This window comes from Triturus cristatus, chromosome 1_1 (assembly GCF_964204655.1).
Source record: "Triturus cristatus chromosome 1_1, aTriCri1.1, whole genome shotgun sequence".
NCBI lineage: Eukaryota > Metazoa > Chordata > Amphibia > Caudata > Salamandridae > Triturus > Triturus cristatus.
Genome location: NC_140579.1, coordinates 739,200,567 through 739,266,547, shown reverse-complemented (window position 1 = coordinate 739,266,547; position 65,981 = coordinate 739,200,567).

Here is a 65,981-nt window from a genome sequence, read left to right as displayed (position 1 = left end):
TGTAGTGCAGTGGTGTTTGGGTAGTGTGGTGGTCTTGCTGGGTGTAGTCTTTTAGGGTTTAGGGTAGTGCAGTAGGGTAGTGCAGTGGTGTTTGTGTAGTGTAGGGGGTCATGCTGGGGGTAGGGTATTTAGGGTAGTGCCGTGGTGTTTGTGTGGTATAGGGGGTTGTGCTGGGGTAAGTGTTTTAGGGTTTAGGGTAGTGGAGTGGTGTTTGGGCAGTATAGGGGATCGTGCTGGGGTAGTGTTTTAGGGTTTAGGGTAGTGCAGTGTTGTTTGTGTGGTGTAGGGGGTCATGCTGGGGTAAGTGTTTTAGGGTTTAGGGTAGTGCAGTGGTGTTTGGGTAGTGTAGGGGGTCGTGTTAGGGGTAGTGTTTTGTGTTTAGGGTAGTGCAGTGGTGTTTGTGAAGTGTAGTGGGTCGTACTGGGGTAGTGTTTTAGGGTATAGGGTATTGTAGTGGTGTTTGTGTAGTGTAGGGGGTTGTGCTGGGGATAGATGTAGGGTTTAGGGTAGTGCAGTAGTTTGGGTAGTGTAGGGGGTCGTGCTAGGGTTAATATTTTAGAGTTTAGGGTAGTGCAGTGGTGTTTGTGTAGAGTAGGGGGTTGTGCTGGGGGTAGATTTATGGTTTAGGGTATTGCAGTGATGTTTGGGTAGTGTAGGGCGTCGTGCTGGGGGTAGTGTTTTCCGGTTTAGGGTAGTGCAGTGGTGCTTGTGTAGTGTAGGGGGAAGTGCTGAGGGCAGTGTTTTAGGGTTTAGGGTAGTGCAGTGGTGTTTGGGTAGTGTAGGGTTTAGGGCAGTGCAGTAATGTTTGGGTAATGTAGGGGGTCATGCTGGGGTAGTGTTTTAGGGTTTAGGGTAGTGCAATGGTGTTTGTGTAGTGTAGGGGGTTGTGTTTAAGGGAAGTGCAGTGGTGTTTGTGTAGTGTAGGGTGTCTTGATGGGGGTAGTGCTTTAGGGTTTAGGATAGTGCAGTGGTGTTTGTGTAGTGTAGGGGGTCGTGGTTTAGGTTAGTGCAGTGGTGTTTGGGTGGAGTAGGGGGTCATGCTGGGGTAGTGTTTTAGGGTTTAGGGTAGTGCAGTGGTGTTTGTGTAGTGGTTCATCCTGGTGTAGTGTTTTCGGGTGTAGGGTATTGCAGTGGTGTTTGGCTAGTGTAGGGGGTCATGCTGTTGTAGTGTTTTAGGGTTTAGGGTAGTGCAGTGGTTTTGAATAGTGTAGGGGTCGTGCTGGGGGAGTAATTTTGGGTTTAGGGCAGTGCATTGCAGTGGTGTTTGGGTAATGTAGGGGGTCGTGCTGGGGGTAGTGTTTTAGGGTTTACAGCGATGCAGTGGTGTCTGTGTAGTGTAAAAGGTCTTGCTGGGGATAGTGTTTCAAGGTTTAGCGTAGTGCAGTGATGCTTGGGTAGTATAGGGGTTTGTGTGGGGGGTGGATTTAGGGTTCAGGGTAGTGCAATGGTGTTCGGCGAGTGTGGGGGTCATGCTGGTGGTAGCGTTTTAGGGTTTAGGGTAGTGCAGTGGTATTTGTGTAGTGTAATGGGTCATGCTGGGCGAAGTGTCTTAGGGTTTAGGGTAGCACAGTGGTGTTTGTATAGTGTAGGGGGTTATGCTGGGGTAGTGTTTTAGGGTTAAGGGTAGTGCAGTGGTGTTTGGGTAGTGTAGGGGTAGTGCTGGGGGTAGTGTTTTAGGGTTTAGGGTAGTGCAGTGATGTTTGTGAATTGTAGGGGGCTGTGCTGGGGAAGTGTTTAAGGGTTTAGGGTAGTGCAGCGGTGTTTGTGTAGTGTAGGGGGTCGTGCTGGGGATAGTGTTTTAGGTTTTAGGGTATTGCAGTGGTGTTTGTGTAGTGTAGGGGGTAGTGTTTTAGGTTTTAGGGTAGTGCCGTGGTGTTTGTGTAGTGTATGGGGTCATACTGGGGGTAGTGATTTAGGGTAATGCAGTGATGTTTGTGTAGTGTAGGGGGTCTTGCTGGGGTAGTGTTTTAGGGTTTAGGGTAGTGCAGTGGTGTTTGTGTAGTGTAGGGGTTCAACCTGGGGGTAGGGTTTTAGGGTTTAGGGTAGTACAGTGGTGTTTGTGCAGTGTAGGGGGTCATGCTGTGGGTAGATTTAGGGTTTAGAGTAATGCAGTGGTGTTTGGGTAGTGTAGGGGGTTGTGCTGCAGGTAGTGTTTTAGGTTTTAGGGCAGTGCAGTGGTGTTTGTGTAGTGTAGGGGGTCATGCTGGGGGTAGTGTTTAGGGTTTAGGGCAGTGCACTGGTGTTTGGGTGGTGTAGGGGGTCGTGCTGGGGGTAGTGTTTTATGGTTTAGGGCAGTGCATTGCAGTGGTGTTTGGGTAATGTAGGGGGTCGTGCTTTGGGTAGTGTTTTAGGGTTTACGGCAGTGCAGTGGTGTCTGTGTAGTGTATGAGGTCTTGCTGGGGGTAGTGTTTCAGGTTTTAGGGTAGTGCAGTGGTGTTTGGGTAGTGTAGGGGTTTGCGCGGGGGTAGATTTAGGGTTTAGGGTAGTGCAGTGGTGTTTGGGTATTGTAGGGGGTTGTGCTGGGGGTAGTGTTTTAGCGTTTAGGGTAGTGCAGTGTTGTTTTGGTAGTGTAGGGGGTCATGCTGTGGGTAGTAATTTAGGGTTTAGGGTAGTGCACTGGTGTTTGTGTAGTGTAGGGGGTCCTGCTGGGGGTAGTGTTTAAGGGTTTAGGGTAGTGCAGTTGTGTTTGTGTAGTGAAGGGGGTCATGCTGGGGTAGTGTTTTATTGTTTAGGGTAGTGCAATGGTGTTTGTGTAGTGTAGGGGGTTGTGTTTTAGGGAAGTGCAGTGGTGTTTGTGTAGTGTAGGGGGTCTTGATGGGGGTAGTGCTTTAGGGTTTAGGATAGTGCAGTGGTGTTTGTGTAGTGTAGCGGGTCAAAGGTTTAGGGTAGTGCAGTGGTGTTTGGGTAGAGTAGGGGGTCATGCTGGGGTAGTGTTTTAGGGTTTAGGGTAGTGCAGTGGTGTTTGTGTAGTGGTTCATCCTGGTGTAGTGTTTTAGGGTGTAGGGTATTGCAGTGGTGTTTGTGGAGTGTAGGGGGTCATGCTGGGGGTAGTGTTTTAGGGTTTCGGGTAGTGTAGTGGTGTTTGGGTAGTGCAGTGGGTCATGCTGGGGGTAGTGTTTTAGGGTTTTGAGTAGTGCAGTAGGGTAGTGCCGTGGTGTTTGTGTAGTGTAGGGGGTCATGCTGAGGGTAGGGTTTTAGGGTTTAGGGTAGTGCCGTGGTGTTTGTGTGGTATAGGTGGTTGTGCTGGGGTAAGTGTTTTAGGGTTTAGGGTAATGGAGTGGTGTTTGGGTAGTATAGGGGATCGTGCTGGGGTAGTGTTTTCGGGTTTAGGGTAGTGCAGTGTTGTTTGTGTGGTGTAGGGGGTCATGCTGGGGTAAGTGGTTTAGGGTAGTGCAGTGGTGTTTGGGTAGTGTAGGGGGTCGTGTTAGGGGTAGTGTTTTGGGTTTAGGGTAGTGCAGTGGTGTTTGTGAAGTGTAGTGGGTCTTGCTGGGGTAGTGTTTTAGGGTATAGGATATTGTAGTGGTGTTTGTGTAGTGTAGGGGGTTGTGCTGGGGATAGATGTAGGGTTTAGGGTAGTGCAGTTGTTTGGGTAGTGTAGGGGGTCGTGCTAGGGGTAATATTTTAGAGTTTAGGGTAGTGCAGTGGTGTTTGTGTAGAGTAGGGGGTTGTGCTGGGGGTAGATATATGGTTTAGGGTATTGCAGTGATGTTTGGGTAGTGTAGGGTGTCGTGCTTGGGGTAGTGTTTTCGGGTTTAGGGTAGTGCAGTGGTGCTTGTGTAGTGTAGGGGGTAGTGCTGGGGGCAGTGTTTTAGGGTTTAGGGTAGTGCAGTAATGTTTGGGTAATGTAGGGGGTCATGCTGGGTGTAGTGTTTAAGGGTTTAGGGTTTTGCAGTTGTGTTTGTGTAGTGAAGGGGGTCGTGCTGGGGTAGTGTTTTAGGGTTTTGGGTAGTGCAATGGTGTTTTTGTAGTGTAGGGGGTTGGGTTTTAGGGAAGTGCAGTGGTGTTTGTGTAGTGTAGGGGGTCTTGATGGGGGTAGTGCTTTAGGGTTTAGGATAGTGCAGTGGTGTTTTTGTAGTGTAGGGGGTCGTGGTTTAGGGTAGTGCAGTGGTGTTTGGGTAGAGTAGGGGTCATGCTGGGGTAGTGTTTTAGGGTTTAGGGTAATGTAGTGGTGTTTGTGTAGTGGTTCATCCTGGTGTAGTGTTTTAGGGTTTAGGGTATTGCAGTGGTGTTTGGCTAGTGTAGGGGTTCATGCTGTTGTAGTGTTTTAGGGTTTAGGGTAGTGCAGTGGTGTTTGAATAGTGTAGGGGGTCGTGCTGGGGGGAGTAATTTTGGGTTTAGGGCAGTGCATTGCAGTGGTGTTTGGGTAATGTAGGGGGTTGTGTTGGAGGTAGTGTTTTAGGGTTTACAGCAGTGCAGTGGTGTCTCTGTAGTGTAAAAGGTCTTGCTGGGGAATAGTGTTTCAGGGTTTAGGGTAGTGCAGTGGTGTTTGGGTAGTATAGGGGTTTGTGTGGGGGGTAGTTTTAGGGTTTCGTGTAGTGCAGTGGTGTTTGGGTAGTGTGGTGGTCTTGCTGGGTGTAGTCTTTTAGGGTTTAGGGTAGTGCAGTAGGGTAGTGCAGTGGTGTTTGTGTAGTGTAGGGGGTCATGCTGGGGGTAGGGTTTTAGGGTAGTGCCGTGGTGTTTGTGTGGTATAGGGGGTTGTGCTGGGGTAAGTGTTTTAGGGTTTAGGGTAGTGGAGTGGTGTTTGGGCAGTATAGGGGATCGTGCTGGGGTAGTGTTTTAGGGTTTAGGGTAGTGCAGTGTTGTTTGTGTGGTGTAGGGGGTCATGCTGGGGTAAGTGTTTTAGGGTTTAGGGTAGTGCAGTGGTGTTTGGGTAGTGTAGGGGGTCGTGTTAGGGGTAGTGTTTTGTGTTTAGGGTAGTGCAGTGGTGTTTGTGAAGTGTAGTGGGTCGTACTGGGGTAGTGTTTTAGGGTATAGGGTATTGTAGTGGTGTTTGTGTAGTGTAGGGGGTTGTGCTGGGGATAGATGTAGGGTTTAGGGTAGTGCAGTTGTTTGGGTAGTGTAGGGGGTCGTGCTAGGGTTAATATTTTAGAGTTTAGGGTAGTGCAGTGGTGTTTGTGTAGAGTAGGGGGTTGTGCTGGGGGTAGATTTATGGTTTAGGGTATTGCAGTGATGTTTGGGTAGTGTAGGGCGTCGTGCTGGGGGTAGTGTTTTCGGGTTTAGGGTAGTGCAGTGGTGCTTGTGTAGTGTAGGGGGTAGTGCTGAGGGCAGTGTTTTAGGGTTTAGGGTAGTGCAGTGGTGTTTGGGTAGTGTAGGGTATAGGGCAGTGCAGTAATGTTTGGGTAATGTAGGGGGTCATGCTGGGGTAGTGTTTTAGGGTTTAGGGTAGTGCAATGATGTTTGTGTAGTGTAGGGGGCTGTGTTTAAGGGAAGTGCAGTGGTGTTTGTGTAGTGTAGGGTGTCTTGATGGGGGTAGTGCTTTAGGGTTTAGGATAGTGCAGTGGTGTTTGTGTAGTGTAGGGGGTCGTGGTTTAGGTTAGTGCAGTGGTGTTTGGGTAGAGTAGGGGGTCATGCTGGGGTAGTGTTTTAGGGTTTAGGGTAGTGCAGTGGTGTTTGTGTAGTGGTTCATCCTGGTGTAGTGTTTTCGGGTGTAGGGTATTGCAGTGGTGTTTGGCTAGTGTAGGGGGTCATGCTGTTGTAGTGTTTTAGGGTTTAGGGTAGTGCAGTGGTGTTTGAATAGTGTAGGGGGTCGTGCTGGGGGGAGTAATTTTGGGTTTAGGGCAGTGCATTGCAGTGGTGTTTGGGTAATGTAGGGGGTCATGCTGGGGGTAGTGTTTTAGGGTTTACAGCAGTGCAGTGGTGTCTGTGTAGTGTAAAAGGTCTTGCTGGGGATAGTGTTTCAGGGTTTAGGGTAGTGCAGTGGTGTTTGGGTAGAATAGGGGTTTGTGTGGGGGGTAGATTTAGGGTTCAGAGTAGTGCAATGGTGTTCGGAGAGTGTGGGGGTCATGCTGGTGGTAGCGTTTTAGGGTTTAGGGTAGTGCAGTGGTATTTGTGTAGTGTAATGGGTCATGCTGGGCGAAGTGTCTTAGGGTTTAGGGTAGCACAGTGGTGTTTGTATAGTGTAGGGGGTCATGCTGGGGGTAGTGTTTTAGGGTTAAGGGTAGTGCAGTGGTGTTTGGGTAGTGTAGGGGTAGTGCTGGGGGTAGTGTTTTAGGGTTTAGGGTACTGCAGTGATGTTTGGGAATTGTAGGGGGCTGTGCTGGGGAAGTGTTTAAGGGTTTAGGGTAGTGCAGCGGTGTTTGTGTAGTGTAGGGGGTCGTGCTGCGGATAGTGTTTTAGGTTTTAGGGTAGTGCCGTGGTGTTTGTGTAGTGTATGGGGTCGTACTGGGGGTAGTGTTTTAGGGTAATGCAGTGATGTTTGTGTAGTGTAGGGGGTCTTGCTGGGGTAGTGTTTTAGGGTTTAGGGTAGTGCAGTGGTGTTTTTGTAGAACAGAGGGTCAACCTGGGGGTATTGTTTTAGGGTTTAGGGTAGTGCAGTGGTGTTTATGCAGTGTAGGGGGTCATGCTGTCGGTAGATTTAGGGTTTCGGGTAATGCAGTGGTGTTTGGGTAGTGTAGGGGGTTGTGCTGCAGGTAGTGTTTTAGGTTTTAGGGCAGTGCAGTGGTGTTTGTGTAGTGTAGGGAGTCATGCTGGGGGTAGTGTTTAGGGTTTAGGGCAGTGCAGTGGTGTTTGGGTGGTGTAGGGGGTTGTGCTGGGGGTAGTGTTTTATTGTTTAGGGCAGTGCATTGCAGTGGTGTTTGGGTAATGTAGGGGGTCGTGCTTTGGGTAGTGTTTTAGGGTTTACAGCAGTGCAGTGGTGTCTGTGTAGTGTAGGAGGTCTTGCTGGGGGTAGTGTTTCAGGTTTTAGGGTAGTGCAGTGGTGTTTGGGTAGTGTAGGGGTTTGTGCGGGGGTAGATTTAGGGTTTAGGGTAGTGCAGTGGTGTTTGGGTATTGTAGGGGGTTGTGCTGGGGGTATTGTTTTAGCGTTTAGGGTAGTGCAGTGTTGTTTGGGTAGTGTAGGGGGTCATGCTGGGGGTAGTAATTTAGGGTTTAGGGATGTGCACTGGTGTTTGTGTAGTGTAGTGGGTCAAGCTGGGGTAGTGTTTTAAGATTTAGGTTAGTGCAGTGGTGTTTGTGTGGTGTAGGGGTGTGGCGTTTCTGTCGTACTGGGGGTAGTGTTTTAGGGTAATGCAGTGGTGTTTGTGTAGTGTAGGGGGTCCTGCTGGGGGTAGTGTTTAAGGGTTTAGGGTAGTGCAGTTGTGTTTGTGTAGTGAAGGGGGTCGTGCTGGGGTAGTGTTTTAGGGTTTAGGGTAGTGCAATGGTGTTTGTGTAGTGTAGGGGGTCAAAGGTTTAGGGTAGTGCAGTGGTGTTTGGGTAGAGTAGGGGGTCATGCTGGGGTAGTGTTTTAGGGTTTAGGGTAGTGCAGTGGTGTTTGTGTAGTGGTTCATCCTGGTGTAGTGTTTTAGGGTGTAGGGTATTGCAGTGGTGTTTGGCTAGTGTAGGGGGTCATGCTGTTGTAGTGGTTTAGGGTGTAGGGTAGTGCAGCGGTTTTGAATAGTGTAGGGGGTCGGGCTGGGGGAGTAATTTTGGGTTTAGGGCAGTGCATTGCAGTGGTGTTTGGGTAATGTAGGGGGTCGTGCTGGGGGTAGTGTTTTAGGGTTTACAGCGGTGCAGTGGTGTCTGTGTAGTGTAAAAGGTCTTGCTGGGGATAGTGTTTCAAGGTTTAGGGTAGTGCAGTGGTGCTTGGGTAGTATAGGGGTTTGTGTGGGGGGTAGATTTAGGGTTCAGGGTAGTGCAATGGTGTTCGGCGAGTGTGGGGGTCATGCTGGTGGTAGCGTTTTAGGGTTTAGGGTAGAGCAGTGGTATTTGTGTAGTGTAATGGGTCATGCTGGGCGAAGTGTCTTAGGGTTTAGGGTAGCACAGTGGTGTTTGTATAGTGTAGGGGGTTATGCTGGGGGTAGTGTTTTAGGGTTAAGGGTAGTGCAGTGGTGTTTGGGTAGTGTAGGGGTAGTGCTGGGGGTAGTGTTTTAGGGTTTAGGGTAGTGCAGTGATGTTTGTGAATTGTAGGGGGCTGTGCTGGGGAAGTGTTTAAGGGTTTAGGGTAGTGCAGCGGTGTTTGTGTAGTGTAGGGGGTCATGCTGGGGATAGTGTTTTAGGGTTTAGGGTAGTGCAGTGGTGTTTGTGTAGTGTAGGGGGTAGTGTTTTAGGTTTTAGGGTAGTGCCGTGGTGTTTGTATAGTGTATGGGGTCATACTGGGGTTAGTGTTTTAGGGTAATGCAGTGATGTTTGTGTAGTGTAGGGGTCTTGCTGGGGTAGTGTTTTAGGGTTTAGGGTAGTGCAGTGGTGTTTGTGTAGTGTAGGAGTTCAACCTGGGGGTAGTGTTTTATGGTTTAGGGTAGTACAGTGGTGTTTGTGCAGTGTAAGGGGTCATGCTGTGGGTAGATTTAGGGTTTAGGGTAATGCAGTGGTGTTTGGGTAGTGTAGGGGGTTGTGCTGCAGGTAGTGTTTTAGGTTTTAGGGCAGTGCAGTGGTGTTTGTGTAGTGTAGGGCGTCATGCTGGGGGAAGTGTTTAGGGTTTAGGGCAGCGCACTGGTGTTTGGGTGGTGTAGGGGGTCGTGCTGGGGGTAGTGTTTTATGGTTTAGGGCAGTGCATTGCAGTGGTGTTTGGGTAATGTAGGGGGTCGTGCTTTGGGTAGTGTTTTAGGGTTTACGGCAGTGCAGTGGTGTCTGTGTAGTGTATGAGGTCTTGCTGGGGGTAGTGTTTCAGGTTTTAGGGTAGTGCAGTGGTGTTTGGGTAGTGTAGGGGTTTGTGCGGGGGTAGATTTAGGGTTTAGGGTAGTGCAGTGGTGTTTGGGTAGTGTAGGGCGTCGTGCTGGGGGTAGTGTTTTCGGGTTTAGGGTAGTGCAGTGGTGCTTTGTTTAGTGTAGGGGGTAGTGCTGAGGGCAGTGTTTTAGGGTTTAGGGTAGTGCAGTGGTGTTTGGGTAGTGTAGGGTTTTAGGGCAGTGCAGTAATGTTTGGGTAATGTAGGGGGTCATGCTGGGGTAGTGTTTTAGGGTTTAGGGTAGTGCAGTGGTGTTTGTGTAGTGGTTCATCCTGGTGTAGTGTTTTCGGGTGTAGGGTATTGCAGTGGTGTTTGGCTAGTGTAGGGGGTCATGCTGTTGTAGTGTTTTAGGGTTTAGGGTAGTGCAGTGGTGTTTGAATAGTGTAGGGGGTCGTGCTGGGGGGAGTAATTTTGGGTTTAGGGCAGTGCATTGCAGTGGTGTTTGGGTAATGTAGGGGGTCATGCTGGGGGTAGTGTTTTAGGGTTTACAGCAGTGCAGTGGTGTCTGTGTAGTGTAAAAGGTCTTGCTGGGGATAGTGTTTCAGGGTTTAGGGTAGTGCAGTGGTGTTTGGGTAGGATAGGGGTTTGTGTGGGGGGTAGATTTAGGGTTCAGAGTAGTGCAATGGTGTTCGGCGAGTGTGGGGGTCATGCTGGTGGTAGCGTTTTAGGGTTTAGGGTAGTGCAGTGGTATTTGTGTAGTGTAATGGGTCATGCTGGGCGAAGTGTCTTAGGGTTTAGGGTAGCACAGTGGGGTTTGTATAGTGTAGGGGGTCATGCTGGGGGTAGTGTTTTAGGGTTAAGGGTAGTGCAGTGGTGTTTGGGTAGTGTAGGGGTAGTGCTGGGGGTAGTGTTTTAGGGTTTAGGGTACTGCAGTGATGTTTGGGAATTTTAGGGGGCTGTGCTGGGGAAGTGTTTAAGGGTTTAGGGTAGTGCAGCGGTGTTTGTGTAGTGTAGGGGGTCGTGCTGCGGATAGTGTTTTAGGTTTTAGGGTAGTGCCGTGGTGTTTGTGTAGTGTATGGGGTCGTACTGGGGGTAGTGTTTTAGGGTAATGCAGTGATGTTTGTGTAGTGTAGGGGGTCTTGCTGGGGTAGTGTTTTAGGGTTTAGGGTAGTGCAGTGGTGTTTTTGTAGAACAGAGGGTCAACCTGGGGGTATTGTTTTAGGGTTTAGGGTAGTGCAGTGGTGTTTATGCAGTGTAGGGGGTCATGCTGTCGGTAGATTTAGGGTTTCGGGTAATGCAGTGGTGTTTGGGTAGTGTAGGGGGTTGTGCTGCAGGTAGTGTTTTAGGTTTTAGGGCAGTGCAGTGGTGTTTGTGTAGTGTAGGGAGTCATGCTGGGGGTAGTGTTTAGGGTTTAGGGCAGTGCAGTGGTGTTTGGGTGGTGTAGGGGGTTGTGCTGGGGGTAGTGTTTTATTGTTTAGGGCAGTGCATTGCAGTGGTGTTTGGGTAATGTAGGGGGTCGTGCTTTGGGTAGTGTTTTAGGGTTTACAGCAGTGCAGTGGTGTCTGTGTAGTGTAGGAGGTCTTGCTGGGGGTAGTGTTTCAGGTTTTAGGGTAGTGCAGTGGTGTTTGGGTAGTGTAGGGGTTTGTGCGGGGGTAGATTTAGGGTTTAGGGTAGTGCAGTGGTGTTTGGGTATTGTAGGGGGTTGTGCTGGGGGTATTGTTTTAGCGTTTAGGGTAGTGCAGTGTTGTTTGGGTAGTGTAGGGGGTCATGCTGGGGGTAGTAATTTAGGGTTTAGGGATGTGCACTGGTGTTTGTGTAGTGTAGTGGGTCAAGCTGGGGTAGTGTTTTAAGATTTAGGTTAGTGCAGTGGTGTTTGTGTAGTGTAGGGGTGTGGCGTTTCTGTCGTACTGGGGTAGTGTTTTAGGGTAATGCAGTGGTGTTTGTGTAGTGTAGGGGGTCCTGCTGGGGGTAGTGTTTAAGGGTTTAGGGTAGTGCAGTTGTGTTTGTGTAGTGAAGGAGGTCGTGCTGGGGTAGTGTTTTAGGGTTTAGGGTAGTGCAATGGTGTTTGTGTAGTGTAGGGGGTCAAAGGTTTAGGGTAGTGCAGTGGTGTTTGGGTAGAGTAGGGGGTCATGCTGGGGTAGTGTTTTAGGGTTTAGGGTAGTGCAGTGGTGTTTGTGTAGTGGTTCATCATGGTGTAGTGTTTTAGGGTGTAGGGTATTGCAGTGGTGTTTGGCTAGTGTAGGGGGTCATGCTGTTGTAGTGGTTTAGGGTGTAGGGTAGTGCAGTGGTTTTGAATAGTGTAGGGGGTCCGGCTGGGGGAGTAATTTTGGGTTTAGGGCAGTGCATTGCAGTGGTGTTTGGGTAATGTAGGGGGTCGTGCTGGGGGTAGTGTTTTAGGGTTTACAGCGGTGCAGTGGTGTCTGTGTAGTGTAAAAGGTCTTGCTGGGGATAGTGTTTCAAGGTTTAGGGTAGTGCAGTGGTGCTTGGGTAGTATAGGGGTTTGTGTGGGGGGTAGATTTAGGGTTCAGGGTAGTGCAATGGTGTTCGGCGAGTGTGGGGGTCATGCTGGTGGTAGCGTTTTAGGGTTTAGGGTAGAGCAGTGGTATTTGTGTAGTGTAATGGGTCATGCTGGGCGAAGTGTCTTAGGGTTTAGGGTAGCACAGTGGTGTTTGTATAGTGTAGGGGGTTATGCTGGGGGTAGTGTTTTAGGGTTAAGGGTAGTGCAGTGGTGTTTGGGTAGTGTAGGGGTAGTGCTGGGGGTAGTGTTTTAGGGTTTAGGGTAGTGCAGTGATGTTTGTGAATTGTAGGGGGCTGTGCTGGGGAAGTGTTTAAGGGTTTAGGGTAGTGCAGCGGTGTTTGTGTAGTGTAGGGGGTCATGCTGGGGATAGTGTTTTAGGGTTTAGGGTAGTGCAGTGGTGTTGGTGTAGTGTAGGAGGTAGTGTTTTAGGTTTTAGGGTAGTGCAGTGGTGTTTGTGTAGTGTATGGAGTCATACTGGGGTTAGTGTTTTAGGGTAATGCAGTGATGTTTGTGTAGTGTAGGGGGTCTTGCTGGGGTAGTGTTTTAGGGTTTAGGGTAGTGCAGTGGTGTTTGTGTAGTGTAGGGGTTCAACCTGGGGGTAGTGTTTTATGGTTTAGGGTAGTACAGTGGTGTTTGTGCAGTGTAGGGGGTCATGCTGTGGGTAGATTTAGGGTAATGCAGTGGTGTTTGGGTAGTGTAGGGGGTTGTGCTGCAGGTAGTGTTTTAGGTTTTAGGGCAGTGCAGTGGTGTTTGTGTAGTGTAGGGCGTCATGCTGGGGGAAGTGTTTAGGGTTTAGGGCAGTGCACTGGTGTTTGGGTGGTGTAGGGGGTCGTGCTGGGGGTAGTGTTTTATGGTTTAGGGCAGTGCATTGCAGTGGTGTTTGGGTAATGTAGGGGGTCGTGCTTTGGGTAGTGTTTTAGGGTTTACGGCAGTGCAGTGGTGTCTGTGTAGTGTATGAGGTCTTGCTGGGGGTAGTGTTTCAGGTTTTAGGGTAGTGCAGTGGTGTTTGGGTAGTGTAGGGGTTTGTGCGGGGGTAGATTTAGGGTTTAGGGTAGTGCAGTGGTGTTTGGGTATTGTAGGGGGTTGTGCTGGGGGTAGTGTTTTAGCGTTTAGGGTAGTGCAGTGTTGTTTGGGTAGTGTAGGGGGTCATGCTGGGGGTAGTAATTTAGGGTTTAGGGTAGTGCACTGGTGTTTGTGTAGTGTAGGGGGTCAAGCTGGGGTAGTGTTTTAAGATTTATGTTAGTGCAGTGGTGTTGGTGTAGTGTAGGGGTGTGGTGTTTCTGTCGTACTGGGGGTAGTGTTTTAGGGTAATGCAGTGGTGTTTGTGTAGTGTAGGGGGTCCTGCTGGGGGTAGTGTTTAAGGGTTTAGGGTAGTGCAGTTGTGTTTGTGTAGTGTAGGGGGTCAAAGGTTTAGGGTAGTGCAGTGGTGTTTGGGTAGAGTAGGGGGTCATGCTGGGGTAGTGTTTTAGGGTTTAGGGTAGTGCAGTGGTGTTTGTGTAGTGGTTCATCCTGGTGTAGTGTTTTAGGGTGTAGGGTATTGCAGTGGTGTTTGGCTAGTGTAGGGGGTCATGCTGTTGTAGTGTTTTAGGGTTTAGGGTAGTGCAGTGGTTTTGAATAGTGTAGGGGGTCGTGCTGGGGGAGTAATTTTGGGTTTAGGGCAGTGCATTGCAGTGGTGTTTGGGTAATGTAGGGGGTCGTGCTGGGGGTAGTGTTTTAGGGTTTACAGCAGTGCAGTGGTGTCTGTGTAGTGTAAAAGGTCTTGCTGGGGATAGTGTTTCAAGGTTTAGGGTAGTGCAGTGGTGTTTGGGTAGTATAGGGGTTTGTGTGGGGGTAGATTTAGGGTTTAGGGTAGTGCAGTGGTGTTTGGGTATTGTAGGGGGCTGTGCTGGGGGTAGTGTTTTAGCGTTTAGGGTAGTGCAGTGTTGTTTGGGTAGTGTAGGGGGTCATGCTGGGGGTAGTAATTTAGGGTTTAGGGTAGTGCACTGGTGTTTGTGTTGTGTAGGGGGTCAAGCTGGGGTAGTGTTTTAAGATTTAGGTTAGTGCAGTGGTGTTTGTGTAGTGTAGGGGTGTGGTGTTTCTGTCGTACTGGGGGTAGTGTTTATGGTAATGCAGTGGTGTTTGTGTAGTGTAGGGGGTCCTGCTGGGGGTAGTGTTTTAGGGTTTAGGGTAGTGCAGTGGTGTTTGTGTATTGTACGGGGTAAGCTGGGGTTAGTGTTTTAGCGTTTAGGGTAGTGCACTGGTGTTTGTGTAGTGTCGGGGGTCATGCTGTGGGTAGATTTAGGGTTTATGTTAATGCAGTGGTGTTTGGGTAGTGTAGGTGGTCGTGCTGCAGGTAGTGTTTTAGGGTTTAGGGCAGTGCAGTGGTATTTTTGTAGTGTAGGGGGTCGCGCCGGGGGTATTGTTTTAGGGAATAGGGCAGTGCAGTGGTGTTTCAGTTTTGTAGGGGGTTGTGCTGGGGGTAGTGTTTTAGCGTTTAGTGTACTGCAGTGGTGTTTGAGTAGTGTAGGGGGTCATGCTGTGGGTAGATATAGGGTTTAAGGTAGTGCAGTGATTTTGTGTAGTGTAAGGGGCCGCGCTGTGAGTAGTGTTTTAGGGTTTAGGGCAGTGCAGTGGTGTTTGGGTAGTGTAGGGGGTCGTGCTGGGGGTAGTGTTTTAGGGTTTAGGGCAGTGCAGTGGTGTTTGTGTAGTGTAGGGGGTCATGCTGAAGATAGTGTTTAGGGTTTAGGGCAGTGCAGTGGTGTTTGGGTAGTGTAGGGGGTCGTGCTGGGGGTAGTGTTTTAGGGTTTGGGGCAGTGCAGTTGTGTTTGAGTTGTGTAGGGGTAGTGTTTTAGGTGTTAGGGTAGTGCCGTGGTGTTGGTGTAGTGTAGGGGGCCATACTGGGGGTAGTTTTTAGGGTAATGCCATGATGTTTGTGTAGTGTAGGGGGTCTTGCTGGGGGTAGTGTTCTAGTGTTTAGGGAAGTGCAGTGGTGTTTGTGTATTGTAGGGGGTCAACCTGGGGCTGGTGTTTTAGGGTTTAGGGTAGTGCAGTGGTGTTTGTGCAGTGTAGGGGGTCATGCTGGGGGTAGATTTAGGGTTTAGGGTAATGCAGTGGTGTTTAGGTACGGTAGGGGGTTGTGCTGCAGGTAGTGTTTTAGGGTTTAGGGCAGTGCAGTGGTGTTTGTGTAGTATAGGGGGTGATGCTGGGGGTAGTGTTTAGGGTTTAGGGCAGTGCAGTGGTGTTTGGGTGGTGTAGGAGGTCATGCTGGGGGTAGTGTTTTATGGTTTAGGGCAGTGCATTGCAGTGGTGTGTGAGTAATGTAGGGGGTCGTGCTTTGGGTAGTGTTTTTGGGTTTACGGCAGTGCAGTGGTGTCTGTGTAGTGTAGGAGGTCTTGCTGGGGTAGTGTTTCAGGTTTTAGGGTAATGCAGTGGTGACTGGGTAGTGTAGGGGTTTGTGCGGGGGGTAGATTTAGGGTTTAGGGTAATGCAGTGGTGTTTGGGTATTGTAGGGAGTCATGCTGGGGGTAGTAATTTAGGGTTTAGGGTAGTGCACTGGTGTTTGTGTAGTGTAGGGGGTCAAGCTGGGGTAGTGTTTTAGGATTTAGGTTAATGCAGTGGTGTTTGTATAATGTAGGGGTGTGGTGTTTGTGTCGTACTGGGGGTAGTGTTTTAGGGTAATGCACTGGTGTTTGTGTAGTGTAGGGGGTCCTGCTGGGGATAGTGTTTTAGGGTTTAGGGTAGTGCAGTGGTGTTTGTGTATTGTAGGGGGCAAGCTGGGGTTAGTGTTTTAGGGTTTAGGGTAGTGCACTGGTGTTTGTGTAGTGTCAGGGGTCATGCTGTGGGTAGATTTAGGGTTTATGTTAATGCAGTGGTATTTGGGTAGTGTAGGTGGTCGTGCTGCAGGTAGTGTTTTAGGGTTTAGGGCAGTGCAGTGGTATTTTTGTAGTGTAGGGGGTCGCTCCGGGGGTATTGTTTTAGGGATTAGGGCAGTGCAGTGGTATTTCAGTTTTGTAGGGGGTTGTGCTGGGGGTAGTGTTTTAGCGTTTAGTGCAGTGGTGTTTGGGTAGTGTAGGGGGTCATGCTGTGGGTAGAGATAGGGTTTAGGGTAGTGCAGTGGTGTTTGTGTAGTGTAAGGTTCGCGCTGGGAGTAGTGTTTTAGGGTTTAGGGCAGTTCAGTGGTGTTTGGGTAGTGTAGGGGGTCGTGCTGGGGGTAGTGTTTTAGGGTTTAGGGCAGTGCCGTGGTGTTTGTGTAGTGTAGGGGGTCGTACTGGGGGTAGTGTTTTAGGGTAATGCAGTGGTGTTTGTTTAGTGTAGGTGGTCTTGCTGGGGTATTGATTTAGGGTTTAGGATAGTGCAGTGGTGTTTGTGTATTGTTGGGGGCAAGCTGGGGGTACTGTTTTAGGGTTTAGGGTAGTGCACTGGTGTTTATGTAGTGTAGGGGGTTATGCTGTGGGTAGATTTGGGGTTTATGTTAATGCAGTGGTGTTTGGGTAGTGTGGGTGGTCGTGCTTGCAGGTAGTGTTTTAGGGTTTAGGGCAGTGCAGTGGTGTTTGTGTAGTGTAGGGGGTCTTGCTGGGGGTAGTGTTTAGGGTATAGGTCAGAGCAGTGGTGTTTGTGTAGTGTAGGGTGGCGTGCCGGGGTAGTGTTTTAGGGTTTAGGGCAGTGCAGTGATGTTTGAGTATTGTAGGGGGTTGTGCTGGGAGTAGTGTTTTAGCGTTTATGGCAGTGCAGTGGTGTTTGGGTAGTGTAGGGGGTCATGCTGGGGGTAGTGTTTTAGGTTTTAGGGTAGTGCAGTGGTGTTTGTGTAGTGTAGGGGGTCATGCTGGGGGTAGTGTTTTAGGGTTTAGGGTAGTGCACTAGTGTTTGTGTAGTGTAGGGGGTCATGCCGGGGGTATTGTTTTAGGGATTAGGGCAGTGCAGTGATGTTTCAGTTTTGTAGGGGGTTGTGCTGGGGGTAGTGTTTTAGCGTTTAGTGCAGTGGTGTTTGGGTAGTGTAGGGGGTCATGCTGTGGGTAGATATAGGGTTTAGGGTAGTGCAGAGGTGTTTGTGTAGTGTAAGGTTCGCGCTGGGAGTAGTGTTTTAGGGTTTAGGGCAGTTCAGTGGTGTTTGGGTAGTGTAGGGGGTCGTGCTGGGGGTAGTGTTTTAGGGTTTAGGGCAGTGCCGTGGTGTTTGTGTAGTGTAGGGGGTCGTACTGGGGGTAGTGTTTTAGGGTAATGCAGTGGTGTTTGTTTAGTGTAGGTGGTCTTGCTGGTGTAGTGATTTAGGGTTTAGGATAGTGCAGTGGTGTTTGTGTATTGTTGGGGGCAAGCTGGGGGTACTGTTTTAGGGTTTAGGGTAGTGCACTGGTGTTTATGTAGTGTAGGGGGTTATGCTGTGGGTAGATTTGGGGTTTATGTTAATGCAGTGGTGTTTGGGTAGTGTGGGTGGTCGTGCTTGCAGGTAGTGTTTTAGGGTTTAGGGCAGTGCAGTGGTGTTTGTGTAGTGTAGGGGGTCTTGCTGGGGGTAGTGTTTAGGGTATAGGTCAGAGCAGTGGTGTTTGTGTAGTGTAGGGTGGCGTGCCAGGGTAGTGTTTTAGGGTTTAGGGCAGTGCAGTGGTGTTTGGGTGTTGTAGGGGGTCACACTGGGGGTAGTGTTTTATGGTTTAGGGCAGTGCAGTGGTATTTGTGTAGTGTAGGGGGTCATGCCGGGGGTATTGTTTTAGGGATTAGGGCAGTGCAGTGATGTTTGAGTATTGTAGGGGGTTGTGCTGGGAGTAGTGTTTTAGCGTTTAGGGCAGTGCAGTGGTGTTTGGGTAGTGTAGGGGGTCATGCTGGGGGTAGTGTTTTAGGGTTTAGGGTAGTGCACTAGTGTTTGTGTAGTGTAGGGGGTCATGCTGTGGGTAGATTTAGGGTTTATGTTAATGCAGTGGTGTTTGGGTAGTGTAGGTGGTCGTGCTGCAGGTAGTGTTTTAGGGTTTAGGGCAGTGTAGTGGTGTTTGTGTAGTGTAGGGGGTCATGCTGGGGGTAGTGTTTAGGGTTTAGGGCAGTGCAGTGTTGTTTGTGTAGAGTAGGGGGTCATGCGGGGTAGTGTTTTAGGGTTTAGGGCAGTGCAGTGGTATTTGTGTAGTGTAGGGGGTCATGCTGTGGGTAGATTTAGGGTTTATGTGAATGCAGTGGTGTTCGGGTAGTGTAGGTGGTTGTGCTGCAGGTAGTGTTTTAGAGTTTAGGGCAGGGCAGTGGTGTTTGTGTAGTGTAGGGGGTCATGCTGGGGGTAGTGTTTAGGGTTTAGGGCAGTGCAGTGTTGTTTGTGTAGTGTAGGGGGTCATGCGGGGGTAGTGTTTTAGGGTTTAGGGCCGTGCAGTGGTATTTGTGTAGTGTAGGGGGTCACGCCGGGGGTATTGTTTTAGGGATTAGGGCAGTGCAGTGATGTTTGAGTATTGTAGGGGGTTGTGCTGGGAGTGGTGTTTTAGCGTTTAGGGCAGTGCAGTGGTGTTTGGGTAGTGTAGGGGGTCATGCTGTAGGTATTGTTTTAGGGTTTAGGGTAGTGCAGTGTGGTTTGTGTAGTGTGGGGGGTCATGCGGGGGTAGTGTTTTAGGGTTTAGGGCCGTGCAGTGGTATTTGTGTAGTGTAGGGGGTCGCACCGGTGTTATTGTTTTAGTGATTAGGACAGTGCAGTGTTGTTTCAGTTTTTTAGGGGTTTGTGCTGGGGGTAGTGTTTTAGCGTTTAGTGCAGTGCAGTGGTGATTGGGTAGTGTAGGGGGTGATGCTGTGGGTAGATATAGGGTTTAGGGTAGTGCAGTGGTGTTTGTGTAGTGTAAGGGGTCGCGCTGGGGGTAGTGTTTTAGGGTTTAGGGTAGTGCAGTGGTGTTTGGATAGTGTAGGGGGTCGTGCTGCGGGGAATGTTTTAGGGTTTAGGGCAGTGCAGTGGTGTTTGGGTAGTGTAGGGAGTCATGCTGTATAGAGATTTAGGGTTTAGGTTAGTGCAGTTGTGTTTGAGTAGTGTAGGGGGTACTGCTGGGGGTAGTGTTTTACGGTAGTGCCATGGTGGTTGTGTATTGTAGGGGGTCATGCTGTGGGCAGTGTTTTAGGGTCGTGCAATGGTGTTTGGGTAGTGTAGGGGGTCATGCTAGGGGTAATGTTTTAGGGTTTAGGGTAGTGCAGTGGTGTTTGTATTGTGTAGGGGGTCCTGCTGGGGTAGTGTTTTAGGGTTTAGGGTAGTGCAGTGGTGTTTGGGTAGTGTAGGGGTAGTGCTGGGGGTAGTGTTTTAGGGTTTAGGGTTGTGCAGTGATGTTTGGGTAGTGTAGGGGGCTGTGCTGGGGAAATGTTTAAGGGTTTAGGGTAGTTCAGTGGCGTTTGTGTAGTGCAGGGGGTCGCGCTGGGGGCAGTTTTTTAGGGTAATGCAGTGGTGTTTGTGTAGTGTAGGAGGTCTTGCTGGGGGTAGGTTTTTAGGGTTTAGGGTACTGCAGTGGTGTTTGTGTATTGTAGGGGGCAAGCTGGAGGTAGTGTTTTAGGGTTTATGGTAGTGCACTGGTGTTTGGGTAGTGTAGGGGTTTGTGCGGGGGGTAGATTTAGGGTTTAGGGTAGTGCAGTGGTGTTTGGGTATTGTAGGGGGTCAAGCTGGGGTAGTGTTTTAGGATTTAGGTTAGTGCAGTGGTGTTTGTGTAATATAGGGGTGTGGTGTTTGTGTCGTACTGGGGGTAGTGTTTTAGGGTAATGCACTGGTGTTTGTGTAGTGTAGGGGGTCCTGCTGGAGATAGTGTTTTAGGGTTTAGGGTAGTGCAGTGGTGTTTGTGTATTGTGGGGGGCAAGCTGGGGTTAGTGTTTTAGGGTTTAGGGTAGTGCACTGGTGTTTGTGTGGTGTCGGGGGCATGCTGTGGGTAGATTTAGGGTTTATGGTAATGCAGTGGTATTTGGGTAGTGTAGGTGGTCGTGCTGCAGGTAGTGTTTTAGGGTTTAGGGCAGTGCAGTGGTATTTTTGTAGTGTAGGGGGTCGCGCAGGGGGTATTGTTTTAGGGATTAGGGCAGTGCAGTGGTGTTTGTTTTGGAGGGGGTTGTGCTGGGGGTAGTGTTTTAGCGTTTAGTGTAGTGCAGTGGTGTTTGGGTAGTGTAGGGGGTCATGCTGTGGGAAGATATAAGGTTTAGGGTAGTGCAGTGTTGTTTGTGTAGTGTAAGGGTCGCGCTGGGAGTAGTGTTTTAGGGTTTAGGGCAGTGCAGTGGTGTTTGGGTAGTGTAGGGGGTTGTGCTGGGGATAGTGTTTTAGGGTTTAGGGCAGTGCAGTGGTGTTTGAGTTGTGTAGGGGTAGTGTTTTAGGTGTTAGGGTAGTGCCGTGGTGTTTGTGTAGTGTAGGGGGTCTTACTGGGGGTAGTGTTTTAGGGTTTAGGGCAGTGCAGTGGTGTTTGAGTGTGTTAGGGGTCACACTGGGGGTAGTGTTTTATGGTTTAGGGCAGTGCAGTGGTATTTGTGTAGTGTAGGGGGTCATGCCGGGGGTATTGTTTTAGGGATTAGGGCAGTGCAGTGATGTTTAAGTATTGTAGGGGGTTGTGCTGGGAGTAGTGTTTTAGCGTTTAGGGAAGTGCAGTGGTATTTGGGTAGTGTAGGGGGTCATGCTGCAGGTAGTGTTTTAGGGTTTAGGGTAGTGCAGTGGTGTTTGTGTAGTGTAGGGGGTCATGCTGGGGGTAGTGTTTTAGGGTTTAGGGTAGTGCACTAGTGTTTGTGTAGTGTAGGGGGTCATGCTGTGGGTAGATTTAGGGTTTATGTTAATGCAGTGGTGTTTGGGTAGTGTAGGTGGTCGTGCTTGCAGGTAGTGTTTTAGGGTTTAGGGCAGTGCAGTGGTTTTTGTGTAGTGTAGGGGGTCTTGCTGGGGGTAGTGTTTAGGGTATAGGTCAGTGCAGTGGTGTTTGTGTAGTGTAGGGTGGCGTGCCGGGGTAGTGTTTTAGGGTTTAGGGCAGTGCAGTGGTGTTTGGGTGTTGTAGGGGGTCACACTGGGGGTAGTGTTTTATGGTTTAGGGCAGTGCAGTGGTATTTGTGTAGTGTAGGGGGTCATGCCGGGGGTATTGTTTTAGGGATTAGGGCAGTGCAGTGATGTTTGAGTATTGTAGGGGGTTGTGCTGGGAGTAGTGTTTTAGCGTTTAGGGCAGTGCAGTGGTGTTTGGGTAGTGTAGGGGGTCATGCTGGAGGTAGTGTTTTAGGGTTTAGGGTAGTACAGTGGTGTTTGTGCAGTGTAGGGGGTCATGCTGTGGGTAGATTTAGGGTTTAGGGTAATGCAGTGGTGTTTGGGTAGTGTAGGGGGTTGTGCTGCAGGTAGTGTTTTAGGTTTTAGGGCAGTGCAGTGGTGTTTGTGTAGTGTAGGGCGTCATGCTGGGGGTAGTGTTTAGGGTTTAGGGCAGTGCACTGGTGTTTGGGTGGTGTAGGTGGTCGTGCTGGGGGTAGTGTTTTATGGTTTAGGGCAGTGCATTGCAGTGGTGTTTGGGTAATGTAGGGGGTCGTGCTTTGGGTAGTGTTTTAGGGTTTACGGCAGTGCAGTGGTGTCTGTGTAGTGTATGAGGTCTTGCTGGGGGTAGTGTTTCAGGTTTTAGGGTAGTGCAGTGGTGTTTGGGTAGTGTAGGGGTTTGTGCGGGGGTAGATTTAGGGTTTAGGGTAGTGCAGTGGTGTTTGGGTATTGTAGGGGGTTGTGCTGGGGGTAGTGTTTTAGCGTTTAGGGTAGTGCAGTGTTGTTTGGGTAGTGTAGGGGTCATGCTGGGGGTAGTAATTTAGGGTTTAGGGTAGTGCACTGGTGTTTGTTTAGTGTAGGGGGTCAAGCTGGGGTAGTGTTTTAAGATTTATGTTAGTGCAGTGGTGTTGGTGTAGTGTAGGGGTGTGGTGTTTCTGTCGTACTGGGGGTAGTGTTTTAGGGTAATGCAGTGGTGTTTGTGTAGTGTAGGGGGTCCTGCTGGGGGTAGTGTTTAAGGGTTTAGGGTAGTGCAGTTGTGTTTGTGTAGTGTAGGGGGTCAAAGGTTTAGGGTAGTGCAGTGGTGTTTGGGTAGAGTAGGGGGTCATGCTGGGGTAGTGTTTTAGGGTTTAGGGTAGTGCAGTGGTGTTTGTGTAGTGGTTCATCCTGGTGTAGTGTTTTAGGGTGTAGGGTATTGCAGTGGTGTTTGGCTAGTGTGGGGGGTCATGCTGTTGTAGTGTTTTAGGGTTTAGGGTAGTGCAGTGGTTTTGAATAGTGTAGGGGGTCGTGCTGGTGGAGTAATTTTGGGTTTAGGGCAGTGCATTGCAGTGGTGTTTGGGTAATGTAGGGGGTCGTGCTGGGGGTAGTGTTTTAGGGTTTACAGCAGTGCAGTGGTGTCTGTGTAGTGTAAAAGGTCTTGCTGGGGATAGTGTTTCAAGGTTTAGGGTAGTGCAGTGGTGTTTGGGTAGTATAGGGGTTTGTGTGGGGGTAGATTTAGGGTTTAGGGTAGTGCAGTGGTGTTGGGGTATTGTAGGGGGCTGTGCTGGGGGTAGTGTTTTAGCGTTTAGGGTAGTGCAGTGTTGTTTGGGTAGTGTAGGGGGTCATGCTGGGGGTAGTAATTTAGGGTTTAGGGTAGTGCACTGGTGTTTGTGTTGTGTAGGGGGTCAAGCTGGGGTAGTGTTTTAAGATTTAGGTTAGTGCAGTGGTGTTTGTGTAGTGTAGGGGTGTGGTGTTTCTGTCGTACTGGGGGTAGTGTTTATGGTAATGCAGTGGTGTTTGTGTAGTGTAGGGGGTCCTGCTGGGGGTAGTGTTTTAGGGTTTAGGGTAGTGCAGTGGTGTTTGTGTATTGTAGGGGGTAAGCTGGGGTTAGTGTTTTAGGGTTTAGGGTAGTGCACTGGTGTTTGTGTAGTGTCGGGGGTCATGCTGTGGGTAGATTTAGGGTTTATGTTAATGCAGTGGTGTTTGGGTAGTGTAGGTGGTCGTGTTGCAGGTAGTGTTTTAGGGTTTAGGGCAGTGCAGTGGTATTTTTGTAGTGTAGGGGGTCGCGCCGGGGGTATTGTTTTAGGGAATAGGGCAGTGCAGTGGTGTTTCAGTTTTGTAGGGGGTTGTGCTGGGGGTAGTGTTTTAGCGTTTAGTGTAGTGCAGTGGTGTTTGGGTAGTGTAGGGGGTCATGCTGTGGGTAGATATAGGGTTTAGGGTAGTGCAGTGGTTTTGTGTAGTGTAAGGGGTCGCGCTGTGAGTAGTGTTTTAGGGTTTAGGGCAGTGCAGTGGTGTTTGGGTAGTGTAGGGGGTCGTGCTGGGGGTAGTGTTTTAGGGTTTAGGGCAGTGCCGTGGTGTTTGTGTAGTGTAGGGGGTCATGCTGAAGATAGTGTTTAGGGTTTAGGGTTTAGGGCAGTGCAGTGGTGTTTGGGTAGTGTAGGGGGTCGTGCTGGGGGTAGTGTTTTAGGGTTTGGGGCAGTGCAGTTGTGTTTGAGATGTGTAGGGGTAGTGTTTTAGGTGTTAGGGTAGTGCCGTGGTGTTGGTGTAGTGTAGGGGGCCATACTGGGGGTAGTTTTTAGGGTAATGCCATGATGTTTGTGTAGTGTAGGGGGTCTTGCTGGGGGTAGTGTTCTAGTGTTTAGGGAAGTGCAGTGGTATTTGTGTATTGTAGGGGGTCAACCTGGGGTTAGTGTTTTAGGGTTTAGGGTAGTGCAGTGGTGTTTGTGCAGTGTAGGGGGTCATGCTGTGGGTAGATTTAGGGTTTAGGGTAATGCAGTGGTGTTTAGGTACGGTAGGGGGTTGTGCTGCAGGTAGTGTTTTAGGGTTTAGGGCAGTGCAGTGGTGTTTGTGTAGTATAGGGGGTGATGCTGGGGGTAGTGTTTAGGGTTTAGGGCAGTGCAGTGGTGTTTGGGTGGTGTAGGAGGTCATGCTGGGGGTAGTGTTTTATGGTTTAGGGCAGTGCATTGCAGTGGTGTGTGAGTAATGTAGGGGGTCGTGCTTTGGGTAGTGTTTTTGGGTTTACGGCAGTGCAGTGGTGTCTGTGTAGTGTAGGTCTTGCTGGGCGTAGTGTTTCAGGTTTTAGGGTAATGCAGTGGTGACTGGGTAGTGTAGGGGTTTGTGCGGGGGGTAGATTTAGGGTTTAGGGTAATGCAGTGGTGTTTGGGTATTGTAGGGGGTCATGCTGGGGGTAGTAATTTAGGGTTTAGGGTAGTGCACTGGTGTTTGTGTAGTGTAGGGGGTCAAGCTGGGGTAGTGTTTTAGGATTTAGTTTAGTGCAGTGGTGTTTGTGTAATGTAGGGGTGTGGTGTTTGTGTCGTACTGGGGGTAGTGTTTTAGGGTAATGCACTGGTGTTTGTGTAGTGTAGGGGGTCCTGCTGGGGATAGTGTTTTAGGGTTTAGGGTAGTGCAGTGGTGTTTGTGTATTGTAGGGGGCAAGCTGGGGTTAGTGTTTTAGGGTTTAGGGTAGTGCACTGGTGTTTGTGTAGTGTCAGGGGTCATGCTGTGGGTAGATTTAGGGTTTATGTTAATGCAGTGGTATTTGGGTAGTGTAGGTGGTCGTGCTGCAGGTAGTGTTTTAGGGTTTAGGGCAGTGCAGTGGTATTTTTGTAGTGTAGGGGGTCGCTCCGGGGGTATTGTTTTAGGGATTAGGGCAGTGCAGTGGTGTTTCAGTTTTGTAGGGGGTTGTGCTGGGGGTAGTGTTTTAGCGTTTAGTGCAGTGGTGTTTGGGTAGTGTAGGGGGTCATGCTGTGGGTAGATATAGGGTTTAGGGTAGTGCAGTGGTGTTTGTGTAGTGTAAGGTTCGCGCTGGGAGTAGTGTTTTAGGGTTTAGGGCAGTTCAGTGGTGTTTGGGTAGTGTAGGGGGTCGTGCTAGGGGTAGTGTTTTAGGGTTTAGGGCAGTGCCGTGGTGTTTGTGTAGTGTAGGGGGTCGTACTGGGGGTAGTGTTTTAGGGCAATGCAGTGGTGTTTGTTTAGTGTAGGGGGTCTTGCTGGGGTAGTGATTTAGGGTTTAGGATAGTGCAGTGGTGTTTGTGTATTGTTGGGGGCAAGCTGGGGGTACTGTTTTAGGGTTTAGGGTAGTGCACTGGTGTTTATGTAGTGTAGGGGGTTATGCTGTGGGTAGATTTGGGGTTTATGTTAATGCAGTGGTGTTTGGGTAGTGTGGGTGGTCGTGCTTGCAGGTAGTGTTTTAGGGTTTAGGGCAGTGCAGTGGTGTTTGTGTAGTGTAGGGGGTCTTGCTGGGGGTAGTGTTTAGGGTATAGGTCAGAGCAGTGGTGTTTGTGTAGTGTAGGGTGGCGTGCCGGGGTAGTGTTTTAGGGTTTAGGGCAGTGCAGTGGTGTTTGGGTGTTGTAGGGGGTCACACTGGGGGTAGTGTTTTATGGTTTAGGGCAGTGCAGTGGTATTTGTGTAGTGTAGGGGGTCATGCCGGGGGTATTGTTTTAGGGATTAGGACAGTGCAGTGATGTTTGAGTATTGTAGGGGGTTGTGCTGGGAGTAGTGTTTTAGCGTTTATGGCAGTGCAGTGGTGTTTGGGTAGTGTAGGGGGTCATGCTGGGGGTAGTGTTTTAGGGTTTAGGGTAGTGCAGTGGTGTTTGTGTAGTGTAGGGGGTCATGCTGGGGGTAGTGTTTTAGGGTTTAGGGTAGTGCACTAGTGTTTGTGTAGTGTAGGGGGTCATGCCGGGGGTATTGTTTTAGGGATTAGGGCAGTGCAGTGATGTTTCAGTTTTGTAGGGGGTTGTGCTGGGGGTTGTGTTTTAGCGTTTAGTGCAGTGGTGTTTGGGTAGTGTAGGGGGTCATGCTGTGGGTAGATATAGGGTTTAGGGTAGTGCAGTGGTGTTTGTGTAGTGTAAGGTTCGCGCTGGGAGTAGTGTTTTAGGGTTTAGGGCAGTTCAGTGGTGTTTGGGTAGTGTAGGGGGTCGTGCTGGGGGTAGTGTTTTAGGGTTTAGGGCAGTGCCGTGGTGTTTGTGTAGTGTAGGGGGTCGTACTGGGGGTAGTGTTTTAGGGTAATGCAGTGGTGTTTGTTTAGTGTAGGTGGTCTTGCTGGGGTAGTGATTTAGGGTTTAGGATAGTGCAGTGGTGTTTGTGTATTGTTGGGGGCAAGCTGGGGGTACTGTTTTAGGGTTTAGGGTAGTGCACTGGTGTTTATGTAGTGTAGGGGGTTATGCTGTGGGTAGATTTGGGGTTTATGTTAATGCAGTGGTGTTTGGGTAGTGTGGGTGGTCGTGCTTGCAGGTAGTGTTTTAGGGTATAGGTCAGAGCAGTGGTGTTTGTGTAGTGTAGGGTGGCGTGCCGGGGTAGTGTTTTAGGGTTTAGGGCAGTGCAGTGGTGTTTGGGTGTTGTAGGGGGTCACACTGGGGGTAGTGTTTTATGGTTTAGGGCAGTGCAGTGGTATTTGTGTAGTGTAGGGGGTCATGCCGGGGGTATTGTTTTAGGGATTAGGGCAGTGCAGTGATGTTTGAGTATTGTAGGGGGTTGTGCTGGGAGTAGTGTTTTAGCGTTTAGGGCAGTGCAGTGGTGTTTGGGTAGTGTAGGGGGTCATGCTGGGGGTAGTGTTTTAGGGTTTAGGGTAGTGCACTAGTGTTTGTGTAGTGTAGGGGGTCATGCTGTGGGTAGATTTAGGGTTTATGTTAATGCAGTGGTGTTTGGGTAGTGTAGGTGGTCGTGCTGCAGGTAGTGTTTTAGGGTTTAGGGCAGTGTAGTGGTGTTTGTGTAGTGTAGGGGGTCATGCTGGGGGTAGTGTTTAGGGTTTAGGGCAGTGCAGTGTTGTTTGTGTAGAGTAGGGGGTCATGCGGGGTAGTGTTTTAGGGTTTAGGGCAGTGCAGTGGTATTTGTGTAGTGTAGGGGGTCATGCTGTGGGTAGATTTAGGGTTTATGTGAATGCAGTGGTGTTCGGGTAGTGTAGGTGGTCGTGCTGCAGGTAGTGTTTTAGAGTTTAGGGCAGGGCAGTGGTGTTTGTGTAGTGTAGGGGGTCATGCTGGGGGTAGTGTTTAGGGTTTAGGGCAGTGCAGTGTTGTTTGTGTAGTGTAGGGGGTCATGCGGGGGTAGTGTTTTAGGGTTTAGGGCAGTGCCGTGGTGTTTGTGTAGTGTAGGGGGTCGTACTGGGGGTAGTGTTTTAGGGTAATGCAGTGGTGTTTGTTTAGTGTAGGGGGTCTTGCTGGGGTAGTGATTTAGGGTTTAGGATAGTGCAGTGGTGTTTGTGTATTGTTGGGGGCAAGCTGGGGGTACTGTTTTAGGGTTTAGGGTAGTGCACTGGTGTTTATGTAGTGTAGGGGGTTATGCTGTGGGTAGATTTGGGGTTTATGTTAATGCAGTGGTGTTTGGGTAGTGTGGGTGGTCGTGCTTGCAGGTAGTGTTTTAGGGTTTAGGGCAGTGCAGTGGTGTTTGTGTAGTGTAGGGGGTCTTGCTGGGGGTAGTGTTTAGGGTATAGGTCAGAGCAGTGGTGTTTGTGTAGTGTAGGGTGGCGTGCCGGGGTAGTGTTTTAGGGTTTAGGGCAGTGCAGTGGTGTTTGGGTGTTGTAGGGGGTCACACTGGGGGTAGTGTTTTATGGTTTAGGGCAGTGCAGTGGTATTTGTGTAGTGTAGGGGGTCATGCCGGGGGTATTGTTTTAGGGATTAGGGCAGTGCAGTGATGTTTGAGTATTGTAGGGGGTTGTGCTGGGAGTAGTGTTTTAGCGTTTATGGCAGTGCAGTGGTGTTTGGGTAGTGTAGGGGGTCATGCTGGGGGTAGTGTTTTAGGGTTTAGGGTAGTGCAGTGGTGTTTGTGTAGTGTAGGGGGTCATGCTGGGGGTAGTGTTTTAGGGTTTAGGGTAGTGCACTAGTGTTTGTGTAGTGTAGGGGGTCATGCCGGGGGTATTGTTTTAGGGATTAGGGCAGTGCAGTGATGTTTCAGTTTTGTAGGGGGTTGTGCTGGGGGTAGTGTTTTAGCGTTTAGTGCAGTGGTGTTTGGGTAGTGTAGGGGGTCATGCTGTGGGTAGATATAGGGTTTAGGGTAGTGCAGTGGTGTTTGTGTAGTGTAAGGTTCGCGCTGGGAGTAGTGTTTTAGGGTTTAGGGCAGTTCAGTGGTGTTTGGGTAGTGTAGGGGGTCGTGCTGGGGGTAGTGTTTTAGGGTTTAGGGCAGTGCCGTGGTCTTTGTGTAGTGTAGGGGGTCGTACTGGGGGTAGTGTTTTAGGGTAATGCAGTGGTGTTTGTTTAGTGTAGGTGGTCTTGCTGGGGTAGTGATTTAGGGTTTAGGATAGTGCAGTGGTGTTTGTGTATTGTTGGGGGCAAGCTGGGGGTACTGTTTTAGGGTTTAGGGTAGTGCACTGGTGTTTATGTAGTGTAGGGGGTTATGCTGTGGGTAGATTTGGGGTTTATGTTAATGCAGTGGTGTTTGGGTAGTGTGGGTGGTCGTGCTTGCAGGTAGTGTTTTAGGGTTTAGGGCAGTGCAGTGGTGTTTGTGTAGTGTAGGGGGTCTTGCTGGGGGTAGTGTTTAGGGTATAGGTCAGAGCAGTGGTGTTTGTGTAGTGTAGGGTGGCGTGCCGGGGTAGTGTTTTAGGGTTTAGGGCAGTGCAGTGGTGTTTGGGTGTTGTAGGGGGTCACACTGGGGGTAGTGTTTTATGGTTTAGGGCAGTGCAGTGGTATTTGTGTAGTGTAGGGGGTCATGCCGGGGGTATTGTTTTAGGGATTAGGGCAGTGCAGTGATGTTTGAGTATTGTAGGGGGTTGTGCTGGGAGTAGTGTTTTAGCGTTTAGGGCAGTGCAGTGGTGTTTGGGTAGTGTAGGGGGTCATGCTGGGGGTAGTGTTTTAGGGTTTAGGGTAGTGCACTAGTGTTTGTGTAGTGTAGGGGGTCATGCTGTGGGTAGATTTAGGGTTTATGTTAATGAAGTGGTGTTTGGGTAGTGTAGGTGGTCGTGCTGCAGGTAGTGTTTTAGGGTTTAGGGCAGTGTAGTGGTGTTTGTGTAGTGTAGGGGGTCATGCTGGGGGTAGTGTTTAGGGTTTAGGGCAGTGCAGTGTTGTTTGTGTAGAGTAGGGGGTCATGCGGGGTAGTGTTTTAGGGTTTAGGGCAGTGCAGTGGTATTTGTGTAGTGTAGGGGGTCATGCTGTGGGTAGATTTAGGGTTTATGTGAATGCAGTGGTGTTCGGGTAGTGTAGGTGGTCGTGCTGCAGGTAGTGCTTTAGAGTTTAGGGCAGGGCAGTGGTGTTTGTGTAGTGTAGGGGGTCATGCTGGGGGTAGTGTTTAGGGTTTAGGGCAGTGCAGTGTTGTTTGTGTAGTGTAGGGGGTCATGCGGGGGTAGTGTTTTAGGGTTTAGGGCCGTGCAGTGGTATTTGTGTAGTGTAGGGGGTCACGCCGGGGGTATTGTTTTAGGGATTAGGGCAGTGCAGTGATGTTTGAGTATTGTAGGGGGTTGTGCTGGGAGTGGTGTTTTAGCGTTTAGGGCAGTGCAGTGGTGTTTGGGTAGTGTAGGGGGTCATGCTGTAGGTATTGTTTTAGGGTTTAGGGTAGTGCAGTGTGGTTTGTGTAGTGTGGGGGGTCATGCGGGGGTAGTGTTTTAGGGTTTAGGGCCGTGCAGTGGTATTTGTGTAGTGTAGGGGGTCGCGCCGGTGTTATTGTTTTAGTGATTAGGACAGTGCAGTGTTGTTTCAGTTTTTTAGGGGTTTGTGCTGGGGGTAGTGTTTTAGCGTTTAGTGCAGTGCAGTGGTGATTGGGTAGTGTAGGGGGTGATGCTGTGGGTAGATATAGGGTTTAGGGTAGTGCAGTGGTGTTTGTGTAGTGTAAGGGGTCGCGCTGGGGGTAGTGTTTTAGGGTTTAGGGTAGTGCAGTGGTGTTTGGATAGTGTAGGGGGTCGTGCTGCGGGGAATGTTTTAGGGTTTAGGGCAGTGCAGTGGTGTTTGGGTAGTGTAGGGAGTCATGCTGTATAGAGATTTAGGGTTTAGGTTAGTGCAGTTGTGTTTGGGTAGTGTAGGGGGTACTGCCTGGGGTAGTGTTTTACGGTAGTGCCATGGTGGTTGTGTATTGTAGGGGGTCATGCTGTGGGCAGTGTTTTAGGGTCGTGCAATGGTGTTTGGGTAGTGTAGGGGGTCATGCTAGGGGTAATGTTTTAGGGTTTAGGGTAGTGCAGTGGTGTTTGTCTTGTGTAGGGGGTCCTGCTGGGGGTAGTGTTTTAGGGTTTAGGGTAGTGCAGTGGTGTTTGGGTAGTGTAGGGGGTAGTGCTGGGGGTAGTGTTTTAGGGTTTAGGGTTGTGCAGTGATGTTTGGGTAGTGTAGGGGGCTGTGCTGGGGAAATGTTTAAGGGTTTAGGGTAGTTCAGTGGCGTTTGTGTAGTGCAGGGGGTCGCACTGGGGGCAGTTTTTTAGGGTAATGCAGTGGTGTTTGTGTAGTGTAGGAGGTCTTGCTGGGGGTAGGTTTTTAGGGTTTAGGGTACTGCAGTGGTGTTTGTGTATTGTAGGGGGCAAGCTGGGGGTAGTGTTTTAGGGTTTATGGTAGTGCACTGGTGTTTGGGTAGTGTAGGGGTTTGTGCGGGGGGTAGATTTAGGGTTTAGGGTAGTGCAGTGGTGTTTGGGTATTGTAGGGGGTCAAGCTGGGGTAGTGTTTTAGGATTTAGGTTAGTGCAGTGGTGTTTGTGTAATATAGGGGTGTGGTGTTTGTGTCGTACTGGGGGTAGTGTTTTAGGGTAATGCACTGGTGTTTGTGTAGTGTAGGGGGTCCTGCTGGAGATAGTGTTTTAGGGTTTAGGGTAGTGCAGTGGTGTTTGTGTATTGTGGGGGGCAAGCTGGGGTTAGTGTTTTAGGGTTTAGGGTAGTGCACTGGTGTTTGTGTGGTGTCGGGGGCATGCTGTGGGTAGATTTAGGGTTTATGTTAATGCAGTGGTATTTGGGTAGTGTAGGTGGTCGTGCTGCAGGTAGTGTTTTAGGGTTTAGGGCAGTGCAGTGGTATTTTTGTAGTGTAGGGGGTCGCGCAGGGGGTATTGTTTTAGGGATTAGGGCAGTGCAGTGGTGTTTCAGTTTTGGAGGGGGTTGTGCTGGGGGTAGTGTTTTAGCGTTTTGTGTAGTGCAGTGGTGTTTGGGTAGTGTAGGGGGTCATACTGTGGGAAGATATAAGGTTTAGGGTAGTGCAGTGTTTGTGTAGTGTAAGGGTCGCGCTGGGAGTAGTGTTTTAGGGTTTAGGGCAGTGCAGTGGTGTTTGGGTAGTGTAGGGGGTTGTGCTGGGGATAGTGTTTTAGGGTTTAGGGCAGTGCAGTGGTGTTTGAGTTGTGTAGGGGTAGTGTTTTAGGTGTTAGGGTAGTGCCGTGGTGTTTGTGTAGTGTAGGGGGTCTTACTGGGGGTAGTGTTTTAGGGTTTAGGGCAGTGCAGTGGTGTTTGAGTGTTGTAAGGGGTCACACTGGGGGTAGTGTTTTATGGTTTAGGGCAGTGCAGTGGTATTTGTGTAGTGTAGGGGGTCACGCCGGGGGTATTGTTTTAGGGATTAGGGCAGTGCAGTGATGTTTAAGTATTGTAGGGGGTTGTGCTGGGAGTAGTGTTTTAGCGTTTAGGGAAGTGCAGTGGTATTTGGGTAGTGTAGGGGGTCATGCTGCAGGTAGTGTTTTAGGGTTTAGGGTAGTGCAGTGGTGTTTGTGTAGTGTAGGGGGTCATGCTGGGGGTAGTGTTTTAGGGTTTAGGGTAGTGCACTAGTGTTTGTGTAGTGTAGGGGGTCATGCTGTGGGTAGATTTAGGGTTTATGTTAATGCAGTGGTGTTTGGGTAGTGTAGGTGGTCGTGCTTGCAGGTAGTGTTTTAGGGTTTAGGGCAGTGCAGTGGTTTTTGTGTAGTGTAGGGGGTCTTGCTGGGGGTAGTGTTTAGGGTATAGGTCAGTGCAGTGGTGTTTGTGTAGTGTAGGGTGGCATGCCGGGGTAGTGTTTTAGGGTTTAGGGCAGTGCAGTGGTGTTTGGGTGTTGTAGGGGGTCACACTGGGGGTAGTGTTTTATGGTTTAGGGCAGTGCAGTGGTATTTGTGTAGTGTAGGGGGTCATGCCGGGGGTATTGTTTTAGGGATTAGGGCAGTGCAGTGATGTTTGAGTATTGTAGGGGGTTGTGCTGGGAGTAGTGTTTTAGCGTTTAGGGCAGTGCAGTGGTGTTTGGGTAGTGTAGGGGGTCATGCTGGAGGTAGTGTTTTAGGGTTTAGGGTAGTGCAGTGGTGTTTGTGTAGTGTAGGGGGTCATGCTGGGGGTAGTGTTTTAGGGTTTAGGGTAGTGCACTAGTGTTTGTGTAGTGTAGGGGGTCATGCTGTGGGTAGATTTAGGGTTTATGTTAATGCAGTGGTGTTTGGGTAGTGTAGGTGGTCGTGCTGCAGGTAGTGTTTTAGGGTTTAGGGCAGTGTAGTGGTGTTTGTGTAGTGTAGGTGGTCATGCTGGGGATAGTGTTTAGGGTTTTGGGCAGTGCAGTGGTGTTTGTGTAGAGTAGGGGGTCAGGCTGGGGGTAGTGTTTTAGGATTTAGGGCAGTGCAGTGGTATTTGTGTAGTGTAGGGGGTCACGCGCGGGGGTATTGTTTTAGGGATTAGGGCAGTGCAGTGGTGTTAGAGTATTGTAGGGGGTTGTGCTGGGGGTAGTGTTTTAGCATTTAGGGTAGTGCAGTGGTGTTTGGGTAGTGTAGGGGGTCATGCTGTGGGTAGATACAGGGTTTAGTGTATTGCAGTGGGGTTTGTGTAGTGTAAGGGGTCGCGCTGGGGGTAGTGTTTTAGGGATTAGGGTAGTACAGTGTTGTTTGGGTAGTGTAGGGGGTCGTGCTGGGGGTAGCGTTTTAGGGTTTAGAGCAGTGCAGTGGTGTTTGTGTAGTGTAGGGGGTCATGCTGGGGTAGTGTTTTAGGGTTTAGGGTAGTGCAGTGGTGTTTGAGTAGTGTAGGGTGTAGTGCTGGGGGTAGTGTTTTAGGGTTTAGGGTAGTGCAGTGGTGTTTGGGTAGTATAGGGGTAGTGTTTTAGGGTTTAGGGTAGTGCAGTGATGTTTGGGTAGTGTAGGGGGCTGTGCTGGGGAAGTGTTTAAGGGTTTAGGGTAGTGCAGTGGCGTTTGTGTAGTGTAGGGGGTAGTGCTTGGGGTAGTGTTTTAGGGTTTAGGGTAGTGCAGTGGTGTTTGTGTAGTGTGGGGGTAGTGTTTTAGGTTTGAGGGTAGTGCCATGGTGTTTGTGTAGTGTAGGGGGTCGTATTGGGGGTAGTGTTTTAGGGTAATGCAGTGATGTTGTGTGGTGTAGGGGGGTCTTGCTGGGGGTAGTGTTTTAGGGTTTATAGTAGTGCAGTGGTGTTTGTATAGTGTAGGGGGTCAAACTGGGGGTAGTGTTTTATGGTTTAGGGTAGAACAGTGTTGTTTGGGTAGTGTAGGGGTTCCTGCTGGGGGTAGTATTTTATGGTTTAGGGCAGTGCAGTGGTGTTTGTTTAGTGTAGGGGGTCATTCTGGGGTAGTGTTTTAGGGTTTAGGGTTGTGCAGTTGTGTTTGGGTAGTGTAGGGGGTACCGCTGGGGGTAGTGTTTCACGGTAGTGCCGTGGTGTTTGTGTAGTGTAGGGGGTCATGCTGGGTGTAGTGTTTTAGGGTTGAGGGTAGTGCAGTGGTGTTTGGGTAGTGTACGGGGTAGTGCTGGGGGTAGTGTTTTAGGGTTTAGGGTAGTGCAGTGGTGTGTGGGTAGTGAAGGGGTAGTGCTGGGGGTAGTGTTATAGGGTTTAGGGTAGTGCAGTGATGTTTGGGTAGTGTAGGGGGCTGTGCTGGGGAAGTGTTTAAGGGTTCAGTGTAGAGCGGTGGCATTTGTGTAGTGTAGGGGGTCATGCTGGGGGTAGTGTTTTAGGGTTTAGGGTAGTGCAGTGGTGTTTGTGTAGTGTAGGGGGTCATGCTGTGAGTAGATTTAGGGTTTAGGGTAATGCAGTGGTGTTTGGGTAGTGTAGGGGGTTGTGCTGCAGGTAGTGTTTTAGGGTTTAGGGCAGTGCCGTGGTGTTTGTGTAGTGTAGGGGGTCGTACTAGGGGTAGTGGTTTAGGGTAATGCAGTGATGTTTGTGTAGTGTAGGGGGTCTTGCTAGGGGATAGTGTTTTAGGGTTTAGGGTAGTGTAGTGGTGTTTGTGTATTGTAGGGGGTAAGCTAGGGTTAGTGTTTTAGGGTTTAGGGTAGTGCACTGGTGTTTGTGTAGTGTCGGGGGTCATGCTGTGGGTAGATTTAGGGTTTATGTTAATGCAGTGGTGTTTGGGTAGTGTAGGTGGTCGTGCTGCAGGTAGTGTTTTAGGGTTTAGGGCAGTGCAGTGGTATTTTTGTAGTGTAGGGGGTCGCGCCGGGGGTATTGTTTTAGGGAATAGGGCAGTGCAGTGGTGTTTCAGTTTTGTAGGGGGTTGTGCTGGGGGTAGTGTTTTAGCGTTTAGTGTAGTGCAGTGGTGTTTGGGTAGTGTAGGGGGTCATGCTGTGGGTAGATATAGGGTTTAGGGTAGTGCTGTACTTTTGTGTAGTGTAAGGGGTCGCGCTGGGAGTAGTGTTTTAGGGTTTAGGGCAGTGCAGTGGTGTTTGGGTAGTGTAGAGGGTCGTGCTGGGGATAGTGTTTTAGGGTTTAGGGCAGTGCAGTGGTGTTTTTGTAGTGTAGGGGGTCATGCTGAAGATAGTGTTTAGGGTTTAGGGCAGTGCAGTGGTGTTTGGGTAGTGTAGGGGGTCGTGCTGGGGGTAGTGTTTTAGGGTTTGGGGCAGTGCAGTGGTGTTTGAGTTGTGTAGGGTTAGTGTTTTAGGTGTTAGGGTAGTGCCGTGGTGTTGGTGTAGTGTAGGGGGCCATACTGGGGGTAGTTTTTAGGGTAATGCCGTGATGTTTGTGTAGTGTAGGGGGTCTTGCTGGGGGTATTGTTTTAGTGTTTAGGGAAGTGCAGTGGTGTTTGTGTATTGTAGGGGGTCAACCTGGGGGTAGTGTTTTAGGGTTTAGGGTAGTGCAGTGGTGTTTGTGCAGTGTAGGGGGTCATGCTGTGGGTAGATTTAGGGTTTAGGGTAATGCAGTGGTGTTTAGGTAGTGTAGGGGGTTGTGCTGCAGGTAGTTTTTTAGGGTTTAGGGCAGTGCAGTGGTGTTTGTGTAGTGTAGGGGTTCATGCTGGGGGTAGTGTTTAGGGTTTAGGGCAGTGCAGTGGTGTTTGGGTGGTGTAGGAGGTCATGCTGGGGGTAGTGTTTTATGGTTTAGGGCAGTGCATTGCAGTGGTGTTTGGGTAATGTAGGGGATCGTGCTTTGGGTAGTGTTTTTGGGTTTACGGCAGTGCAGTGGTGTCTGTGTAGTGCAGGAGGTCTTGCTGGGGGTAGTGTTTCAGGTTTTAGGGTAATGCAGTGGTGATTGGGTAGTATAGGGGTTTGTGCGGGGGTAGATTTAGGGTTTAGGGTAGTGCAGTGGTGTTTGGGTATTGTAGGGGGTCATGCTGGGGGTAGTAATTTAGGGTTTAGGGTAGTGCACTGGTGTTTGTGTAGTGTAGGGGGTCTTGCTGGGGTAGTGTTTTAGTGTTTAGGGAAGTGCAGTGGTGTTTGTGTATTGTAGGGGGTCAACCTGGGGGTAGTGTTTTAGGGTTTAGGGTAGTGCAGTGGTGTTTGTGCAGTGTAGGGGTCATGCTGTGGGTAGATTTAGGGTTTAGGGTAATGCAGTGGTGTTTAGGTAGTGTAGGGGGTTGTGCTGCAGGTAGTGTTTTAGGGTTTAGGGCAGTGCAGTGGTGTTTGTGTAGTGTAGGGGTTCATGCTGGGGGTAGTGTTTAGGGTTTAGGGCAGTGCAGTGGTGTTTGGGTGGTGTAGGAGGTCGTGCTGGGGGTAGTGTTTTATGGTTTAGGGCAGTGCATTGCAGTGGTGTTTGGGTAATGTAGGGGATCGTGCTTTGGGTAGTGTTTTTGGGTTTACGGCAGTGCAGTGGTGTCTGTGTAGTGTAGGGGGTCTTGCTGGGGGTAGTGTTTCAGGTTTTAGGGTAATGCAGTGGTGATTGGGTAGTGTAGGGGTTTGTGCGGGGGTAAATTTAGGGTTTAGGGTAGTGCAGTGGTGTTTGGGTATTGTAGGGGGTCATGCTGGGGGTAGTAATTTAGGGTTTAGGGTAGTGCACTGGTGTTTGTGTAGTGTAGGGGGTCAAGCTGGGGTAGTGTTTTAGGATTTAGGTTAGTGCAGTGGTGTTTGTGTAATGTAGGGGTCAATCAATCAGTGACATTTATAGAGCGCACTACATACCCGTAGGGTCTCAAGGCGCTGGGGGTGGGGGGGTGCCGCTACTGCTCGAACAGCCATGTCTTCAGCTTCTTCCTGAAGGAGAGGTGGTCTTGGGTCAGGCGCAGGTCGGTCGGGAGGGAGTTCCAGGTCTTGGCGGCCAGGTAGGAGAAGGACCTTCCTCCTGTGGTCGCTCTTCGGATGCGGGGGACGGCGGCGAGGGCGAGGTTGGCTGATCGGAGGTGGCGTTTGGGAGCGTAGAAGTTGACTCGGCTGTTGAGGTAGCTCGGGCCTTGGTCGTGTAGCGCTTTGTGTGCGTGGGTGAGGAGGCGGAAGGTGATTCTTTTGTTGACGGGGAGCCAGTGAAGGTCTCTCAGATGTCCGGAGATGTGGCTGGTTCGTGGGATGTCGAGGATGAGTCTGGCTGAGGCGTTCTGGATCCGCTGGAGTCTCTTCTGGAGCTTGGCGGTGGTACCGGCGTAGAGGGCGTTGCCGTAGTCCAGTCGGCTGGTGACGAGGGCCTGGGTGACGGTCCTCCTGGTCTCGGTGGGGATCCACCAGAAGATCTTCCGTAGCATGCGTAGGATGTTGAAGCACGCCGAGGAGACGGCGTTGACTTGCCTGGTCATGGAGAGGGAGGAGTCCAGGATGGTGTTTGTGTCGTACTGGGGGTAGTGTTTTAGGGTAATGCACTGGTGTTTGTGTAGTGGAGGGGGTCCTGCTGGGGATAGTGTTTTAGGGTTTAGGGTAGTGCAGTGGTGTTTGTGTATTGTAGGGGGCAAGCTGGGGTTAGTGTTTTAGGGTTTAGGGTAGTGCACTGGTGTTTGTGTAGTGTCGGGGGTCATGCTGTGGGTAGATTTAGGGTTTATGTTAATGCAGTGGTATTTGGGTAGTGTAGGTGGTCGTGCTGCAGGTAGTGTTTTAGGGTTTAGGGCAGTGCAGCGGTATTTTTGTAGTGTAGGGGGTCGCGCCGGGGGTATTGTTTTAGGAATTAGGGCAGTGCAGTGGTGTTTCAGTTTTGTAGGGGGTTGTGCTGGGGGTAGTGTTTTAGCGTTTAGTGCAGTGGTGTTTGGGTTGTGTAGGGGGTCATGCTGTGGGTAGATATAGGGTTTAGGGTAGTGCAGTGGTGTTTGTGTAGTGTAAGGGTTGCGCTGGGAGTAGTGTTTTAGGGTTTAGGGCAGTGCAGTGGTGTTTGGGTAGTGTAGGGGGTCGTCCTCGGGGTAGTGTTTTAGGGTTTAGGGCAGTGCCGTGGTGTTTGTGTAGTGTAGGGGTTCGTAATGGGGGTAGTGTTTTAGGGTAATGCAGTGGTGTTTGTTTAGTGTAGGGGGCCTTGCTGGGGGTAGTGATTTAGGGTTTAGGGTAGTGCCGTGGTGTTTGTGTATTGTAGGGGGTCATGCTGTGGGCAGTGTTTTAGGGTCGTGCAATGGTGTTTGGGTAGTGTAGGGGGTCATGCTAGGGGTAATGTTTTAGGGTTTAGGGTAGTGCAGTGGTGTTTGTATTGTGTAGGGGGTCCTGCTGGGGGTAGTGTTTTAGGGTTTAGGGTAGTACAGTGGTGTTTGGGTAGTGTAGGGGGTAGTGCTGGGGGAAGTGTTTTAGGGTTTAGGGTTGTGCAGTGATGTTTGGGTAGTGTAGGGGGCTGTGCTGGGGAAGTGTTTAAGGGTTTAGGGTAGTTCAGTGGTGTTTGTGTAGTGTAGGGGGTCGTGCTGGGGGCAGTTTTTTAGGGTAATGCAGTGTTGTTTGTGTAGTGTAGGAGGTCTTGCTGGGGGTAGTGTTTTAGGGTTTAGGGTACTGCAGTGGTGTTTTTGTATTGTATCGGGCAAGCTGGGGGTAGTGTTTTAGGGTTTAGGGTAGTGCACTGGTGTTTGTGTAGTGTAGGGGTCATGCTGTGGGTAGATTTAGGGTTTATGTTAATGCAGTGGTGTTTGGGTAGTGTAAGTGGTTGTGCTGCAGGTAGTGTTTTAGGGTTCAGGGCAGTGCAGCGGTGTTTGTGTAGTGTAGGTGGTCATGGAATAGCAGAAAGCTTGTAAAGACCTGGCTGTATGAACAATAACCACTTAACAGTCACCTCCTTCTCTGTCCTTAATCTAGCTGTGTCTAGGCGCCGGGAAACCCTTTTTGGGTAGCTGTTGCGCCCTATAAATTGATAAAATAAAAATAAATAAATAAATGATGGGGGTAGTGTTTAGGGTTTTGGGCAGTGCAGTGGTGTTTGTGTAGAGTAGGGGGTCAGGCTGGGGGTAGTGTTTTAGGGTTTAGGGCAGTGCAGTGGTATTTGTGTAGTGTAGGGGGTCGCGCGGGGGTATTGTTTTAGGGATTAGGGCAGTGCATTGGTGTTTGAGTATTGTAGGGGGTTGTGCTGGGGGTAGTGTTTTAGCGTTTAGGGTAGTGCAGTGGTGTTTGGGTAGTGTAGGGGGTCATGCTGTGGGTAGATATAGGGTTTAGTGTATTGCAGTGTGGTTTGTTTAGTGTAAGGGGTCGCGCTGGGGGTAGTGTTTTAGGGATTAGGGTAGTACAGTGTTGTTTGGGTAGTGTAGGGGGTCGTGCTGGGGGTAGTGTTTTAGGGTTTAGAGCAGTGCAGTGGTGTTTGTGTAGTGTAGGGGGTCATGCTGGGGTAGTGTTTTAGGGTTTAGGGTTGTGCAGTTGTTTGGGTAGTGTAGGGGTACTGCTGGGGGTAGTGTTTTAGGGTTAAGGGTAGTGCAGTGGTGTTTGAGTAGTGTAGGGTGTAGTGCTGGGGGTAGTGTTTTAGGGTTTCGGGTAGTGCAGTGGTGTTTGGGTAGTGTAGGGGTAGTGCTAGGGTAGTGTTTTAGGGTTTAGGGTAGTGCAGTGATGTTTGTGTAGTGTAAGGGGCTGTGCTGGGGAAGTGTTTAAGGGTTTAGGGTAGTGCAGTGGCATTTGTGTAGTATAGGGGTAGTGCTTGGGGTAGTGTTTTAGGGTTTAGGGTAGTGCAGTGGTGTTTGTGTAGTGTGGGGGTAGTGTTTTAGGTTTGAGGGTAGTGCCGTGGTGTTTGTGTAGTGTAGGAGGTCGTATTGGGAGTAGTGTTTCAGGGTAATGCAGTGATGTTTGTGTGGTGTAGGGGGGTCTTGCTGGGGTAGTGTTTTAGGGTTTATAGTAGTGCAGTGGTGTTTGTGTAGTGTAGGGGGTCAAACTGGGGGTAGTGTTTTAGGGTTTAGGGTAGAACAGTGTTGTTTGGGTAGTGTAGGGGTTCGTGCTGGGGGTAGTGTTTTAGGGTTTAGGGCAGTGCAGTGGTGTTTGTGTAGTGTAGGGGGTCATTCTGGGGTAGTGTTTTAGGGTTTAGGGTTGTGCAGTTGTGTTTGGGTAGTGTAGGGGGTACTGCTGGGGGTAGTGTTTTACGGTAGTGCCGTGGTGTTTGTGTAGTGTAGGGGGTCATGCTGGGTGTAGTGTTTTAGGGTTGAGGGTAGTGCAGTGGTGTTTGGGTAGTGTACGGGGTAGTGCTGGGGGTAGTGTTTTAGGGTTTACGGTAGTGCAGTGGTGTGTGGGTAGTGAAGGGGTAGTGCTGGGGGTAGTGTTATAGGGTTTAGGGTAGTGCAGTGATGTTTGGGTAGTGTAGGGGGCTGTGCTGGGGAAGTGTTTAAGGGTTCAGTGTAGAGCGGTGGCATTTGTGTAGTGTACGGGGTCATGCTGGGGGTAGTGTTTTAGGGTTTAGGGTAGTGCAGTGGTGTTTGGGTAGTTTAGGGGGTTGTGCTGCAGGTAGTGTTTTAGGGTTTAGGGCAGTGCAGTGGTGTTTGTGTAGTGTAGGGGGTCATACTGGGGGTAGTGTTTGGGGTTTAGGGCAGTACAGTGGTGTTTGGGTAGTGTAGGTGGTCGTGCTGGGTGTAGTGTTTTACGGTTTAGGGCAGTGCATTGCAGTGGTGTTTGGGTAATGTAGGGGGTCTTGCTGGGGTTGTTTTTTAGGGTTTAGGGTAGTGCAGTGGTGTTTGGTAGGTGTAGGGGGTTGTGCTGCAGGTAGTGTTTTAGGTTTTAGGGTAGTGCCGTGGTGTTTGGGTAATGTAGGGGGTCGTGCTGGGGGTAGTGTTTTAGGGTTTACGGCAGTGCAGTGGTGTTTGTGTAGTGTAGGGTGTCATGCTGGGGTTGAGTTTTAGGGTTTAGGTTAGTGCAGTTGTGTTTGGGTAGTGTAGGGGGTACTGCTGGGGATAGTGTTTTACGGTAGTGCCGTGGTGTTTGTGTATTGTAGGGGGTCATGCTGGGGGGAGTGTTTTAGGGTTTAGGGTAGTGCAGTGGTGTTTGGGTAGTGCAGGGGGTCGTGCTACAGGTAATGTTTTAGGGTTTAGTTTAGTGCAGTGATGTTTGTATTGTGTAAGTGGTCCCGCTGGGAGTAGTTTTTTAGGGTTTACGGCAGTGCAGTGGTGTCTGTGTAGTGTAGGAGGTCTTGCTGGGGGTAGTGTTTCAGGTTTTAGGGTAGTGCAGTGGTGTTTGGGTAGTGTAGGGGTTTGTGCGGGGGGTAGATTTAGGGTTTAGGGTAGTGCAGTGGTGTTCGGGGAGTGTAGGGGGTCATGCTGGGGGTAGCAATTTAGGGTTTAGGGTAGTGCAGTGGTATTTGTGTAGTGTAATGGTTCATGCTGGGGAAAGTGGCTTAGTGTTTGGGGCAGTGCAGAGGTGTTGGGGTAGTGTAGGGGGTCATGCTGGGGTAGAGTTTTAGGGTTTAGGTTAGTGCAGTTGTGTTTGGGTAGTGTAGGGGTACTGCGGGGTGTAGTGTTTTAGGTTAGTGCCGAGGTGTTTGTGTATTGTAGGGTGTCATGCTGGGGGGAGTGTTTTAGGGTTTAGGGTAGTGCAGTGTTGTTTGGGTAGTGTAGGGGGTCGTGCTAGGGGTAATGTTTTAGGGTTTAGGGTAGTGCAGTGGTGTTTGTATTGTGTAGGGGGTACTGCTGGGGGTAGTGTTTTAGGGTTTAGGGTAGTGCAGTGGTGTTTGGGTAGTGTAGGGTGTAGTGCTGGGGGTAGTGTTTTAGGGTTGAGGGTTGTGCAGTGATGTTTGGGTAGTGTAGGGGGCTGTGCTGGGGAAGTGTTTAAGGGTTTATGGTAGTGCAGTGGTGTTTGTGTAGTGTAGGGGGTCGTGTTGGGGGTAGTGTTTCAGGTTTTAGGGTAGTGCAGTGGTGTTTGAGTAGTGTAGGGGTTTGTGCGGGGGTAGATTTAGGGTTTAGGGTAGTGCAGTGGTGTTCGGGGAGTGTAGGGGGTCATGCTGGGGGTAGCAATTTAGGGTTTAGGGTAGTGCAGTGGTATTTGTGTAGCGTAATGGGTCATGCTGGGGAAAGTGGCTTAGGGTTTAGGGCAGTGCAGAGGTGTTTGGGTAGTGTAGGGGGTCGTGCTTGGGGTACTGTTTTAGGGTTTAGGGTAGTGCAGTGGTGTTTGTGTAGTGTGGGGGTAGTGTTTTAGGTTTGAGGGTAGTGCCGTGGTGTTTGTGTAGTGTAGGAGGTCGTATTGGGAGTAGTGTTTCAGGGTAATGCAGTGATGTTTGTGTGGTGTAGGGGGGTCTTGCTGGGGTAGTGTTTTAGGGTTTATAGTAGTGCAGTGGTGTTTGTGTAGTGTAGGGGGTCAAACTGGGGGTAGTGTTTTAGGGTTTAGGGTAGAACAGTGTTGTTTGGGTAGTGTAGGGGTTCGTGCTGGGGGTAGTGTTTTAGGGTTTAGGGCAGTGCAGTGGTGTTTGTGTAGTGTAGGGGGTCATTCTGGGGTAGTGTTTTAGGGTTTAGGGTTGTGCAGTTGTGTTTGGGTAGTGTAGGGGGTACTGCTGGGGGTAGTGTTTTACGGTAGTGCCGTGGTGTTTGTGTAGTGTAGGGGGTCATGCTGGGTGTAGTGTTTTAGGGTTGAGGGTAGTGCAGTGGTGTTTGGGTAGTGTACGGGGTAGTGCTGGGGGTAGTGTTTTAGGGTTTACGGTAGTGCAGTGGTGTGTGGGTAGTGAAGGGGTAGTGCTGGGGGTAGTGTTATAGGGTTTAGGGTAGTGCAGTGATGTTTGGGTAGTGTAGGGGGCTGTGCTGGGGAAGTGTTTAAGGGTTCAGTGTAGAGCGGTGGCATTTGTGTAGTGTACGGGGTCATGCTGGGGGTAGTGTTTTAGGGTTTAGGGTAGTGCAGTGGTGTTTGGGTAGTTTAGGGGGTTGTGCTGCAGGTAGTGTTTTAGGGTTTAGGGCAGTGCAGTGGTGTTTGTGTAGTGTAGGGGGTCATACTGGGGGTAGTGTTTGGGGTTTAGGGCAGTACAGTGGTGTTTGGGTAGTGTAGGTGGTCGTGCTGGGTGTAGTGTTTTACGGTTTAGGGCAGTGCATTGCAGTGGTGTTTGGGTAATGTAGGGGGTCTTGCTGGGGTTGTTTTTTAGGGTTTAGGGTAGTGCAGTGGTGTTTGGTAGGTGTAGGGGGTTGTGCTGCAGGTAGTGTTTTAGGTTTTAGGGTAGTGCCGTGGTGTTTGGGTAATGTAGGGGGTCGTGCTGGGGGTAGTGTTTTAGGGTTTACGGCAGTGCAGTGGTGTTTGTGTAGTGTAGGGTGTCATGCTGGGGTTGAGTTTTAGGGTTTAGGTTAGTGCAGTTGTGTTTGGGTAGTGTAGGGGGTACTGCTGGGGATAGTGTTTTACGGTAGTGCCGTGGTGTTTGTGTATTGTAGGGGGTCATGCTGGGGGGAGTGTTTTAGGGTTTAGGGTAGTGCAGTGGTGTTTGGGTAGTGCAGGGGGTCGTGCTACAGGTAATGTTTTAGGGTTTAGTTTAGTGCAGTGATGTTTGTATTGTGTAAGTGGTCCCGCTGGGAGTAGTTTTTTAGGGTTTACGGCAGTGCAGTGGTGTCTGTGTAGTGTAGGAGGTCTTGCTGGGGGTAGTGTTTCAGGTTTTAGGGTAGTGCAGTGGTGTTTGGGTAGTGTAGGGGTTTGTGCGGGGGGTAGATTTAGGGTTTAGGGTAGTGCAGTGGTGTTCGGGGAGTGTAGGGGGTCATGCTGGGGGTAGCAATTTAGGGTTTAGGGTAGTGCAGTGGTATTTGTGTAGTGTAATGGTTCATGCTGGGGAAAGTGGCTTAGTGTTTGGGGCAGTGCAGAGGTGTTGGGGTAGTGTAGGGGGTCATGCTGGGGTAGAGTTTTAGGGTTTAGGTTAGTGCAGTTGTGTTTGGGTAGTGTAGGGGTACTGCGGGGTGTAGTGTTTTAGGTTAGTGCCGAGGTGTTTGTGTATTGTAGGGTGTCATGCTGGGGGGAGTGTTTTAGGGTTTAGGGTAGTGCAGTGTTGTTTGGGTAGTGTAGGGGGTCGTGCTAGGGGTAATGTTTTAGGGTTTAGGGTAGTGCAGTGGTGTTTGTATTGTGTAGGGGGTACTGCTGGGGGTAGTGTTTTAGGGTTTAGGGTAGTGCAGTGGTGTTTGGGTAGTGTAGGGTGTAGTGCTGGGGGTAGTGTTTTAGGGTTGAGGGTTGTGCAGTGATGTTTGGGTAGTGTAGGGGGCTGTGCTGGGGAAGTGTTTAAGGGTTTATGGTAGTGCAGTGGTGTTTGTGTAGTGTAGGGGGTCGTGTTGGGGGTAGTGTTTCAGGTTTTAGGGTAGTGCAGTGGTGTTTGAGTAGTGTAGGGGTTTGTGCGGGGGTAGATTTAGGGTTTAGGGTAGTGCAGTGGTGTTCGGGGAGTGTAGGGGGTCATGCTGGGGGTAGCAATTTAGGGTTTAGGGTAGTGCAGTGGTATTTGTGTAGCGTAATGGGTCATGCTGGGGAAAGTGGCTTAGGGTTTAGGGCAGTGCAGAGGTGTTTGGGTAGTGTAGGGGGTCGTGCTTGGGGTACTGTTTTAGGGTTTAGGGTAGTGCAGTGGTGTTTGTGTAGTGTAGGGGTCGTGCTTGGGGTAGTGTTTTAGGGTTTAGGGTAGTGCAGTGGTGTTTGTGTAGTGTGGGGGGTAGTGTTTTAGGTTTGACGGTAGTGCCGTGGTGTTTGTGTAGTGTAGGGGGTTGTATTGGGGGTAGTGTTTTAGGGTAATGCAGTGATGTTTGTGTGGTGTAGGGGGTCTTGCTGGGGGTAGTGTTTTAGGGTTTATAGTAGTGCTGTGGTGTTTGTGTAGGGTAGGGGGTCAAACTGGGGGTAGTGTTTTAGGGTTTAGGGTAGAACAGTGTTGTTTGGGTAGTGTAGGGGGTCGTGCTGGGGGTAGTGTTTTAGGGTTTAGGGCAGTGCAGTGGTGTTTGTGTAGTGTAGGGGGTCATTCAGGGGTAGTGTTTTAGGGTTTAGGGTTGTGCAGTTGTGTTTGGGTAGTGTAGGGGGTACTGCTGGGGGTAGTGTTTTAGGGTTTAGGGTAGTGCAGTGGTGTTTGGGTAGTGTAGGGTGTAGTGCTGGGGGTAGTGTTTTAGGGTTTAGGGTTGTGCAGTGATGTTTGGGTAGTGTAGGGGGCTGTGCTGGGGAAGTGTTTAAGGGTTTAGGGTAGTGCAGTGGTGTTTGTGTAGTGTAGGGGGTCGTGTTGGGGGTAGTGTTTTAGGGTTTAGGGTAGTGCAGTGGTGTTTGTGTTGTGTAGGGGTAGTGTTTAGGTTTTAGGGTCGTGCCGTGGTGTTTGTGTAGTGTAGGGGGTCGTACTGGGGGAAGTGTTTTAGGATAATACAGTGGTGTTTGTGTAGTGTAGGTGGTCTTGCTGGGGGTAGTGTTTTAGGGGTTAGGGTAGTGCAGTGGTGTTTGTGTATTGTAGTGGGCAAGCTGGGGATAGTGTTTTAGGGTTTAGGGTAGTGCCCTGGTGTTTGTGTAGTATAGGGGGTCATGCTGTGTGGTAGATTTAGGGTTTATGCTAATGCAGTGGTGTTTTGGAAGTGTGAGTGGTCATGCTGCAGGTGGTGTTTTAGGGTTTACAGCAGTGAAGTGGTGTTTCTGTAGTGTAGGGGGTCGTGCTTGAGGTAGATTTTTAGGGTTTAGGGCAGTGCAGTGGTGTTTGCGTATTGTAGGGGGTCATACTGCAGGTAGTGTTTTAGGGTTTAGGGCAGTGCAGTGGTGTTTGGGTAGTGTAGGGGGTTGTGCTTGGGGTACTGTTTTAGGGTTTAGGGCAGTGCAGTGGCGTTTGTGTAGTGTAGGGGTCGTGCTTGGGGTAGTGTTTAGGGTTTAGGGCAGTGCGGTCATGTTTGTGTAGTCTAGGGGGTCATGGTGGGGGTAGTGTTTTAGGGTTTAGGGCAGTGCAGTGGTATTTGTGTAGTGTATGGGATCGCGCCGGGGGTATTGTTTTAGGGATTAGGGCAGTGCAGTGGTGTTTGGGTAGTGTAGGTGGTCATGCTGTGGGTAGATATAGGGTTTAGGGTAGTGCTGTGGTGTTTGTGTAGTGTAAGGGGTCGTGCTGGGGGTAGTGTTTTAGGGTTTAGGGTAGTGCAGTGGCGTTTGTGTAGTGTAGGGGGTCGTGCTTTAGGTAGTTTTTTAGGGTTTAGGGCAGTGCAGTGGTGTTTGCGTATTGTAGGGGGTCATACTGCAGGTAGTGTTTTAGGGTTTAGGGCAGTGCAGTGGTGTTTGGGTAGTGTAGGGGGTTGTGCTTGGGGTACTGTTTTAGGGTTTAGGGTAGTGCAGTGGTGTTCGTGTAGTGTAGGGGTCGGGCTTGGGGTAGTGTTTTAGGGTTTAGGGTAGTGCAGTGGTGTTTGTGTAGTGTGGGGGTAGTGTTTTAGGTTTGAGGGTAGTGCCGTGGTGTTTGTGTAGTGTAGGGGGTTGTATTGGGGGTAGTGTTTTAGGGTAATGCAGTGATGTTTGTGTGGTGTAGGGGGTCTTGCTGGGGGTAGTGTTTTAGGGTTTATAGTAGTGCTGTGGTGTTTGTGTAGGGTAGGGGGTCAAACTGGGGGTAGTGTTTTAGGGTTTAGGGTAGAACAGTGTTGTTTGGGTAGTGTAGGGGGTCGTGCTGGGGGTAGTGTTTTAGGGTTTAGGGCAGTGCAGTGGTGTTTGTGTAGTGTAGGGGGTCATTCAGGGATAGTGTTTTAGGGTTTAGGGTTGTGCAGTTGTGTTTGGGTAGTGTAGGGGGTACTGCTGGGGGTAGTGTTTTACGGTAGTGCCGTGGTGTTTGTGTAGTGTAGGGGGTCATGCTGGGTGTAGTGTTTTAGGGTTAAGGGTAGTGCAGTGGTGTTTGGGTAGTGTAGGGGGTAGTGCTGGGGTAGTGTTTTAGGGTTTAGGGTACTGCAGTGGTGTTTGGGTAGTTAAGGGGTAGTGCTGGGGGTAGTGTTATAGGGTATAGGGTAGTGCAGTGATGTTTGGGTAGTGTAGGGGGCTGTGCTGGGGAAGTGTTTAAGGGTTCAGTGTAGAGCAGTGGCGTTTGTGTAGTGTAGGGGGTCATGCTGGGGATGGTGTTTTAGGGTTTAGGGTAGTACAGTGGTGTTTGTGTAGTGTAGGGGGTCGTACTGAGGGTAGTGGTTTAGGGTAATGCAGTGATGTTTGTGTAGTGTAGGGGGTCTGCTGGGGGTAGTGTTTTAGGGTTTAGGGTAGTGCAGTGGTGTTTGGGTAGTGTAGGGGGTTGTGCTGCAGGTAGTGTTTTAGGGTTTAGGGCAGTGCAGTGGTGTTTGGGTAGTGTAGGGGGTCATGCTATGGGTAATGTTTTAGGGTTTAGTTTAGTGCAGTGGTGTTTGTATTGTGTAAGGGGTCCTGCTGGGGGTAGTTTTTTAGGGTTTAGGGTAGTGCAGTGGTGTTTGGGTAGTGTAGGGAGTCGTGCTGGGGGTAGTGTTTTACGGTTTAGGGCAGTACAATGCAGTGGTGTTTGGGTAATGTAGGGGGTCGTGCTGGGGTAGTGTTTTAGGGTTTACGGCAGTGCAGTGGTGACTGTGTAGTGTAGGAGGTCTTGCTGGGGGTAGTGTTTCAGGTTTTAGGGTAGTGCAGTGGTGTTTGGGTAGTGTAGGGGATTGTGCGGGGGGTAGATTTAGGGTTTAGGGTAGTGCAGTGGTGTTTGGGGAGTGTAGGGTATCGTGCTGGGGGTAGCAATTTAGGGTTTAGGGTAGTGCAGTGGTATTTGTGTAGTGTAATGGGTCATGCTGGGGGAAGTGTCTTAGGGTTTAGGGCAGTGCAGAGGTGTTTGTGTAGTGTAGGTGGTCATGCTGGGGTAGAGTTTTAGGGTTTAGGTTAGTGCAGTTGTGTTTGGGTAGTGTAGGGGGTACTGCGTGGGCAGTGTTTTACGGTAGTGCCGTGGTGTTTGTGTATTGTAGGGGGTCATGCTGGGGGGAGTGTTTTAGGGTTTAGGATAGTGCAGTAGTGTTTGGGTAGTGTAGGGGGTCGTGCTAGGGGTAATGTTTTAGGGTTTAGGGTAGTGCAGTGGTGTTTGTATTGTGTAGGGGGTACTGCTGGGGGTAGTGTTTTAGGGTTTAGGGTAGTGCAGTGGTGTTTGGGTAGTGTAGGGTGTAGTGCTGGGGGTAGTGTTTTAGGGTTGAGGGTTGTGCAGTGATGTTTGGGTAGTGTAGGGGGCTGTGCTGGGGAAGTGTTTAAGGGTTTATGGTAGTGCAGTGGTGTTTGTGTAGTGTAGGGGGTCGTGTTGGGGGTAGTGTTTCAGGTTTTAGGGTAGTGCAGTGGTGTTTGGGTAGTGTAGGGGTTTGTGCGGGGGTAGATTTAGGGTTTAGGGTAGTGCAGTGGTGTTCGGGGAGTGTAGGGGGTCATGCTGGGGGTAGCAATTTAGGGTTTAGGGCAGTGCAGTGGTATTTGTGTAGCGTAATGGGTCATGCTGGGGAAAGTGGCTTAGGGTTTAGGGCAGTGCAGAGGTGTTTGGGTAGTGTAGGGGGTCGTGCTTGGGGTACTGTTTTAGGGTTTAGGGTAGTGCAGTGGTGTTTGTGTAGTGTAGGGGTCGTGCTTGGGGTAGTGTTTTAGGGTTTAGGGTAGTGCAGTGGTGTTTGTGTAGTGTGGGGGGTAGTGTTTTAGGTTTGACGGTAGTGCCGTGGTGTTTGTGTAGTGTAGGGGGTTGTATTGGGGGTAGTGTTTTAGGGTAATGCAGTGATGTTTGTGTGGTGTAGGGGGTCTTGCTGGGGGTAGTGTTTTAGGGTTTATAGTAGTGCTGTGGTGTTTGTGTAGGGTAGGGGGTCAAACTGGGGGTAGTGTTTTAGGGTTTAGGGTAGAACAGTGTTGTTTGGGTAGTGTAGGGGGTCGTGCTGGGGGTAGTGTTTTAGGGTTTAGGGCAGTGCAGTGGTGTTTGTGTAGTGTAGGGGGTCATTCAGGGGTAGTGTTTTAGGGTTTAGGGTTGTGCAGTTGTGTTTGGGTAGTGTAGGGGGTACTGCTGGGGGTAGTGTTTTACGGTAGTGCCGTGGTGTTTGTGTAGTGTAGGGGGTCATGCTGGGTGTAGTGTTTTAGGGTTAAGGGTAGTGCAGTGGTGTTTGGGTAGTGTAGGGGGTAGTGCTGGGGTAGTGTTTTAGGGTTTAGGGTAGTGCAGTGGTGTTTGGGTAGTTAAAGGGTAGTGCTGGGGGTAGTGTTATAGGGTATAGGGTAGTGCAGTGATGTTTGGGTAGTGTAGGGGGCTGTGCTGGGGAAGTGTTTAAGGGTTCAGTGTAGAGCAGTGGCGTTTGTGTAGTGTAGGGGGTCATGCTGGGGATAGTGTTTTAGGGTTTAGGGTAGTACAGTGGTGTTTGTGTAGTGTAAGGGGTCGTACTGAGGATAGTGGTTTAGGGTAATGCAGTGATGTTTGTGTAGTGTAGGGGGTCTTGCTAGTGGTAATGTTTTAGGGTTTAGGGTAGTGCAGTGGTGTTTGTGTAGTGTAGGGGGTCGTGTTGGGGGTAGTGTTTTAGGGTTTAGGGTAGTGCAGTGGTGTTTGTATTGTGTAGGGGTAGTGTTTTAGGTTTTAGGGTAGTGCTGTGGTGTTTGTGTAGTGTAGGGGGTCGTACTGGGGGTAGTGTTTTAGGATAATACAGTGGTGTTTGTGTAGTGTAGGTGGTCTTGCTGGGGTAGTTTTTTAGGGGTTAGGGTAGTGCAGTGGTGTTTGTGTATTGTAGTGGGCAAGCTGGGGGTAGTGTTTTAGGGTTTGGGTAGTGCACTGGTGTTTGTGTAGTATAGGGGTCATGCTGTGGGTAGATTTAGGGTTTATGTTAATGCAGTGGTGTTTGGGAAGTGTAAGTGGTCGTGCTGCAGGTAGTGTTTTAGGGTTTACGGCAGTGAAGCGGTGTTTCTGTAGTGTAGGGGGTCATGCTGGGGGTAGTGTTTAGGGGTTAGGGCAGTGCAGTGGTGTTTGTGTAGTGTAGGGCAGTGCAGTGGTGTTTGTGTAGTGTAGGCGGTCATGGTGGGGGTAGTGTTTTAGGGTTTAGGGCAGTGCAGTGGTATTTGTGTAGTGTAGGGGATCGCGCCGGGGGTATTGTTTTAGGGATGAGGGCAGTGCAGTGGTGTTTGTGTAGTGTAGGTGGTCATGCTGGGGTAGAGTTTTAGGGTTTAGGTTAGTGCAGTTGTGTTTGGGTAGTGTAGGGGGTACTGCGTGGGCAGTGTTTTACGGTAGTGCCGTGGTGTTTGTGTATTGTAGGGGGTTGTGCTGGGGGTAGTGTTTTAGCGTTTAGGGTAGTGCAGTGGTGTTTGGGTAGTGTAGGTGGTCATGCTGTGGGTAGATATAGGGTTTAGGGTATTGCAGTGGGGTTTGTGTAGTGTAAGGGGTCGCACTGGGGGTAGTGTTTTAGGGTTTAGGGTAGTGCAGTGGTGTTTGTGTATTGTAGGGGGCAAGCTTGGGGTACTGTTTTAGGGTTTAGGGCAGTGCAGTGGTGTTTGCGTAGTGTAGGGGGTCATACTCCAGGTAGTGTTTTAGGGTTTAGGGCAGTGCCGTGATGTTTGTGTAGTGTAGGGGGTCGTGCTGGGGGTAGTGTTTTAGGGTTTAGGGCAGTGCAGTGGTTTTTGTGTTGTGTAGGGGTAGTTTTTTAGGTTTTAGGGTAGTGCCGTGGTGTTTGTGTAGTGTAGGGGGTCGTACTGGGGGTAGTGTTTTAGGGGTAATACAGTGGTGTTTGTGTAGTCTAGGGGGTCTTGCTGGGGTAGTGTTTTAGGGTTTAGGGTAGTGCAGTGGTGTTTGTGTAGTGTAGGGGGTCATGCTGGAGGTAGTGTTTTAGGGTTTAGGGTAGTACAGTGGTGTTTGTGTAGTGTAGGGGGTCATGCTGGGGTAGAGTTTTAGGGTCTAGGGAAGTGCAGTGGTGTTTGTATTGTGTAGGGGGTCCTGCTGGGAGGTAGTGTTTTAGGGTATAGGGTAGTACAGCGGTGTTTGGGTAGTGTAGGGGGTAGTGCTGGGGGTAGTGTTTTAGGGTTTAGGGTTGTGCATTGATGTTTGGGTAGTGTAGGGGGCTGTGCTGGGGAAGTTTTTAAGGGTTTAGGGTAGTGCAGGGGGTCGTGCTGGGGGCAGTGTTTTAGGGTTTAGGGTAGTGTAGTGGTGTTTGTGTTGTGTCGGGGTAGTGTTTTAGGTTTTGGGGTAGTGCCGTGGTGTTTTTGTAGTATAGTGGGTCGTACTGGGGGTAGTGTTTTAGGGTAATGCAGTGGTGTTTGTTTAGTGTAGGGGGTCTTGCTGGGGGTAGTGTTTTAGTGTTTAGGGTAGTGCAGTGGTGTTTGTGTATTGTAGGGGGCAAGCTGGGGGTAGTGTTTTAGGGTTTAGGGTAGTGCACTGGTGTTTGTGTAGTGTAGGGGGTCATGCTGTGGGTAGATTTATGGTTTATATTAAGGCAGTGGTGTTTGGGTAGTGTAGGTGGTTGTGCTACAGGTAATGTTTATTGGTTTAGGGTAGTGCAGTGGTGTTTGTGTAGTGTAGGGAGTCACGCTGGGGGTAGTGTTTAGGGTTTAGGGCAGTGCAGTGGTGTTTGTGTAGTGTAGGGGGTCATGCTGGGGGAGTGTTTTAGGGTTTAGGGTAGTGCAGTGGTGTTTGGGTAGTGTAGGGGGTCGTACTAGGGGTAATGTTTTAGGGTTTAGGGTAGTGCAGTGGTGTTTGTGTAGTGTAGGAGGTCATGCTGGAGGTAGTGTTTTAGGGTTTAGGGTAGTGCAGTGGTGTTTGTGTAGTGTAGGGGGTCATGCTGGGGTAGAGTTTTAGGGTTTAGGTTAGTGCAGTTGTGTTTGGGTAGTATAGGGGGTACTGCTGGGGTTAATATTTTACGGTAGTGCCGTGGTGCTTGTGTAGTGTAGGGGGTTGTGCTGGGGTAGTGTTTTAGCATTTAGGGTAGTGCAGTGGTGTTTGGGTAGTGTAGGGGTTCATGCTGTGGGTAGATATAGGGTTTAGGGTAGTGCAGTGGTGATTGTGTATTGTAATGGGTCGCACTGGGTTTAGAGTTTTAGGGTTTAGGGTAGTGCAGTGGTGTTTGGGTAGTGTAGGGTGTCGTGCTTGGTGTACTGTTTTAGGGTTTAGGGCAGTGCAGTGGTGTTTGTGTAGTGTAGGGATCATGCTGCAGGTAGTGTTTTAGGGTTTAGGGCAGTGCAGTGGTGTTTGTGTTGTGTAGGGGGTCATGCTGGGGGTAGTGTTTAGGGTTTAGGGCAGTGCAGTGGAGTTTGTGTAGTGTAGAGGGTCGTGCTGGGGGTAGTGTTTTAGGGTTTAGGGCAGTGCAGTGGTGTTTGTGTTGTGTAGGGGGAGTGTTTTAGGTGTTAGGGTAGTGACGTGGTGTTTGTGTAGTGTAGGGGTCGTACTGGGGTAGTGTTTTAGGGTAATGCAGTGGTGTTTGTGTAGTGTAGGGGGCCTTTCTGGGGATAGTGTTTTAGGGTTTAGGGTAGTGCAGTGTTTTTTGTGTAGTGTAGGGGGTCATGCTGGAGATAGTGTTTTATTGTTTAGGGTAGTACGGCGGTGTTTGTGTATTGTAGGGGGCAAGCTGGGGGTAGTGTTTTAGGGTTTAGGGTAGTGCACTGGTGTTTGTGTAGTGTAGGGGGTCATGCTGTGGGTAGATTTAGGGTTTATGTTAATGCAGTGGTGTTTGGGTGGTGTAGGTGGTTGTGCTGCAGGTAGTGTTTTAGGGTTTAGGGCAGTGCAGTGGTGTTTGTGTAGAGTAGGGGGTCATGCTGGGGGTAGTGTTTTAGGGTTTAGGGCAGTGCAATGGTATTTGTGTAGTGTAGGGGGTCTTGCTGTGGGTAGATATAGGGTTTAGGGTATTGCAGTGGGGTTTGTGTAGTGTAAGGGGTCGCACTGGGGGTAGTGTTTTAGGGTTTAGGGTAGTGCAGTGGTATTTGTGTATTGTAGGGGGTTATGCTGGGCATAGTGTTTTAGCGTTTAGGGTAGTGCAGTGGTGTTTGGGTAGTGCAGGGGGTCTTGCTGTGGGTAGATATAGGGTTTAGGGTATTGCAGTGGGGTTTGTGTAGTGTAAGGGGTCGCACTGGGGGTAGTGTTTTAGGGTTTAGGGTAGTGCAGTGGTGTTTGGGTATTGTAGGGGGTCATGCTGGGGGTAGTGTTTTAGGGTTTAGGGTAGTGCATTGGTGTTTGTGTAGTTTAGGGGTTCACGCTGGGGATAGTGTTTTATGGTTTAGGGTAGTGCAGTGGTGTTTGTGTAGTGTAGGGTTACGTGCTTGGGTAGTGTTTTAGGGTAGTGCAGTGGTGTTTTTGTAGTGTAGGGAGTCGTACTGTGGGTAGATTTAGGGTTTAGGATAGAGCAGTGGTGTTTGGGTTGTGTAGGGGGTCGTACTGGGGGTAGGGTTTAGGGTTTAGGGCAGTCCAGTGGTATTTGGGTAGTGTAGGGGGATCGTGCTGGTGGAAGTGTTATAGGGTTTAGGGCAGTGCAGTGGTGTTTGGGTTGTGTAGGGGGTCGTGCTGGGGGTAGTGTTTTAGGGCAGTGCAGAGGGGTTTGTGCAGTGTAGGGGTTCCTGCTGGGGGTAGTGTTTTAGGGCTTAGGGTAGTTCAGTGGTGTTTGGGTAGTGTTGGGGTGGTGTTTTAGGATTTAGGGAGGTGCAGTGGTATTTGTGTAGTGTAGTGGGTCACACTGGGAGTAGATGTAGGGTTGAGTGTAGTGCAGTGGTGTGTGTGTAGTATAGGGAGTCATGTTTTAGGATTTAGGGTAGTACAGTGGTGTTTGGGTAGTGCAGGGGGTTGTGCTGGGGGAAGTGTTTTAGAGTTTAGGATAGTGCAGTGGTGTTTGGGTAGTATAGGGGTCATGATGAGGGTAGTGTTATAGGGATTAGGGTAGTGCAGCAGTGTAGTGCAGTGGTGTTTGTGTAGTGTAGGGGTTCATGCTAGGGGTAGAGTTTTAGGGTTTAGGGTAGTGCAGTTGTGTTTGGGTAGTGGAGGGGGTACTACTGGGGTAGTGTTTTAGGGTTTAGGGTAGTGATGTGGTGTTGAGTAGTGTAGGGGGTACTGCTTGGGGAAGTGTTTTAGGATTTAGGGAAGTGCTGTGGTATTTGTGTAGTATTGGGCTAGTTGTGGGGGTAGTGTTTTAGGGTTTAGGTTAGTGCAGTTGTGTTTGGGTAGTGTAGGGGGTACTGCGGGGGGCAGTGTTTTACGGTAGTGCCGTGGTGTTTGTGTATTGTAGGGGGTCATGCTGGGGGGAGTGTTTTAGGGTTTAGGGTAGTGCAGTGGTGTTTGGGTAGTGTAGGGGGTCGTGCTAGGGGTAATGTTTTAGGGTTTAGGGTAGTGCAGTGGTGTTTCTATTGTGTAGGGGGTACTGCTGGGGGTAGTGTTTTAGGGTTTAGGGTAGTGCAGTGGTGTTTGGGTAGTGTAGGGTGTAGTGCTGGGGGTAGTATTTTAGGGTCGAGGGTTGTGCAGTGATGTTTGGGTAGTGTAGGGAGCTGTGCTGGGGAAGTGTTTAAGGGTTTAGGGTAGTGCAGTGGTGTTTGTGTAGTGTAGGGGTAGTGTTTTAGGTTTTAGGGTAGTGCTGTGGTGTTTGTGTAGTGTAGGGGGTCATACTGGGGGTAGTGTTTTAGGATAATACAGTGGTGTTTGTGTAGTGTAGGTGGTCTTGTTGGGGGTAGTGTTTTAGGGGTTAGGGTAGTGCAGTGGTGTTTGTGTATTGTAGTGGGCAAGCTGGGGGTAGTGTTTTAGGGTTTATGGTAGTGCCCTGGTGTTTGTGTAGTATAGGGGGTCATGCTGTGGGTAGATTTAGGGTTTATGTTAATGCAGTGGTGTTTGGGAAGTGTAAGTGGTCGTGCTGCAGGTAGTGTTTTAGGGTTTACGGCAGTGAAGTGGTGTTTCTGTAGTGTAGGGGGTCATGCTGGGGGTAGTGTTTAGGGGTTAGGGCAGTGCAGTGGTGTTTGTGTAGTGTAGGGCAGTGCAGTGGTGTTTGTGTAGTGTAGGGGGTCATACTGGGGGTAGTGTTTTAGGATAATACAGTGGTGTTTGTGTAGTGTAGGTGGTCTTGCTGGGGGTAGTGTTTTAGGGTTTACGGCAGTGAAGTGGTGTTTCTGTAGTGTAGGGGGTCATGGTGGGGGTAGTGTTTTAGGGTTTAGGGCAGTGCAGTGGTATTTGTGTAGTGTAGGGGATCGCGCCGGGGGTATTGTTTTAGGGATTAGGGCAGTGCAGTGGTGTTTGAGTATTGTAGGGCGTTGTGCTGGGGGTAGTGTTTTAGCGTTTAGGATAGTGCAGTGGTGTTTGGGTAGTGTAGGTGCTCATGCTGTGGGTAGATATAGGGTTTAGGGTATTGCAGTGGGGTTTGTGTAGTGTAAGGGGTCGCACTGGGGGTAGTGTTTTAGGGTTTAGGGTATTGCAGTGGGGTTTGTGTAGTGTAAGGGGTCGCACTGGGGGTAGTGTTTTAGGATTTAGTGTAGTGCAGTGGTGTTTGTGTATTGTAGGGGGCAAGCTTGGGGTACTGTTTTAGGGTTTAGGGCAGTGCAGTGGTGTTTGCGTAGTGTAGGGGGTGATACTCCAGGTAGTGTTTTAGGGTTTAGGGCAGTGCAGTGGTGTTTGTGTAGTGTAGGGGGTCGTGCTGGGGGTAGTGTTTTAGGGTTTAGGGCAGTGCAGTGGTTTTTGTGTTGTGTAGGGGTAGTGTTTTATGTTTTAGTGTAGTGCCGTGGTGTTTGTGTAGTGTAGGGGGTCGTACTGGGGGTAGTGTTTTAGGGTAATGCAGTGGTGTTTGTGTAGTCTAGGGGGTCTTGCTGGGGTAGTGTTTTAGGGTTTAGGGTAGTGCAGTGGTGTTTGTGTAGTGTAGGGGGTCATGCTGGAGGTAGTGTTTTAGGGTTTAGGGTAGTACAGTGGTGTTTGTGTAGTGTAGGGGGTCATGCTGGGGTTGAGTTTTAGGGTTTAGGGAAGTGCAGTGGTGTTTGTATTGTGTAGGGGGTCCTGCTGGGAGGTAGTGTTTTAGGGTATAGGGTAGTACAGCAGTGTTTGGGTAGTGTAGGGGGTAGTGCTGGGGGTAGTGTTTTAGGGTTTAGGGTTGTGCAGTGATGTTTGGGTAGTGTAGGGGCTGTGCTGGGGAAGTTTTTAAGGGTTTAGGGTAGTGCAGTGGCGTTTGTGTAGTGCAGGGGGTCATGCTGGGGGCAGTGTTTTAGGGTTTAGGGTAGTGTAGTGGTGTTTGTGTTGTGTAGGGGTAGTGTTTTAGGTTTTGGGGTAGTGCCGTGGTGTTTGTGTAGTGTAGTGGGTCGTACTGGGGGTAGTGTTTTAGGGTAATGCAGTGGTGTTTGTTTAGTGTAGGGGGTCTTGCTGGGGGTAGTGTTTTAGTGTTTAGGGTAGTGCAGTGGTGTTTGTGTATTGTAGGGGGCAAGCTGGGGGGGAGTGTTTTAGGGTTTAGGGTAGTGCACTGGTGTTTGTGTAGTGTAGGGGGTCATGCTGTGGGTAGATTTATGGTTTATGTTAAGGCAGTGGTGTTTGAGTAGTGTAGGTAGTTGTGCTGCAGGTATTGTTTATTGGTTTAGGGTAGTGCAGTGGTGTATGTGTAGTTTAGGGAGTCACGCTGGGGGTAGTGTTTAGGGTTTAGGGCAGTGCAGTGCAGTGGTGTTTGTGTAGTGTAGGGGGGTCATGCTGGGGGAGTGTTTTAGGGTTTAGGGTAGTGCAGTGGTGTTTGGGTAGTGTAGGGGGTCGTGCTAGGGGTAATGTTTTAGGGTTTAGGGTAGTGCAGTGGTGTTTGTGTAGTGTAGGAGGTCATGCTGGAGGTAGTGTTTTAGGGTTTAGGGTAGTGCAGTGGTGTTTATGTAGTGTAGGGGGTCATGCTGGGGTAGAGTTTTAGGGTTTAGGTTGGTGCAGTTGTGTTTGGGTAGTGTAGGGGGTACTGCTGGGATTTAATATTTTACGGTAGTGCCGTGGTGCTTGTGTAGTGTAGGGGGTTGTGCTGGGGTAGTGTTTTAGCATTTAGGGTAGTGCAGTGGTGTTTGGGTAGTATAGGGGGTCATGCTGTGGGTAGATATAGGGTTTAGGGTAGTGCAGTGGTGATTGTGTAGTGTAATGGGTCGCGCTGGGTGTAGAGTTTTAGGGTTTAGGGTAGTGTAGTGGTGTTTGGGTAGTGTAGGGGTCGTGCTGGGGGTACTGTTTTAGGGTTTAGGGCAGTGCAGTGGTGTTTGTGTAGTGTAGGGGTCATGCTGCAGGTAGTGTTTTAGGGTTTAGGGCAGTGCAGTGGTGTTTGTGTTGTGTAGGGGTAGTGTTGTAGGTGTCAGGGTAGTGACGTGGTGTTTGTGTAGTGTAGGGGGTCGTACTGGGGTAGTGTTTTAGGGTAATGCAGTGGTGTTTGTGTAGTGTAGGGGGTCGTACTGGGGTAGTGTTTTAGGGTAATGCAGTGGTGTTTGTGTAGTGTAGGGGGCCTTTCTGGGGATAGTGTTTTAGGGTTTACGGTAGTGCAGTGGTCTTTTTGTAGTGTAGGGGGTCATGCTGGAGATAGTGTTTTATTGTTTAGGGTAGTACGGTGGTGTTTGTGTATTGTAGGGGGCAAGCTGGGGGTAGTGTTTTAGGGTTTAGGGTAGTGCACTGGTGTTTGTGTAGTGTAGGGGGTCATGCTGTGGGTAGATTTAGGGTTTATGTTAATGCAGTGGTGTTTGGGTAGTGTAGGTGGTTGTGCTGCAGGTAGTGTTTTAGGGTTTAGGGCAGTGCAGTGGTGTTTGTGTAGAGGAGGGGCTCATGCTTGGGGTAGTGTTTTAGGGTTTAGGGCAGTGCAATGGTATTTGTGTAGTGTAGGGGGTCACGCCGGGGTATTGTTTTAGGGATTAGGACAGTTGTGTTTGAGTATTGTAGGGGGTTGTGCTGGGGGTAGTGTTTTAGCGTTTAGGGTAGTGCAGTGGTGTTTAGATAGTGCAGGGGGTCTTGCTGTGGGTAGATATGGGGATTAGGTAGTGCAGTGGTGTTTGGGTATTGTAGGGGGTCATGCTGGGGGTAGTGTTTAGGATTTATGGCAGTGCAGTGGTGTTTGTGTAGAGTAGGGGGTCATGCTGGGGGTAGTGTTTTAGGGTTTAGTGCAGTGCAATGGTATTTGTGTAGTGTAGGGGGTCGCGCCGGGGGTATTGTTTTAGGGATTAGGACAGTGGTGTTTGGGTAGTGTAGGGGTAGTGATAGGGGTAGTGATTTAGGCTTTTGGGTAGAGCAGTGGTGTTTCGGTAATGTAGGGGGTGGTACTGGGGTAGTGTTTTAGGGTTTAGGGTAGTGCAGTGGTGTTTGTGTATTGTAGGGGGCAAGCTGGGGGTAGTGTTTTAGGGTTTAGGGTAGTGCACTGGTGTTTGGGTAGTGTAGGGGTCATGCTGTGGGTAGATTTATGGTTTATGTTAAGGCAGTGGTGTTTGGGTAGTGTAGGTGGTTGTGCTGCAGGTAGTGTTTTATGGTTTAGGGCAGTGCAGTGGTGTTTGTGTAGTGTAGGTGGTCATGCTGGGGGTAGTGTTTAGGATTTAGGGCAGTGCAGCGGTGTTTGTGTAGTGTAGGGGGTCATGCTGGGGGGAGTGTTTTAGGGTTTAGGGTAGTGCAGTGGTGTTTGGGTAGTGTAGGGGGTCATGCTAGGGGTAATGTTTTAGGGTTTAGGGTAGTGCAGTGGTGTTTGTGTAGTGTAGGAGGTCATGCTGGAGGTAGTGTTTTAGGGTTTAGGGTAGTGCAGTGTTGTTTGTGTAGTGTAGGGGGTCATGCTGGGGTAGAGTTTTAGGGTTTAGGTTAGTGCAGTTGTGTTTTGGTAGTGTAGGGGGTACTGCTGGGGGTAGTATTTTATGGTAGTGCCGTGGTGCTTGTGTAGTGTAGGGGGTTGTGCTGGGGTAGTGTTTTAGCGTTTAGGGTAGTGCAGTGTTGTTTGGGTAGTGTAGGGGGTTGTGCTGTGGGTAGATATAGGGTTCAGGGTAGTGCAGTGGTGATTGTGTAGTGTAAGGGGTCACGCTCGGTATAGAGTTTTAGGGATTAGGGTAGTGCAATGGTGTTTGGGTAGTGTAGGGGGTCGTGCTCGGGGTACTGTTTTAGGGTTTAGGGCATTGCAGTGGTGTTTGTGTAGTGTAGGGTGTCATGCTGCAGGTCGTGTTTTAGGGTTTAGGGCAGTGCAGTGGTGTTTGTGTAGTGTAGGGGGTTATGCTGGGGGTAGTGTTTAGGGTTTAGGGCAGTGCAGTGGTGTTTGGGTAGTGTAGGGGCTCGTGCTGGGGGTGGTGTTTAAGGGTTTAGGGCAGTGCAGTGGTGTTTGTGTTGTGTAGGGGTAGTGTTTTAGGTTTTAGGGTAGTGCTGTGGTGTTTGTGTAGTGTAGGGGGTCGTACTGGGGGTAGTGTTTTAGGGTAATGCAGTGGTGTTTGTGTAGTGTAGGGGGTTTTGCTGGGGGTAGTGTTTTAGGGTTTAGGGTAGTGCAGTGGTGTTTGTGTAGTGTAGGGGGCAAGCTGGGGGTAGTGTTTTAGGGTTTAGGGTAGTGCACTGGTGTTTGTGTAGTGTAGGGGGTCATGCTGTGGGCAGATTTAGGGTTTATGTTAATGCAGTGGTGATTGGGTAGTGTAGGTGGTTGTGCTGCAGGTAGTGTTTTAGGGTTTAGGGCAGTGCTGTGGTGTTTGTGTAGTGTAGGGGGTCATGCTGGTGGTAGTGTTTAGGGTTTAGGGCAGTGCAGTGGTGTTTGTGTAGAGTAGGGGGTCACGCCGGGGGTATTGTTTTTGGGATTAGGACAGTGGTGTTTGAGTATTGTAGGGGGTTGTGCTGGGGGTAGTGTTTTAGCGTTTAGGGTAGTGCAGTGGTGTTTGGGTAGTGCAGGGGGTCTTGCTGTGGGTAGATATAGGGTTTAGGGTATTGCAGTGGGGTTTGTGTAGTGTAAGGGGTCGCACTGGGGGTAGTGTTTTAGGGTTTAGGGTAGTGCAGTGGTGTTTGTGTAGTGTAGGGGATTGTGTTTTAGTGTTTAGGGTAGTGCAGTGGTATTTGGGTAGTGTAGGGGGTTGTGCTGGGGTAGTGTTTTAGTGTTTAGGGTAGTGCAGTGTTGTTTGTGTAGTGTAGGGGGTCACATTTTAGGGTTTAGGGTAGTGCAGTGGTGTTTGGGTAGTGTAGGGGTTTGTGCTGGGGTAGATTTATGGTTTAGGGTAGTACAGTGGTGTTCGGGGAGTGTAGGGGGTCATGCTGGGGTTAGTGCAGTTGTATTTTTGTATTGTAATGGGATATGCTGGGGGAAGTGTCTTAGGGTTTAGGGAAGCGCAGTCGTGTTCGGGTAGTGTAAGGCGTCATGCTGGCGGTATTGCTTTAGGGTTTAGGGTAGTGCAGTGGTGTTTGTGTAGTGTAGGGGTCCATGCTGGGTATATTTAGGGTTTAGGGTAGTGCAGTGGTGTTTGTGTAGTAGAGGTGGTGCTGCTGGGGATTGTTTTAGGGTTTTGGGTAGCGCAGTGGTGTTTGTGGAGTGTAGGGGGTCGTGCTGGGGTTTGTGTTTTAGTGTTTCGGGTAGTGTAGTGGTGTTTGGGTAGTACAGGGGGTCATGCTGGGGGTAGTGTTTTAGGGTTTAGGGTAGTTCAGTGGTGTTTGGGTAGTCTGGCTGTCATGCTTTGGGTAGTGTTTTAGGGTTTAGGGAAGTGCAATAGGGTAGTGCAGTGGTGTTTGTGTAGTGTAGGGGGTCATGTTGGGGATAGGGTTTTAGGGTTTAGGGTAGTGCAGTTGTGTTTGGGTAGTGTAGGGGGTTCTGCTAGGGGTAATGTTTTAGGGTTTATGGTAGTGCTGTGGTGTTTGTGTGGTATAGGGGGTTGTGCTGGGGTAAGTGTTTTAAAGTTTAGAGTAGGGGAGTGGTGTTTGGGTAGTAACGGGATCGTGTGGGGGTAGAGTTTTAGGGTTTAGGGTAGTGCAGTGGTGTTTGTGTGGTGTAGGGGTCATGCTGGGGTAAGTGTTTTAGGGTTTAAGGTAGTGCAGTGGTGTTTGGGTAGTGTAGGGGGTCGTATTAGGGTAGTGTTTTGGGTTTAGTGTAGTGCAGTTGTGTTTTGTAGTGTAGGGGGTTGTGTTGGGGGTAGTGTTTTAGGGTGTAGGGTAGTGTAGTGGTGTTTGCGTAGTGTAGGGGGTTGTGCTGGGGATAGATGTAAGGTTTGTGGTAGTGCAGTTGTGTTTGGGTAGTGTAGGGGGTCATGCTAGGGGTAATGTTTTAGGGTTTAGGGTAGTGCAGTGGTGTTTGTGTAGTGTGGGGGGTTGTGCTGGGGGTAGATTTAGGGTTTAGGGTAGTGCAGTGATGTTTGGGTAGTGTAGGGAGTTGTGCTGGTTGTAGTGTTTTAGGGTTTAGGGTAGTGCAGTTATGTTTGGGTAGTGTAAGGTGTCGTGCTGGGGGTAGTGTTTTAGGGGTTAGGGTTGTGCTGTGGTGCTTGTGTAGTGTAGGGGGTAGTACTGGGGATAGTGTTTTAGGGTTTAGGGTAGTGCAGTGGTGTTTGGGTAGTGTAGGGGGTAGTGTTTTAGGGTTTAGGGTAGTGCAGTGGTGTTTGGGTAGTGTAGGGGGTAGTGCTGGGGGCAGTGTTTTAGGGTTTAGGGTTGTGCAGTGATGTTTGGGTAGAGAAGGGGGCTGTGCTGGGGAAGTTTTTAAGGGTTTAGGGTAGTGCAGTGGTGTTTGTGTAGTGCAGGGGGTCGTGCTGGGGGCAGTGTTTTAGGGTTTAGGGTAGTGCAGTGGTGTTTGTGTTGTGTGGGGGCAGTGTTTTAGGTTTTGGCGTAGTGCCGTGGTGTTTGTGTAGTGTAGGGGGTCGTACTTGGGGTAGTGTTTTAGGGTAATGCAGTGGTGTTTGTGTACTGTAGGGGGTCTTGCTCGGGGTAGTGTTTTAGGGTTTAGGGTAGTGCAGTGGTGTTTGTGTATTGTAGGGGGCAAGCTGGGGATAGTGTTTTAGGGTAGTGCACTGGTGTTTGTGCTGTGTAGGGGGTCATGCTGTGGGTAGAATTAGGGTTTATGTTAATGCAGTGGTGTTTGGGTCGTGTAGGTGGTTGTGCTGCATGTAGTGTTTTAGGGTTTAAGGCAGTGCAGTGGTGTTTGTGTAGTGTAGGGGGTCATGCTGGGGGTAGTGTTTAGGGTTTAGGGCAGTGCAGTGGTGTTTGTGTAGAGTAGGGGGTCTTGCTCGGGGTAGTGTTTTAGGGTTTAGGGTAGTGCAGTGGTGTTTGTATATTGTAGGGGGCAAGCTGGGGGTAGTGTTTTAGGGTTTAGGGTAGTGCACTGGTGTTTGTGTATTGTAGGGGGTCATGCTGTGTTTAGAATTAGGGTTTATGTTAATGCAGTGGTGTTTGGGTAGTGTAGGTGGTTGTGCTGCAGGTAGTGTTTTAGGGTTTACGGCAGTGAAGTGGTGTTTGTGTAGTGTAGGGGGTCATGCTGGGGGTAGTGTTTAGGGTTTAGGGCAGTGCAGTGGTGTTTGTGTAGTGCAGGGGGTCATGCTGGGGATAGTGTTTTAGGGTTTAGGGCAGTGCAGTGGTATTTGTGTAGTGTAGGGGATCGTGCCTGGGGTATTGTTTTAGGGATTAGGGCAGTGCAGTGGTGTTTGAGTATTGTAGGGGGTTGTGCTGGGGGTAGATATAGGGTTTAGGGTAGTGCAGTGGTGTTTGTGTAGTGTAAGGGGTCATGCTGGGGGTAGTGTTTTAGGGTTTAGGGTAGGGAAGTGGTGTTTGGGTAGTGTAGGGGGTCGTGCTTGGGGTACTGTTTTAGGGTTTAGGGCAGTGCAGCGGTGTTTGCGTAGTGTAGGGGGGTCATACTGCAGTTAGTGTTTTAGGGTTTAGGGCAGTGCATTGGTGTTTGTGTAGTGTAGGGGGTCGTGCTGGGGGTAGTGTTTTAGGGTTTAGGGCAGTGCAGTGGTGTTTGTGTTGTGTAGGGGTAGTGTTTTAGGTTTTAGGGTAGTGCCGTGGTGTTTGGGTAGTGTAGGTGGTTGTGCTGCAGGTAGTGTTTTAGGGTTTACGGCAGAGAAGTGGTGTTTGTGTAGTGTAGGGGGTCATGCTGGGGGTAGTGTTTAGGGTTTAGGGCAGTGCAGTGGTGTTTGTGTAGTGTAGGGGGTCATGCTGGGGGTAGAGTTTTAGGGTTTAGGGTAGTGCAGTGGTGTTTGTGTGGTGTAGGGGTCATGCTGGGGTAAGTGTTTTAGGGTTTAAGGTAGTGCAGTGGTGTTTGGGTAGTGTAGGGGGTCGTATTAGGGTAGTGTTTTGGGTTTAGTGTAGTGCAGTTGTGTTTTGTAGTGTAGGGGGTTGTGTTGGGGGTAGTGTTTTAGGGTGTAGGGTAGTGTAGTGGTGTTTGCGTAGTGTAGGGGGTTGTGCTGGGGATAGATGTAAGGTTTGTGGTAGTGCAGTTGTGTTTGGGTAGTGTAGGGGGTCATGCTAGGGGTAATGTTTTAGGGTTTAGGGTAGTGCAGTGGTGTTTGTGTAGTGTGGGGGGTTGTGCTGGGGGTAGATTTAGGGTTTAGGGTAGTGCAGTGATGTTTGGGTAGTGTAGGGAGTTGTGCTGGTTGTAGTGTTTTAGGGTTTAGGGTAGTGCAGTTATGTTTGGGTAGTGTAAGGTGTCGTGCTGGGGGTAGTGTTTTAGGGGTTAGGGTTGTGCTGTGGTGCTTGTGTAGTGTAGGGGGTAGTACTGGGGATAGTGTTTTAGGGTTTAGGGTAGTGCAGTGGTGTTTGGGTAGTGTAGGGGGTAGTGTTTTAGGGTTTAGGGTAGTGCAGTGGTGTTTGGGTAGTGTAGGGGGTAGTGCTGGGGGCAGTGTTTTAGGGTTTAGGGTTGTGCAGTGATGTTTGGGTAGAGAAGGGGGCTGTGCTGGGGAAGTTTTTAAGGGTTTAGGGTAGTGCAGTGGTGTTTGTGTAGTTCAGGGGGTCGTGCTGGGGGCAGTGTTTTAGGGTTTAGGGTAGTGCAGTGGTGTTTGTTTTGTGTGGGGGTAGTGTTTTAGGGTTTAGGGTAGTGCAGTGGTGTTTGTGTAGTTCAGGGGGTCGTGCTGGGGGCAGTGTTTTAGGGTTTAGGGTAGTGCAGTGGTGTTTGGGTAGTGTAGGGGGTAGTGTTTTAGGGTTTAGGGTAGTGCAGTGGTGTTTGTGTAGTGTAGGGGGTCGTACTTGGGGTAGTGTTTTAGGGTAATGCAGTGGTGTTTGTGTACTGTAGGGGGTCTTGCTCGGGGTAGTGTTTTAGGGTTTAGGGTAGTGCAGTGGTGTTTGTGTATTGTAGGGGGCAAGCTGGGGATAGTGTTTTAGGGTTTAGGGTAGTGCACTGGTGTTTGTGCTGTGTAGGGGGTAATGCTGTGGGTAGAATTAGGGTTTATGTTAATGCAGTGGTGTTTGGGTCGTGTAGGTGGTTGTGCTGCATGTAGTGTTTTAGGGTTTAAGGCAGTGCAGTGGTGTTTGTGTAGTGTAGGGGGTCATGCTGGGGGTAGTGTTTAGGGTTTAGGGCAGTGCAGTGGTGTTTGTGTAGAGTAGGGGGTCTTGCTCGGGGTAGTGTTTTAGGGTTTAGGGTAGTGCAGTGGTGTTTGTATATTGTAGGGGGCAAGCTGGGGGTAGTGTTTTAGGGTTTAGGGTAGTGCACTGGTGTTTGTGTATTGTAGAGGGTCATGCTGTGTTTAGAATTAGGGTTTATGTTAATGCAGTGGTGTTTGGGTAGTGTAGGTGGTTGTGCTGCAGGTAGTGTTTTAGGGTTTACGGCAGTGCAGTGGTGTTTGTGTAGTGCAGGGGGTCATGCTGGGGATAGTGTTTTAGGGTTTAGGGCAGTGCAGTGGTATTTGTGTAGTGTAGGGGATCGTGCCTGGGGTATTGTTTTAGGGATTAGGGCAGTGCAGTGGTGTTTGAGTATTGTAGGGGGTTGTGGCGGGGGTAGATATAGGGTTTAGGGTAGTGCAGTGGTGTTTGTGTAGTGTAAGGGGTCATGCTGGGGGTAGTGTTTTAGGGTTTAGGGTAGGGAAGTGGTGTTTGGGTAGTGTAGGGGGTCGTGCTTGGGTTCCTTTTTTAGGCTTTAGGGCAGTGCAGTGGTATTTGTGTAGTATAGGGGATCGTGACTGGGGTATTGTTTTAGGGATTAGGGCAGTGCAGTGGTGTTTGAGTATTGTAGGGGGTTGTGCTGGGGGTAGATATAGGGTTTAGAGTAGTGCAGTGGTGTTTGTGTAGTGTAAGGGGTCATGCTGAGGGTAGTGTTTTAGGGTTTAGGGTAGTGCAGTGGTGTTTGGGTAGTGTAGGGGGTCGTGCTTGGGGTACTGTTTTAGGGTTTAGGGCAGTGCAGCGGTGTTTGCGTAGTGTAGGGGGTCATACTGCAGTTAGTGTTTTAGGGTTTAGGGCAGTGCATTGGTGTTTGTGTAGTGGAGGGGGTCGTGCTGGGGGTAGTGTTTTAGGGTTTAGGGCAGTGCAGTGGTGTTTGTGTTGTGTAGGGGTAGTGTTTTAGGTTTTAGGGTAGTGCCGTGGTGTTTGGGTAGTGTAGGTGGTTGTGCTGCAGGTAGTGTTTTAGGGTTTACGGCAGAGAAGTGGTGTTTGTGTAGTGTAGGGGGTCATGCTGGGGGTAGTGTTTAGGGTTTAGGGCAGTGCAGTGGTGTTTGTGTAGTGTAGGGGGTCATGCTGGGGGTAGTGTTTTAGGGTTTAGGGCAGTGCAGTGGTATTTGTGTAGTGTAGGGGATCGTGCCTGGGGTATTGTTTTAGGGATTAGGGCAGTGCAGTGGTGTTTGAGTATTGTAGGGGGTTTTGCTGGGGGTAGATATAGGGTTTAGGGTAGTGAAGTGGTGTTTGTGTAGTGTAAGGGGTCATGCTGGGGGTAGTGTTTTAGGTTTTAGGGTAGTGCAGTGGTGTTTGGGTAGTGTAGGGGGTCGTGCTTGGGGTACTGTTTTAGGGTTTAGGGCAGTGCAGCGGTGTTTGCGTAGTGTAGGGGGTCATACTGCAGTTAGTGTTGTAGGGTTTAGGGCAGTGCATTGGTGTTTGTGTAGTGTAGGGGGTCGTGCTGGGGTAGTGTTTTAGGGTTTAGGGCAGTGCAGTGGTGTTTGTGTTGTGTAGGGGTAGTGTTTTAGGTTTTAGGGTAGTGCCGTGGTGTTTTTGTAGTGTAGGGGGTCGTACTGGGGGTAGTGTTTTAGGGTAATGCAGTGGTGTTTGTGTAGTGTAGGGGGTCTTGCTGGGGGTAGTGTTTTAGGGTTTAGGGTAGTGCAGTGGTGTTTGTGTAGTGTAGGGGGTCATGCTGGAGGTAGTGTTTTAGGGTTTAGGGTAGTGCAGTCGTGTTTGTGTAGTGTAGGGGGTCATGCTGGGGTAGAGTTTTAGGGTTTAGGGTAGTGCAGTGGTGTTTGTATTGTGTAGGGGGCCTGCTGGGGGGTAGTGTTTTAGGGTATAGTGTAGTGCAGCGATGTTTGGGTAGTGTAGGGGGTAGTGCTGGCGGTAGTGTTTTAGGGTTTAGGGTTGTGCAGTGATGTTTGGGTAGTGTAGGGGGCTGTGCTGGGGAAGTTTTTAAGGGTTTAGGGTAGTGCAGTGACGTTTGTGTAGTGCAGGGGGTCGTGCTGGGGGCAGTGTTTTAGGGTTTAGGGTAGTGTAGTGGTGTTTGTGTTGTGTAGGGGTAGTGTTTTAGGTTTTGGTGTAGGTCCGTGGTGTTTGTGTAGTATAGTGGGTCATACTGGGGGTAGTGTTTTAGGGTAAGGCAGTGGTGTTTGTGTAGTGTAGGGGGTTTTGCTGGGGGTAGTGTTTTAGGGTTTAGGGTAGTGCAGTGGTGTTTGTGTATTGTAGGGGGCAAGCTGGGGGTAGTGTTTTAGGGTTTAGGGTAGTACACTGGTGTTTGTGTAGTGTAGGGGGTCATGCTGTGGGTAGATTTATGGTTTATGTTAAGGCAGTGGTGTTTGGGTAGTGTAGGTGGTTGTGCTGCAGGTAGTGTTTTATGGTTTAGGGCAGTGCAGTGGTGTTTGTGTAGTGTAGGGAGTCACGCTGGGGGTAGTGTTTAGGGTTTAGGGCAGTGCAGTGGTGTTTGGGTAGTGTAGGGGGTCGTGCTAGGGGTAATGTTTTAGGGTTTAGGGTAGTGCAGTGGTGTTTGTGTAGTGTAGGAGGTCATGCTGGAGGTAGTGTTTTAGGGTTTAGGGTAGTGCAGTGGTGTTTGTGTAGTGTAGGGGGTCATGCTGGGGTAGAGTTTTAGGGTTTAGGTTAGTGCAGTTGTGTTTGGGTAGTGTAGGGGGTACTGCTGGGGTAGTATTTTACGGTAGTGCCGTGGTGCTTGTGTAGTATAGGGGGTTGTGCTGGGGTAGTGTTTTAGCATTTAGGGTAGTGTATTAGCGTTTAGGGTAGTGCAGTGCTGTTTGGGTAGTGTAGGGGGTAATGCTGTGGGTAGATATAGGGTTTAGGGTAGTACAGTGGTGATTGTGTAGTGTAAGGGGTCGCGCTGGGTGTAGAGTTTTAGGATTTAGGGTAGTGCAGTGGTGCTTGGGTAGTGTAGGGGGTCGTGCTGGGGGTACTGTTTCAGGGTTTAAGGCAGTGCAGTGGTGTTTGTGTAGTGTAGGGGGTCATGCTGCAGGTAGTGTTTTAGGGTTTAGGGCAGTGCAGTGGTGTTTGTGTAGTGTAGGGGTCATGCTGGGGGTATTGTTTAGGGCAGTGCAGTGGTGTTTTTGTAGTGTAGGGGGTCGTGCTGGGGGTAGTGTTTTAGGGTTTAGGGCA